Source organism: Schistocerca americana, chromosome 7, assembly GCF_021461395.2.
Source record: "Schistocerca americana isolate TAMUIC-IGC-003095 chromosome 7, iqSchAmer2.1, whole genome shotgun sequence".
NCBI lineage: Eukaryota > Metazoa > Arthropoda > Insecta > Orthoptera > Acrididae > Schistocerca > Schistocerca americana.
Window position 1 is genome coordinate 200,240,625 of NC_060125.1, and position 72,089 is coordinate 200,312,713.

Consider the following 72,089-nt stretch of genomic DNA (forward strand, 5'->3'; position numbering starts at 1 on the left):
TTTATGGAGCTATAAGAGTGAAGTTCCTATTATGGATTAAGTGGCACCAAATTTCAGTAATATGTTGGATTCTGCATGTTAACACAGCAATTATTTTTTAATTTTGACTTTACAGTTTCTTCATTGTCATGGTATAAGAGATATCAACAGCTGCAGAATACTATTTCACTGTGGGTGTTTTTATGCCAGCGCATATTAAAACTGTGTCATTGCAGGTAACACTGAATGAGGGTCTTAATATATGCCTAGCACAAATTTCATGTTTGGATAGAACAACAACTCCAAAGCAAACGCATGCCAAACACAAAATAAAGTTGAACAGATGCCAACATAAATGACACACCTCCGTAAGACAGTCATGACCATCCAACTGGAAGTATGTTAAGAAGATATCCACTAAACATTCCGTGCCAAGCTGTGTCGTATGAACTAAATGACACTTGTCATTCCAATTAACCATCTGGAACATTTAAAATACCGGACAGATTAAGTAACTGGATGCGTTATTAACGAGAATGTCGTTATATGAGGCGGCTTAAGTGATACAGAACGCAATTGAAATCTGTTTGTGAAGACGCCTATTCTGCATCGTAACCTGAAGTTAGGTTAGGTAGAAAGATAATTATTTGATTGTGGCTTGGCGAATGTCTAACAGGAAAAACAAACACATAGAAAAACAACACGGATATGCTTCATACAGAGTGATCGCTTTTTAAACATGAAAACAGCAGTTTCATCATTCGTTAGCACTCGTGCTAACTAATGCATGAGTGAAAAACAACACCCACTCACAAATAGAGAATAAAACGTATCGGTAATGCGTAACAAAATACAAACTGCAGAGAAATTTAAACACGAATAAAAAGTAACACGAGCCACAAATTTATATTTCGTTTTCAAAATCAAAATAAAGCCATTTGAAAACGAATACTAGGCCTATTTACTGCGAACTTTTGCTCAAAATTTTAGTCAAATGTATCTAAATACAAGATATTCCACCAGAAAAATAATAATAATTGTACTAGGAATATAGATTTTACATACCTTCGTGTGCTCAGTGGGTTGGAAATTGTCCCGATGAATCGCTGAAAGCCATTTCCAACGCAGATTCGCATCTTTCGGAAAGGAAAACAACATTACTTTCGGTCCAGTTCCGTAATTCACACGACACCTTGGCACACAACATTTGTAAACCATGTTCACAGTAGCTTCACTACACGTCAACTCTGTAATCGCTAGTTTAAAGCACGAACATAGCACTCGATCCAACAAACGTGTAGATAAACAAACGCTTCGAAACACAACATGGAGGCCCGCTTGGAGTGACGTCACGACCTGCAATGAATTTCGCGCCGCGGCCTTGTCTCTAGGTGGTGGTGATTTTATCCCTGCCACTGTTTAGTAACATGATATATGCAAACATTGTTCCATTAGCTTATCACCGAAACTGTTCACTAATTGATCGTTATTGGACAGTTATTGCTAGGTTGTGTTGCCTTCTTTAAGTGAAGTAGCTTCTGAGTAATATTAAGGCGCCAATAAACAAATCCGCGAATATTTTATTTAAAGTTGAGTTTTAGAATTTTCTTTATTTTGAAAATATTTTATTAATTATTGTTAGTGACACTGTGTTGTACAATCCCGAGCTCGGGGAGTGTCGTGTTCTTGTGAAATCATTGTATTGGTTGTTACACGTATGCTCCGTGACTTTTTTAGAAGTTTGTTTTACCAACACGTAAACAGTCAGTTCATGATACGGTGGACGGCCGTCGTTTGCCTAAATGTGTTCATTGGGAGTGTGTTGCGCCTATATATAGCCGGCCAGAGTGGCGGAGTGGTTCTAGGCGCTACAGTCTGGAACCGCGCGACCGCTACGGTCGCAGGTTCGAATCCTGCCTTGGGTATGGATGTGTGTGATGTCCTTAGGTTAGTGAGGTTTAAGTAGTTCTAAGTTCTAGCGGACTGATGACCGCAGAAGTTAAGTCCCATAATGCTATGAGCCATTTGTTTGCCTATTTATAAGAGGTATCTACACTGAAGAACCAAAGAAACTAGGTACCCTTTCCTAATATCGTGTAGGGCACCCGCGAGCACAAAGAAGTGCCGCAATACGACGTGGCATGAACTCGACTGATGTCTGAAGTAATTATTGAGGGAAATGGCACCATGAATCCTGCACGAGGGAGATCTCTTCCGAACAGCACTTTGCAAGGCATTCCAAATATGCTCAATAACGTTCAAGACTTGGGAAATTAGTGGCCAGCAGAGGTGTTTAAGCTTAAAAGTGTGTTTCTGGAGCCACTCTCTAGCAATTCCGGCCGTGAGAGGTGCCGCATTGTCCTGCTGAAAATGCCCAAGTCCGTCGGAATGCACAATGGACATGCATGGATGTAGGTGATCAAACAGGATGACTACGTACGTGTCACCAGCTAGAGTCGTATCTAGACGTATTAGGGATCCCATATCAGTCCAAATGCAAACGCCTCACACCTTTACAGATCCCCCACCAGCTTGAACAGTCCCCTACTGACATGCAGGTCGTGGATTTATAAGGTCTTCATACGTGTGCACATCCATCCTCTCCATATAATTTGAAACAAGACTCGTTCGGCCAGGCAACATGTTTCAACTCATCAACACTCCAATTTCGGTGTTGACGGGCCCTGGCGAGGCGTAAAGGTTTGTGCCGTGCATTCATCAAGGGTACACGAGTGGGCCTTCGGCTCCGAAAGCCCATATCGATGATATTTCGTTGAATGGTTCGCACGCTGACATTTGTTGATGGCCCGGCATTGAAATCAGTAGCAATTTGGAGAAGGGTTGCACTTCTGTCACGTTCAACGATACTCTTCAGTCGTCGTTGGACCCCTTCTTGCCGGATACTTTTCCGGCCGCAGCGATGTCGGAGATTTGATGTTTTACCCGATTCCTGATATTCATGCTACCCTCGTGAAATGGTCGTAGGGGAAAGTCCCCACTTCATCGCTACCTCGAAGATACAGTGTCCTATGGTTCGTAAGCTGACTATAACACCACGTTCAAACTCACTCAGTTCTTGATAACCCGCCACTGTAGCAGCGGTAGCCGATCAAACAACTGCACTAAAGACTTGTTTTATATAGGCGTAGCCGACCGCAGCGCCGTATTCTGCCTGTTTACATACCCTCTGCATTTGAATACGCATGCCTATACCAGGTTCTTTGGCGCTTCAGTGTAATGAACAATACTGTTTAATTACTGATATTTATTTGATTTAAATACATTGTTGTGAATTGATAACTGCGGCCTCTCGGCGACGATCCTATGCACTCCAGAGTCTGAACGTATTTTTTTTTCTCTTAGGTTCATGTGAACATATATTTATCTCTTAGGTTCATGAGTTTTCTAGGGCTGCACTCGAAATTTAATGTCACTGAGAACATTTAAGTCACAGTGACTATGACATTGACCACCCAGAGACAGAAAGTTAATGGGGCTACAGGGTTTACTATTTGTACTATGTACAACAACAAGTCCCACATATCAAACTGCTATCAAAGTTAAGCACATTTGTGACAACGTATTGTTAATAAAATGTTATTAATTACTATTTTTGGTTGCGATATATAGCGCCACCCCTGTTACTGCAGTGTGTAACTAGAGGCTTGTTGGCGTGCTTCTACTGTCACGTTATAGAGTACTACTGCCACCTCATAGAAAGAATTGTATAAACATCATTCACCTACCGTGGTTCTCTTGGCTGATCTAGTAGTAACATTCAGTTACAAGATCCAAACAACATACTAATGGGACCTGCAGTATCAGTCGATTATTCACGTCTAGTTCTCAGCAAGATTCCGCAATCGAAAGGTACAACAAATACAAGTACAATTTTTCAGTCCTACACAGAAGCCAAGTCATCGTCGATAGCACAGGCCAACGATGGAAAAACTTCTCTGTTGAAAATACCTTATTCTTATGCTTTTTAAGGTGGGAAATCCAAAAATGATACATAAACAGCTGTATGACACACAATTTCTTCACATTTTACAGTTAAACTTACTAAATTAAGCGATTTTTTAAGGAATTTAACAGCTTTTATATAGTTGAAATAATTTAAAAAGGCGGTGAATGAATGTAGATGACGTCGGTAGCCCTGCTGAAAAACATCTGCTGGCAAAAAGAGGTCGATTCTATTTTTGTTTTAACAGGTGGTGTTTTCTTTACTCTCAACCTATCCTCACTTTTCGGTTTCCTGTACATGTGCTCAGTACAATGTCTAATCGTTGTTGTAAAAACTCTGCTGACAATTTTTGTTATATTTGTGGTTAATTTGTGATTAAAAAACACCAAAGAAACATTATAGGCTTTGTGAAAAAGGTTTATCTATCATACTTTGGATCAAAACTTGGTGATCAAGATAAATCTTGGGCACCGCGTAAGGTATGTTATGTTGGTGTTTAAGATCTGAGAAAATGGTCCAAAAAGGAGAAAAAAGCCTTTAGATTTGCTGTTCCAATGATATGGAGGGAGCCAAGAAATCATTCCGATGATAGCTCCTTTTGCAATTTTGATACTACTGGCCATAATTCGAAAAACAAGAAGGTAATAAGCTACCCTACCTTTCCGTGCTCCATCCGACCAGTAGGGCATGGTGTGGATTCGCAGGTTCCTGAACCACCAGATGATGTAAATTCTATTCCAACAGCAGTATTTTCTGATGCACAATCTGATTTACATGAACCAGATAATGATGAATTCCATTGTAATACAGAAAGTCTCGAGCCCAAATAGTTTACTCAGACAGAGCATAACGATTAAGTTAGGGATCTGGGCTTAATGAAAGAAAAAGCTTAACTGCTTGGCTCTAGATTAAAAGAAAAGAACTTATTGGCAGTTGGAACCATCATATACATGCATAGAAAGAGAGAGCAGGAATTTTACAAGCTTTCTCAACAAGAAGGTGACTTAGTGCACCGGTCAGACATGTCTGGTCTGATGAATGAGTTTGGTACTGGATACAAAAAGGAAGACCGGAGGCCGTTTATTGATTCACCCAAATCTAGTTGAAAGGCTGTTTTATTTTAAAATGGTAACATGTATGCATTTACACCTGTTGGACATTCTGTACATATGAAAGGAAGCTATGAAAACCTAGAAATTGTGCTAAATAAAATAGGCTATTCTGCTCATGGTTGGATAACATGTGGCGGTCTAAAAGTAACATGGTCAGCAAGGTGACTCCACCAAATTTCCAAGTTTCTTGAGTGAATGGAAGAGTAGGGCTAGGGATTAACGCTGGTGCCGAAAGCACCGGCCTGTGGGGGAGTCTTTAAAACCTTGCTTTGCCTAGAGATGGATCATGTTTGAAGTATCTTTGCCAGAAGTTTCCACACCTTCCAGAAGCTGAACTAAAAGAAGTCGTCATGGTCGGACCTGACATTAGAAAATTGATGTTTGATTTTAACTTTGAATCCACAATGACATTAAATGAGAAAGAGGCATGGGTATCATTTAAGTTAGTCTTTACAAAGTTCTTATAACATGAAAAAGACCCAGAATACGTTTCCATTATAGCTAGAATGATAAGAAGTTTCAAACTTTCAGTCATCTTGATTACTTCCCGGACAATATAGAAGATATCAGTGAGGAACAAGGAGAGCGTTTTCACCACGACATTATAGTGATGGGAAAACGCTACCAAGGCCGCTGTAACACCAACATGACGGGGGACTACTGTTGGTCACTTCACCGAGAAGTTCAGCAAGCGACTCATCGTAGAAAAAGCTACACAAAAGCTTCAATGAAAAATAGAAAGAAAATAAGAACCATTTCCTGCTTACAAGTGAAACCTCTATTAACACATATCATTGTTTAAGTAGCTTACTGTAAATACAAACCATACTTACGTTGTATCAAAGCGTTTTATTAATTTCCCCGTTTATCGTGCAGCATAGTATTTTTATAGTATATAATAAAAAGCATATTGCTCGAATACTAGGGGTGATACAAAAAAAATAATGCTAGATTTGGATTCTGATCATAAGAATCTATAAAGATCAGGTATCAAAGTAAAAAAGGTTTTAGAACAAGAATTTCTTTGGCCTGTGTAATTCGTCCGTTATGCTGGCATTTGTAGATCGAGCGGTAGTACCGCCCTGTAGCATTTCAGTGCTATTTATAAGGAGCATGCAAATGGAAACCGAACGCCTCACACAACGGGATCATATAATAGATCCATATAAAAGTCATCGCAACATGCAATAAGACATTTATCCCACTGGGAGGCGAAATGATCAATTCTTGTTTCGTGGACCAGACCCGGCCGCTGATGGATCCACAACAGTACCCATTCTTGCATTTCTCGATCGACTAAAACCAACGTCGACGCTTGTCTTTCTTCAGGTCACCAAAGATAGGAAAATCACACTGCAAAATATCCTGTTTGTACGCAGGATATTGCTGTGTTTTGCGATCAGATCCCTAAAGTGTAGCCTACGGCCAATAGGCAGTGTTGGAGCGGGTGCTACCGTGCAACAGAATTATTTCGTCCCACAACCTTCCTCGGCTTTTAGTCTTTCTGCTACGTCACAGAGGACCTCGACGAGCAGATGACGGCCGCCGTCACACTGAAAATCGGACTATGCTTCAGCGGTTTGGTTGGAAAACACCGGAACACCCTCCTCATAGCCCGGACCAATCACATTACGATTTTCACGTCTTCGAGCTATCTGGAGAAAGACATGCGTAAATGTCGGCTTCAGTCAGACGAGGAAGTGCAAGAGCGGGTGTAGTTGTGGATCCGTCAGCGGCAGACCGCTTTCTGGGAAACAGCATTTGATCGTTTCTTCTCACGGTGGAAAAAATGCTTATTACATGTGGTGGTTACTTTTGAATCAAACCATTCCATGGTCCCGTTGTTGTGCGTGCTCGGTTTCCGTTTGAGTGCCACATCTATCGAGACCTGGGAGGCGTGACCACCGACGGCTAGCAAAGGTACTCCTCACATTTGCTGCTGGCGCCTCTCATGGCAGACCAGCGGTGATTTGCCCTTAAAGCAGCGGTCGAATGATCGTGGCGTAATTGCAGTTTGGCATATAGTACCGTAGGAAGAATATATGGCGTGACAATTTGTCAGCAACCGAAGACAGTATGTTTCAGTGTGTGAGAGACTTGATAACGTGATGTATCCGGGCAAAGCACGTATACAGGCGATCCTGCGTGACCCTGTTGATAGATAGTCACGAGACATTGAAGAAAGGTCAGAGTCACCAACATAAACACATCCGAAATCAACAGCTCGTGTCCAAATTACCAGCTATACGAACTGTTGGTAAACGTATTGTGTCTCCTTGGCATCCCATACCATCACGCTGGATGTATCCTCCACTGCTTGTCGTGGAGAACTTCGTTATCTGTTTATGTACAAATCACTGTGTCAGTTTTTAAAATTTACCGTGTAAAGGAATTAAACTGTACTGTCAACAGCGACTGTCACGAGATAACTGAATCACTGAAATTAAATTACGAACAGTATTCCGTGTTATAATCATTTGCAGAACAAAACGCCGGCAAAACTGATAGAGGTAACAAATTAGACGAGTTTCACAGCAGCGAACCGCTGGAGACCATGGATTCCTCACTTCAGTATAAACACCCATACTTTCTCCTAAATTTGAAGATAGTCAGCAGAGTAACCTATGGGATATTTTATCATTTTGCTCCGTTGATCTAACAATTCTGCTTCGTAGCTACTGCGCTACCGACCGAGGTGTCCTGATGATTGAGACACTGCCATTACATTCGGGATGACGGTCTTTTAATCCTTCCCTCGGCTACCCTGGTAAGTATTCAATGCTTACTCTCAATAGGATAAGGCACGTATTAGGATAGTTAGTATGGAAACTGCAGTTCGAATTTGTATCTCCATTTTTACGTAATCCGATCTGCTGCACCATCCCTAGTGACTCTCTCATCAATGACACGTTATACCATTGTATTCCATTCTTTCTGTTTGCGGAATAAGTTCAGAGAAGCAGTCTTCTCAACTGTACTAAAATTTGATAACAATACATCGCTCTGAATGTCATACGGTCAGTCCGTTTGTGAGAGTTTCTCATTTCCGTACACAGACGGTTACTCTCATCGCCGAAACAGGGACTCCGAAGCATTCGCATCAGGCTTCCAACACGTAATCAGTCGACACACAATAGTGCCAGTGACACAATAGCATCATTTATGCGCCCAGTATCACTCAGTGTAAATCACGCCTGCCTCCACAAATGTCACACGCCGTCGATCAGGCAGCACGGACCAGTGAACTTGCCGTCACTTAACGTGTCTACTTCAGCAAACACGTTCGGTCCCTATAGGTGGCGATGTGCTGGATGGCCGCAGCTGCCGTTTGACAAACAATGCCGCAGAAGCAGGCCGCAACGAAAACCAAAAGCGGTACAATCAAAGCGTATTCTATTTCCTCACGGCTCTTGTGTTCACTCTATCGAGATGCACTTTCAGTACAATACCCAGCAGATGGTACTTGACACAAAAGGACTCGTGATTTCTGGAAGTAATTGGAAAACTTCCAATACTGCGTACATCAGCCTTCTACTACAATGAACAACAGAGCGAAACGCGTTTCTGACCGTTTCAGAAAATAAGTCTCATATGATACAGCCCCTTTCACGTCCAACACGCCGCAATTTTGTACTATAAATACAAAAATATTCCTCAAACTCTGCCTTCATTCTTACAGGCGACAGTTTGCTGTTAATTGAAATTCTGTAGAAGATAGCAGAATGGAAAGTACCATACGAAACATTCTGTACTTCCAGAGAGAAGTGTTTAACTTCTTTGTGAAGTAAAAATCGAATAGTAAACACTTGCTGGAACAGTAGATAGCCATATGGAAACGGCGAAATACAATGTACAACAAAATTAAAGGATCACTTCTTCGAAACATCGTTTTTACAGCACTGGCCATTAAAATTGCTGCACCAAGAAGAAATGCAGATGATAAACAGCTATTCATTGGACAGATATATCATACTAGAACTGACCTTCTCAAGCAATTTGGGTGCATAGATCCTGAGAAATCAGTACCCAGAACAACCACCTCAGGCCGTAATAACGGCCTGCATACGCCTCGGCATTGAGTCAAACAGAGGTTTCATGGCGTGTACAGGTACAGCTGCAGATGCAGCTTCAGCACGATACCACAGTTCATCAAGAGTAGTGACTGGAGTATTGTGACGAGCCAGTTGCTCGGCCGCCATGGACCAGAAGTTTTCAATTGGTGAGACGACTATAGTATGTGCTGGCAAGGGCAGCAGTCGAACATTTTCTGTATCCATAAAGGCCCGTACTGGACCTGCAATATGCGGTCGTGCATTATCCTGCTGAAATGTAGGGTTTCGAAGGGATCGAATGAAAGGTAGAGCCACCGGTCGTAACACATCTGAAATGTAACGTCCACAGTTCAAAGTGCTGTCAGTGCGAACAAGAGGTGACCGAGACGCGTAACAAATGGCACTCCATACCATCACGCCGGGTGATACTCCAGTATGACGATGACGAATACACGCTCCCAATGTGCGTTCACTGCGATGTCGCCAAACACGGATGCGACCATCATGATGCTGTAAACAGAACCTGGATTCATCCGAAAAAATGACGTTTTGCCATTCATGCACCCAGGTTCGTCGTTGAGTACACCATCGCAGGCGCTCCTGTCTGTGATGCAGTGTCAAGGGTAACCGCAGCCATGGTCTCCGAGCTGATAGTCCAAGATGCTGCAAACGTCGTTCGTGCAGATGGTTGTTGGCTTGCAAACGTCCCCATCTGTTGACTCAGGGATCGAGACATGGCTGCACGATCCGTTACAGCCATGCGGATAAGATGGCAGTCATCTCGACTGCTAGTGATACGAGGGCGTCGGGATCCACCATGACGTTCCGTATTACCCTCCTGAACCCACCGAGTCCATAATCTGCTAACAGTCATTGGATCTCGACCAACGCAAGCAGCAATGTCGCGATACGATAAACCACAATCGAGATAGGCTACAATAGACCTTTATCAAAGTCGGAAACGTGATGGTACGCATTTCTCCTCTTTACACGAGGCATTACAACAACGTTTCGCCAGGCAACGACGGTCAACTGCTGTTTGTGTGTGAGAAATCGGTTGGAAACCTTGCTCATGTCAGGACGTTGCAGGTGGCGCCACCGGCACCCACCTTGTGTGAATGCTTTAAAAAGCTAATCATTTGCATATCACAATAGTGTATTTCTCATTGTAACATATAATTTTGCAACTTGGCTCAAAGTGCCTACATCCTTTATAACGGTGCAAAAGGCACACCTGATTCAGCGACGCTTCAAACAGCAAGGAGTAAACCCATTAAAAAACGTGACCAGAGCTCTGAAGTTCATGGAAGTTGTAAGGTGGGCTAATGATGTCGCTTTGGCACAAAATTTGACCACAGGTTTGCTCAGTGCCACTGCTGACGTGTCACACCATAGGAAGGTCGTCGTTACCCCTCTTACCCACATTTTACTTCATTTGACATGTCCTTGATGGAGATTATAGTTGCGGCGCCCAGCATTGAATCACGTGGTTTTAATCTGTGTGGCTGAGGAGAAGGCTTCAGCCCTGCAATCGCTCGGAATGTAAGTAGCCTGTTTGTATGTTGGCAGCGCTATATACTGTATTAAAATCGCTGACAGCTGTCTGCGCCTCTGCAAGAAGTTCTGTGGTTGATTGGTCTAGAAGTTAGCGAGCAATAGAGTAGGCTTTCGACATGACTTTCTTAGTGGAGACTCAGTGTTGGTAGGATATGCACTGTAAAATGAGGATGTATGTATTTGTTAATGTTTGGATGGTGGAATTATTGACAACTATATAATTTTTGTAACTGGATGTCATATCAGTAAGGTTAAATTTGCTGAACATATTGTTTGCTCTTCAACTAATTCTTTTGCTGACCTTATGCCGCCTAGCAGTTAGACTCTATTGTAGTTAGAATCATTTTATTGAGCTGGCTGTAATTGCTGTTGGCTGTAATTGCTGTAGTCAGTGTTACGAAGATTTTCTGTGAGGTAAGTGACTTATGAAAAAGTATGCGTTATTGATAGGATTTCTTGTAATTCAGGGCCATCCTTTTGTGTTAATTATTTGAAGCCATGTTGTCACTGCGTAGCAGTCAGATTGCGTTAGACTTGTATGTCGTGGGTAATAAAAGAATAGTTTACGTTTGAGTTGCCTGTGTGAGGGAAAATTCCACAGGTCGGTGTTGAAATGATAAAAACAAGTAAAGGCGCCAGTAGCTCCACAGAATCAGTAGTTTCACCAAGTAAATAGAGTGTAGTTTCATTCAGAAGTTTCACCCGCTCAGTAGTTTCAAGACTTAACACAGAAAGCCCTCCGATGTTGACGTAAATGGCGGCAGTAAAAACACCCCTTCCCCGGAGGCGTTTATTCCCACATATTTTGCAGTCGAAAACATTAGTTTGCAGCGCAGTAAGCAGGAGTAAGACGTCCTTGATAATCATTGATACTTCTGACACCCCACTGACACTTTAGTCCTTCTGTAAGGACATTACGGCTAGCAACTCCGTTGAAGATGATCGCATCCCTTTCCTCTCTTGTACAGTTTGGAATCGCAAGGAGTCGTCCAAAAATATTCGCCGAAATTTGAAAGCGATTCGAAGCAGCAAAGGACACTTGAATGTGATCGTACCCCTTTCTAGCCTCCAGTTTGGCAATACCGCCAATGCCACCCACCCACTTTTGTTGAGCTCTTCAAAAATGTTCTTGCACAGAAGAAAATCCATGATAGACTCTCGCTACCTGTTAGTAGACATACCAAAATAGGGAGGTGTCAAGCAGTTGCCTACCTGCAGGTGCTTATGACTCTCATTATTGGTTTTCTCTGTACAGGTACTTTTTTCACATGCCCAAAAAGTGTGGTCAGTTAGCACTGAGGTTTCTGCCGAACTGAGGGATTTAAGGGTTTTAGTGTATCATCTCCCGGCTTATTCACATGTATGTCAATGTTACATCTCCCTATGATCACGGCACAGGAGGGGCAAAGCAGGAGGGCTGAATAAGCATAAGCAACCTCTGCTGCTTCAGATTGCATTAAAATTACTTCGAATGGCTCTGAACGGTCTCTTGTGGTTCCACAGCTCACATCAGAGCAAATATTGTAATAGCATTACAGTCAAAAGGGGTGCTTACTCGTTAAATGAGAATGGTTGTCACACGATGTCTTTAGCGTAGACTCTAAGCGCACATGGGGTGTCAGCAGTTCTAAAGATTGTCAAGGATGCCGTCCTATTGCTCATCGGACTTCGAACTGTCCGTTTCAGCCACAAGAAGAGTGGGATTCAATGCCTCAGTGGAAAGGGTGCTTTAACTGACGCCCTTTATGCCAGCTACCCACGAGGCATATTGTGCCGACTCTGGCGGCGGTGTGCCTGAAACCTTTCTCTCAGCCACATAAGGAAACTGTCTGATTTCAGCGGTGAGTGTCGTGGATCTAGCCTCCACCACGGAGGTGTGAAATGAAGAGGGGAAATGTCGGTAAGAGGGGGCGCGACGACTTTTCCATTGTCTGACACGTGCACGGCGATCGGGCAGGTGATGAAATTTGGTACCAATGTGACATCATTAAACCATCTTAAACCTCACACGAACACCAAACGTTGCACATATTCTAAAGAGACACTGCTTCCATATCACATAAATAAAGCAACAGACACCGTTTAAATGAGTTTATGAAACTTAATACCCAAGAGAGAGAAATTTCGAAAGGCAAGCATGTGTCAACTGACTAAGCGGCAATGTTATGTATGTAGGAATAACAGGCAGAAATTCTTATAGCAAGGTGTAGAGAACATACCAGATGTTAACAGAACATTTAAAATAACGAATCAACAACCTATAAATATGCTGTAAGACATGGGAATTAACAGAATGAAACTTAACAACAAATTTCTCACAGAAATTCAAAAGAACTATCACATCCATAAAGCGGTAGCAGTGGGAAAGAGGCTAATAACTGACAAAATAAACGACAACTTATGAATAAATGAACCTAAATACATGAAATAATTACAGCACATACAGATCATAGCTCTTAACAGTGGACACCACATAAGAAATTCTGCAGTTGGCATCACAACACAAAACGAACATAAAAACACGATGCAAATGTATATGTCAGATTATACGCAGAGCTCAGAGGGATTGTTAGTGTTGTAAGCAGAAGAATAACCACACTAGAAGGACAGCAAAGATTCACAAACATATACCGTAACTAATATAACAGATATATTGAAGAAATCACCAGAACGAAAAATGATTTTACTTATACCTACAATGGCACAATATGTGTACTACACATGTTGTACTGAAGTGAGAATATATTTGCATTTCTGGCCACTAAAGATGCCCTAGTTAATTAAGAAGAAACGTGTTTGGAATTATGAAATAGACATTTATTCTGTTATACATTAACGTAACATAAAAATCTTTAATTTATGTGCACTACACCGACTGTCGTACTGTAGCAACTATTGTAGCTGGCTAGTGATTTGCTGCTCAGCGTTTCGATTCTCATTTTCTGTTTTATTGATCGTATAAGACGTATAATTTGTTAAGGGTAATGTACCGTACTAAATATGGAATACTGAAATTTCCTAAGAAACTGTCTATACAAGGTGTTTCAGAATGATTTTTTTAAAATTTGGGACAGGTTCATTACGACAAAACAAGAAAGAAAAGGCAAGTAAATTTCGACTTTGTAATGTAACAGCTATGAGCACTTGCTCATCCTCAATGAATTCTACTTGAGTCTCTTTGCTTTCTATATTTCTGGAGGGTGTAGTATGGACCAAAAAAGAAAATAATGTGCAGCAAACAGTGGATGTAATTTGCAAACCTGAAGAACTATGAGCACTCTAACTCAAGCGAAGATGTGTAACTGTTAAGGAAAGAATTTTGGAGGTGATGTTTACTTGACATTTTTGTCTTGTTTTGGGTCATACTATCTCCTCCCAAAATGTGGAATAAAATAGCATGAAGTAGAAGAGATGTCATTCACAATATCGTGGTTGGAACAGTGCGCAAAGCTCTGAAGGTATCATGTTACGACTTCATGTTTACTTGAAATACTGTTCTTGCTTTGGTGTAAGGCACCTGTTCCCAAATTTTAGCTCATTCTGATACACTCCTTATAGGAGCGCTCTCTGCCGAGGCAGGTACTTCAATAGTTTCAATCTTTACTATGGTGTGTTCTACATAATCTTATTATAGTCTCAAGTGATAGTCCTTGTTAGTGATCCTCCTGTCGTACATGGTACTTGTTTCCAGATTTTACGAGACACAACTGGGTGAAGGCAGAAGGAATCTCAAACATCGATGTCGCAGTGGCTCCACAAGGTCAAACAAGAGCTGTTGCTTTCACAAGCAGGAACCGAATGCAAACAGTATATACCTCTGACGTCAGGAGTTGAATCCCTTGTTTCTACACGGGTACAACTGACGGTCGATAAATTATCCAACAGGAAGGAAAACATTCCACAACCTTATTTAATAATTTAATGGCGAATTTTGGCTTTGGCGTGTGGAACAATAGGAATGTTTAAGGTTAATAATAAATACAATGAAAAGTATGTGTAGCTGCTACGGTGATTTTTATCACCTACAGTTCTTCCGTAATTGTAATAAAGAAGGAAGCAAATATATTTTAAGACGCTAATTTAAATTAAATTGAAGTGAGAAATTATCATTAAATAATGACAGTGTTTCGAGTGCAATTAATGTAATATAAAGAAAGCGTCTATGACTTGTGCGTATTCTTACACAGAAAAATGCATTATTACTATACACAAACATTCAAACAAGCACTTTTAAATAATAACCAAGGCACTTACAGTTTCTCAATGCGTTAGAACCTAAACCACTGGGTATGTTTAAAGTTAACATTATCACACTAAATGTTCATAAAACTGCCATAAGTCTATACAATAATGAATACAAAAGAAGGTTACACAAGATGGTTGGTTCTAGTTACTTTCAGTCACCTACATCCACTTCTCTATTAGACTACGTCTACAGCTAATCACTAAAAATTTGAAACTGTGGTTTTGTAATAAACTTCAGTAGTCTCTGAATATCAGCTTTCTTCTTGTTGTTTATCGGACCTTTCCCATCATATACTTCTGCTTCAGGAAACTTAGTGTTATTGTTGGAAAAATATATGTTGCCTTTCGATAATGGAAAGGAATAGACTTCGAGTCCTCTGACATTGGGCTTGGCAAGTAACCGCACTTCCGTTTCTGAAGTGTTCTCATACTAAAAATTCCTAGGGAGTAAATATTTTGCCCTTTAGGCTAGTGTCTCTTCCCATTCTTTCATCTGAAATGATGACCTACTTACATAAAGGGATCTACTACGTTTTAAAATACAGTTTTTCACTTGTTTTTGCTGCATGCCACGATAGTGGCTGGATAGGCGACATGTACTGATCCAGAATAAGCACTTGGTCTCAAATTCGCAACTTTTTTTTTATTAAAACAAAGTCGCTGTTGCATGGTAAATAATAGTGCCCTTTAATATGATTTTGTCAACTCTGCAACTGTCTATTAATAACAATAACATTTTTTTTTGGCCTCCCCATGCATCACTGATCAAGTGTTCTCTTATGTTCCCAGGAACAAAGTTCTCAACGTATTGGTACATATAACAACACAGTTATTTAGAATCTATCTTACTTTGGCTTACATGATAACAATAAAACATGTCTTCATGTGTTTTATGTTGTGTATCACAAAATCAGCATCCAAGTTGCTGATAAGAACACTATACAGAGGAGTGGGAAGAACCAAACTGAGGATCTGTTACATGACTGTGGGTTTGGCTTCATGAAAGATAAAGGTACTATCGAGGCAGGTATCACCTTGCCGTTGATAATGAAAGCGGGACGAAAGAAAAATAAAGTCGCGTTCGTAGGACTTGTCGACCTGGAGAAAGCGTTCGACGATGTAAAATGGTGGAAGGTGTTCGAAATTCTAAGAAAAGTAGGAATAAGCTACAGGGAAAGTTGAGTAATATATAGTATGTGCAAGAACCAAGAGGGAACAATAAGTCCAAAAGACCAAGAACGAAGTGCTCGAATCAAAAAGGGTGTCAGAAGAGTATGTAGTGTTGGGCCACTAGTGTTCAACCTGTACATCGAAGAAGCAATAACGTTGCCATTATTTCAAAGGCACTTTCACACTCGCGTAGCACATTAGCACTACCTAAAATTGTGTTATTACATGATAAGAAGCGTAAAATTTACGTCCTGTTTTTAAAACAATAAGTGACAAATAAGCAGTAAATGGAATGATATGCGTAATCAGAATTCAAGAGTGTTATTGGAGGGAAGGAAGGAAGATTAGAACTTAGCGTCCTGTCAACATCGACGTCACCAAACGTCAATGTTGACTGGACGTTGATGGAACACAAGCTCGGAATATTTCAAGGATGGGGATGGAATTTAGGGAAGCCACGGAAAAAAACTGAAATGGGTACTGCCAGAAGGAGATTTGAACCACTGTTCATCCAAATGCGAATACTGGCCACTGTGTCGTTGGTAGAAGCTGGTCGGTATTCGACAAAATGGCTAACGGGATTCAGCACCATCACTGAATACAGTAGGTGGAATCACATGATGGGACTTAACAATATTTTCTAAGAGGGCACAGCTCAAAAATATTTATGGTAAAGTCTTATGGGACCCAAGTGCTGAAGTCATCGTTCCCTAAACCTACACACTACTTAATCTAACTTAAGCTAACTTACACTGTGAACAACACACACACACCCATGCCCGGGGGAGGACTCCAACCTCCGACGTGTGGAGCCGCACGGACCGTGACAAGGGGCAGCTGACACAGCTCACAAGACCATTGAGAACGAGTACGAAAACTTCAAGAGTTGGAAAAATGACAGTAAGAAATTATCGTTAAGGGATGTCTTCACAACGGAAGATGTCATGTATTGGTCTCTAGGACTTTGAGACAATTCGCAAGAGAAAATTCTGAACGATAGACTTTCGACAGCCGAATTTCGTACCGATGGCATTACCAGCAAACAATCAGTAAACATCAAACGAAGGCGACGGGACGTGGCAACATCGACAGTCAAACCAAGCCAGAGAACGTAGCACTATTAATTCAAGATAATGTTCTTCGACCATTAATTCGGAGCATATTTAATCGGAAACCCCGGACTTATGCTGCCACCATCGGACAACATTACAGGCTTCCGACGACAGAGACAATACCGATTTTATTTCCAACTCGACCGCCGTGCCTTATAAAAACCAAATTTTGGAATACCCAGGACAATAACATGGGTATTATCTATTGTGACCTCCCTGGACACATTGTATGCTGCCGTAAAGACAAAATAAGCGTCCAGAGAATATTGCGCAGATAGATAACAATTATGTGGTTTTATGCACGTCTGTGAGACGAAGACCATCGTCGTACCCTTCTCGCTCTCTTACAAACCGTAGTTCGAGTAGCACGCCCAGCTGCCGAAATCGGGAAGACTAATAAAGGCGGGTGTTTGTGGAAATATGTCATCCACAGATGAAAATTCTCCGGGTACAACAGATGTAAAGGCGTCAGTAATTCACAACTGATGAAGACTATGTTGCAGAGGCCAATATGCTGTAGGTTGCAAGTAAGAAATACGTCCAGTCGTCAAGAAACCGTGTTGTTAGGAAACAGTATGTAACAGAACACTTACCATCGAACTTCTTTTACCGGAATGCAAGCGTAATCTTAACTTTTCATGCCTTTTCGTGAATAAATCATCAGCAGTCTCAACTGTGGAAGACAGGAAATTCAAGTTTTCTAACCTATTCTAAGAAGTTTACCTAAAAATGACTGCTCTGAGAAATTGTCTGCTGCTGAAGATAAACCATCACCAACTACACAGTTGTGGTCAAGACCCCGGACACTCAGTTAAACCACGTACAGTCTGACAGCACAGTCTCTTTTTGTTATTTTCCTGATGCTCCAGAGCGACTAAAATGAAGTCCTTCCTTGTAGTCGGTTTATTTCATCCTTCCCATTCTTTACGGATTTACACTTGAGAATTAAGTTTATTTGATTTTTTTCTTGTGTATATTTCAAGAAAATCTCCCACGTTCCTGTTTTCTAAAGTACATGGTAACTATAATTAAAGTTAGACTTTCAAACCACTGTGGAAGGAACACCGTTGGTCAGAATGACGTCAAACTGCAACGGGATATTATAGCAGCAGGGGGAAAACGTATGGTAGAAGAAAAAAATTGTGTGCCGGCCGCAGTGGCCGTGCGGTTCTAGGCGCTTCAGTCTGGAACCGCGGGACTGCTACGGTCGCAGGTTCGAATCCTGCCTCGCGCATGGATGTATGTGATGTCCTTAGGTTAGTTAGGTTTAAGTAGTTCTAAGTTCTAGTGGACTGATGACCTGAGATGTTAAGTCCCATAGTACTCAGAGCCATAAAAAAATTGTGTGAAAATTGATCAATAGATGGTGCTTTATGTGTCAGAATACGTAAATGAAAACACCCGTCATGCGCATGACCGATTGAAGTTTGTATAAACACGCCGGGTACACGGCTTTTCCTCCTTTAGCGTCTGCGACGTTCGCCATAACTGTCTCAATGCAGAACAATGAAGCGTTTGAAAAAAGGCGTTGGTCTGGTGACTGCCATGAGTCAGAAGAAAATTATTCGCAAATTCGAAAAGACGAGTTCTTTTGGTGTGCAACCTGGTAGAGGGAGGAAACGAACTGATTCGAAGTCAACGGAGGCAATGACCACAGAAATGCAGGGGGAGACGAGATGTGGTGTGCGAACGTGTAGAGCACAGAGAATTGCCCGAACATTGGACATACCCGTGAACACGGTTCGTAAAATGCTACGAAACATACTTCTTTTCTATCCATTTAAATTTATCAATGCGCACGAGTTGCTTCCTGTTGACTTGCCAGCAAGAGGGACCTTTGTTTTAGAATTTCTTGTTCGCATGGGAGTGGACAATGATTGGTCGTGGAAGATTTTGTGGGCAGACGGAGCCCACTTCCGTCTGACAGAATATGTCAATACACCGAATTGTAGAATATGAGCAACGGAAAATCCACATTCAAATCAACCAAGACCACTTCATCCTGAAAATGTCACTGTGTGGTGCGGGCTTACGGCATCATTTATCATACGGCCATATTTTTTCGAAGAGACAGATGTTTCCGGTCCTGTTACCTGTACCCTCACTATTAAACTCTATAAGCGTCTTTTGCGCAACCGCGCCATTCCGGCTCTCCAACAGCGTGAATGTATGGATGGGATCATATTTATGCAAGATGGCGCATCTCCGGACATTGTAAATCCAGTTAAGCAGCTGCTAAAGCGCCAATTCGGAAATGCTAGAATTATCAGCCACCATTTCCCTCAGCCTGGTCGTCCCGATCACATGATATTAATCCATGTGACTTCTGGCTGTGGGGCTGTCTGAATGACTTCGTGTTCAGTGTTCCGATTGCGAACTTAGCCGCACTGAAGGCACGCATAGCGCAACACATTCTGGACATGACCCTGGAAACATTTCGATCAGTTGCGGAACATGCTGTTTCTCGCATAGCGCAACACATTCTGAACGTGACCCTGGAAACATTTCGATTACTTGTGGGACATGCTGTTTCTCAATTTCAGCTTGTTGCACAAAACCGTGGACAGTATATTGAACATGTTTTTCGCCAGTCACACAGAAATTAATAATCCGATTTGATTTTGATTAATTCCTTTATGCAGTTTTTGCCTCAGGGCCATTAAAAACCGGTGTGAGTGGTGATTTTTATGCAGTTTTCGGCCTCACGACAATTAAATACCGTTTTTTCCCATCGGATGTGATATGATCTTGCTGAGGTGGATGGGATTACGTAACTAACAGTAACATAGCTGTACACCCATTTACGCTGAGCAGTACACCTTAGGCATCGTTATAAGATCCGTTTGTCATTTGTAGTCGATCACTATTAAATTACGATGCTTGCAGCGCCATCTATCGCTACATTTAGTAACTATTAATTTTTCTTCTGCGGTACGTTTCCCCCTTTCTCCGATAATATTGCTCTGCAATTTGGCGTCATTCTGACCAGTGGTGGTTAAAGCGGTTTGAAAGTTTAATTATAATCACCCTGTATATTTTCTACACGTTGTCTCTAGAATCTGACTAGGTACTGCGTTATTATTTCATTTGATTATTTGAAGAATCTCATTTCATACATCAACTGTACGAATTATTCTTTCTTCTGTACTGACTCCGATCGTGGCGACCACTATCACAGGACGGAAACGCAGCGTATTAGATAGATAAGCAATATACCCTCCCTCCTAATGACTATCCTCAGAGTTAGAAGATTTTTACGTAACGATACGTGATATTCTTGACCCAAAAAATGCGTTAAACCGGCCTCACAATACCTCATAATCGAGTATTGAGAACAGACCTCACGCAGTTACTTTCATACTCGAGTGTGTGTTATTGGGAATCCAACTTTATGCAATAAGCAATATATCCTCCCTCTTAATGACTATCCTCAGAAGACTTTTACGTAACGATACGTGATATTCTTGACCCAAAAAAATGCGTTAAACCGGCCTCACAATACCTCATAATCGAGTATTTAGATCAGACCTCACGCAGTTACTTTCATACTCGATTGTGTGTTATTGTGAATCCAACTTTATGCTGTTAAGAGCCATGTTATATCACCCATGGGTATGTTAACATCTTCTAACATTGAGAATTTCCAATTTATCTAAAGGAAGTATGAATTGCTTGCCCAAGTGATGTATTGTTTCCTCTTTCTGGTATGGTAGCCACTACGATCGAACCCAGTAAATAATAAAGAAAAATTCGTAATTCTGATGGCTGAAATGCTGTTTCACAAGTTCCTGTAATATAAAGTCTCTGCTAAAATAATGCGCTCTTAAATACGACTAATCTTAGAAGATGGAGTGGAAAAAGCAAACCTACGCTTAAAATTTTGTAGATTTAGAGAAAAGATTTCATATTGTTGGAAGGAATACTCTCTTTGAAATTCTGCAGGTAGTAGGAGTTAAAAATAAACTGTATAGAATGCACACTGCAGTATCAGGAATAGAATGGTGTGGGAGCGAAACAGTGGTTGTGAAATAAGTGAGACAGCCTGGCACTCTCCCCTTCATGTTGCTGAATTTGGACAGTAAGCAGGTAGTAACGTAAATCAAGAAGAAATTAGGGACGGGAATTAAAGATGAGGGAGAGGAAATAAAAACATTGATGTGTGCATTCTATCAGAGACGGCAAGGGACTTGCTAGAGCAGTTACATGGATTGGATCGTGCCTTGAAAAGAGGTTCTAAGATCGATATCAACAGCAGTAAATCAAAAGTAATGAAATGGAGTCGAGTTAAAGTAGGCGATGCTGAAGGAAGGACATTAGGGAATGAGACTAAAGTAATAGTAGTGTTTTGCTATTTAGGAAGACAAATAACTGATGACATCCGAAGCGGAGTGAATATAAACCACAGGCTGCCTACAGGAAGAAAATCATTTCTGAAAAAGATATATTTGGCATCAATGAATACAAATTTGAAAATTAGTAAGCCTTTTCCGAAGTTATTTGTCATGAGTGTTGCCTTGTATGGAAGTGAATCACAGAAGAGATGCGATAACTAAATTGGAGTTACTGAATCGCTTTGGGGGAAAAGGAAATTGGAAGCAAAACCTGACTAAAAGCAGGCATTGAGAAGTAAGGCACGTACTAAGGCACCAACTAATCGTTGATATGCTAGAGGAAGGGTGTGTGTGTGTGTGCGTGTGTGTGTGTGTGTGTGTGCGTGCGTGTGTGCGTGCGTGTGTGTTTGTGTAAAAATTGTAGTGGGAGACAAAGGCAGGCTCAAATGGATGTATTTACTCTGTGTTAGACAAGCATGGAGAGGTATGTTAAACCAGTCTTTGCTCTGCAGACCACAACTGCAAGGACTTCAAGGGACAAATCAGAATGAAAGTTCGCAGGCCAATAGTAAAAAACTTCAGATACAAAATAAAATATGGTATATAGGACTGCATGCAGTCGAATAGTTTACTTATGTCAGTGGTCTTGTTTGCCTAGTTTCCTGATGTCTATTCGACTTTAAGTATTAAATTTGATACGTTATAGTCTAAATAACTCACATCGGCAGGTGCCGTTACACTGTGTTGATCATTGGCAGCGGCGATGGTTTATTGACGACTAGCAAATGATCAGGTGACAGATTTCAACGGGATTAGTACCGCGTGGTGGCGACAGCTGGTGGATCGCGATACTCATCTGCGGTGACATAATCAGCTGGAGTGTGTCATTAACCAGGCCTACATCAAATTATTTAGATCTGTTAAGTGTTTCCTAATTGGAAGACCATAACATAATTGCCCATCGGAATGACAAGAACGAAATGACAGGAAAGGAAGCTGACACAGATCTAATAACCGTAACAGATTCCAGATCATCTACTTCTGCTATAATTTACACTGGGGTATTTAGCAGAGAATGCATGGAACCACATTAAGAATACTTCCTGCCCTTTCCACTTTCGAACAGCTGTTGATAAAAGTGAAATCCTACTTTATTCCGAGAGATGTAGCATTTGCGTGGCTTTATATGGTGAACATTCCTCCCTACGTAGGAGAGAGTAAAAAAAATATTCACATTGGAATTATAGACGTCGTGGTTGAAATTAAGTGGGGAGATCTGCCAACAACGAATAATGAGTTTGAGTAGTTTCCACTGCAACTCGCTTATCGTAACTGTGACATTTCCTCCCCAACTCCGTGATATTACTAAACGAGCTGCACTTCTTTGAACTATTCGCTATCTTATATCAGTCCTCTCTGACAAGGATCGTATACCGCACAACACTAGTCTAGAAGACGGAGAAGTGTAGTGTGGGCAATTTATGTAATAGATGTGTTGCACTTTCTAAGTATTCCGCCAATAAAATGCAGTGTTTAGTTTACTTCCCACGCAACATTGTTCTGTATAATGAGCACAGTTTAGAAGGATTCACAATTGTAATTCCTTGGATATTGTTTGAATGAACAATATCTATATTCATGTCGGTTACAGTGAAATAGGAATTTAAAAGATTTAGTAGAAGTGGATAATGTTGCACCATTCATAATTTTTCTAGCAACCAGCTCTCTGTAATAGAAATTTGATACAATTTTTCATTCTATTTTTAAATTATGGTATTCCCTTTTTATGTGCTGCAATCTTTTTCTGAAATCACAAAAATTACTACGGAAAACGGTTTTTCCAAGTGTAAGACCTATTTGCTAGGTATTATAACATAATAATGTACCTGGGAGCAAGTAGTCTCCAGCAATTTAAAAGGGTTGCAGTCGAAGAAATGTTGCCAGTACCGTATGTAGTACGTTACATATTAAACTATTACTCTGCTACAAGCCAGTAATTAGTAAGTGAAATCAAACCAAGCGGCAATATTATCTAAAATGATTAGAAGTCAAATACATTTTGTAGTTGAAGCTAACGGAAATTAACTCAAATTTCCGTTTTCGTGACAGGTAAAATTGTAAAGACATTAAAGAGAGACTGTTCAATTGCAAGTGCTCCTATCACATGTTCCATGGTAAAAAACATTCTTCCGTTTCAAGGTACAACATGGTGCAGAACCGACAAGCTGTGGCTAAACTGCTCGCACTATTAACTGTATTACACAGCACTTAAATGTGTAAAACTGGAAAAGTTTACAAATGCTGCACAAAACGTAACTTCATGAGTAACAACAACAAAAACTGTAGAAAATTACAGGAACTTTTTATGGGGCTCCCTAGCGAGCATTCCTTCATATGATTTTAAAATCATTCCATAGACAGAAATGCCTACCAAAAACTATCATGTGTTCCTGAGTATAGTATGTTGTAGGTTCAACACTCGCCGCTTCTCTTTCGGAGGTTTCCGAACTTCCTATTGTTTAGAGCCAAGTGTCACTTTTCGAACCGCAAGGGAATATGTTATCTACATCATTGGAATTCGTTCTGACTGTCTGAAAGCTTCACTAGTCGGTAAATGGCAGCATCATCTGAAAACAGTCTATGAGTGCTGCTCAGATTGTCTTCTAAATCGTTTATATATAAAGAAAAGTGGAGGGCCTGCAACACTTCCTTGGAGAATAGCAGATATGTCTTCCGTTTCACTAGAAGACTTGCCATTAATTAGTACGAACTGTGACTTTTCTGACAGGAAATCAATAAACTATTAAGACGATATTGCACAGGCGTGGTAAGAAGGCGTTTGCAGGAAATGTTGTCAAAAGCCTACTGGGAGCCTGGTCTTCAACACAATTCCTTTTGTGGTTTACCACATTTCATCGCCTACGGTTTACTACCCCACAAATGCAATAAAACTGGAAAGCAATGCTGCCCGAGTCGACTGTTAACGTCAAGCAGATCTCTCATGCCAGGCTCTGCCGTTTTACACAGCAAGATAGGCCTACGCTACTAAGATAAAATCTCATTTGCTACACAACATGGATACGGGTTCAGCTCCGATTAATGTATATGGAACGACGGCTAATGCTAACCTCTGTCCCATCAGATCTAACTTAGGAAAACTATTTGAGGTATTCGCTCCCACTTTTCTGTTTCGGAAGACAGGTTTTTATTACTATTTCAACAACGTATTTTCGTCATTTGCCGCATAAACGTCTCGTGTCTAGCTTCTCATTATTGGTGTAAATGTCTGAACGCTAGAAATACTGAAGCAGAATGACCTGGCGATAGATAACATACTTCTTGCTAGCTCTGCACAGCGGACAAGGCTTGGTACAACGACGTAGCCTCACATGACCGTGTTTAAGATGCAATAGCCGATTTCGCCCGACGTGCTTTTCAACTTCCGAACGTCTCTTGTGAAGAATTTCAACACCAAAATTCCAAGCATTATGTCGCAGTACTCGTCTTTTCAAGTGTTCCGGGTGACGTTAAAGAAAGAATAGTGTTCTGTTAAAAGTAACTTATTGGTTACAATGCATTGATCGGTACAAGAGTCAATATTCTGCATTACATACCAAAGTACTATCCCCTTGGTGGGTAGCATTTTCGGAAAACCTCGTTTCGATATCTGGAACCGTCCACGACATAAAACGGATGTTCGTCTTACGGGACTCACCTTCCATATTTAGAGAGCAGTTGATATTTCGAAATAATCAGCAATGAAATCTTACCGTTCATACGTGAGCATTCTAGCCATGAAAATGGACGACAAATAGTGCAGCATGTAACTGTGATAGTATCGCACGTAAGGGTAATGAAACGCAAATATTTTCCAAACGAAGAGTCCTAGATTTATAAATTGTGAATTTAGATATCTGTACTACCACTCTTATTTTAGGTCATTTCTGCCCACCACGGTTTGCTCACCCTGGCAGAACATAATTTGTCGTCATAGTTATCGAATTTGCGGTACAGGAAGTTACTGGTGGTACGCTGGCAGAGGGAGCGGCTAGATGAGGTTCTGCCCGAGGCATTCTGTGAAGAGCCCGTCACGGCAAAAGACAGGCCGCCTTCCAGATAAAACAGCCCCCGACCTCCGCTGTCAGACACTGTCTGCTGACACTTCCCCCATCCCCCACGCTCTGCAAATCACGTCTTGGAGCGAGCGACCCAGTTGAGAGATGCTTGCGAGCCTCGTGACTGGTTCCCGGCTCTATTACGATGCAATGTTTGCGCACTCGTAAGGAAATCGAAGATTTCACTATCGTGAACGACGCTGCACAGACCTCACCGGTTTGATATGAATAAGGATAAATTACCGGAAAAAATTTTCACTTCAGCATATTTCATGCTAGCTACATATCTACACCACCAAGCGGTGTGTGGCGGAGGACACAATTCGCGCCTAAGTCATATCCCCCCCTGAAATCCACTTGCTGATCGCTCGAGGGAAACCAACTCTCTGAACGCCTCAGTAAGACCTCTAATTTCCCTTATCTTTTAATGGTGATCATTGCGCGATTTGAAAGTTGGTGGTAATAATATATGCTCTACATCCTCCGCCAAGATCGGATTTCGGAATTTAGTGATGCATAATCATTTTCGCGATACAGGAACATCGCACCATACTTCTGAACAATATACTCATTCCAATATCGTATTTATCCGTCGACACTACGTAGATGATTTTCAGTATCAATGTCTCTCCTGTACGTGAATATACACAATAAATGTACGAGTGCAGCTTGTAGACAAATGGTGGACGACATACGGAAGTTTGTGTCTGACTGTCAGTCGTGCTCAGGTAACCTAATGGTATGACGACCGCATCCAGGAGCCACCGTCTTGACGAAGCACTATCCATGCAGCTGGAGAGGCTTGCGTGTCCGCGTAGAGCTGAGAGCTGTGCCAAAGGTAGAGGACCTACAGCCAGAAAGGCCTTAGTTGATGATCATACTAAGAGTGTCCCACAACGTCTTGTCTTCCCTATCCACTCCTAGTCCTTACTCAGTTCCGTTTCCCAACCCAAAGTGTGATGCGATCCGTGCTGAGGGGTGCGTGGCACGTTGGAAGATGTGCCGCAAGCCGAGCCTCATGGATATTGGGCGACTTCGCGTAAGTAGACTTGCACTGCGTAGGTTATTCGTAGTGTGGACAGTGTGGATGCCAAAATCTCGTGGGACCAAGATAGATACGAGAAAAAGAAATAAATTAAAACTAACTAAGGGGCAAACTGGAACCTCAGACACTCAAACATCGGGATCAGGACCGATGGAATGCTCTCCCACTACTGAATCGGGGTCTAGATCTGAGCCAGAAGAGGGAACTGTAACTGAGAAGTAGCTCCAGGTCAAGATTAAAGCCTTGTCTGGGGCCCAGAGGGGGAAACTCCTCAGGGAACAGAGACCAAAGGATGGGAATGAATGGTTCCCAAGCACGAGGGAATTAAAAGTAGTTGCTACCAAGACCACCAGTTGAAGGGGATATACGAACCCCCAAAACGTTAAAGACGGGCAGGAAGAGAATAAGGGAGGAATATAAGACTGCCTCCCCCCTAGATAAGCAAGCCCATAAAAAGCCAAAGCAAGAAATAGACCTATAGTACTGCAGTCTCGGTTTTTAAGATCTCAGTTATCCATGGAGGCTAACTACTGGTAGCCATCATCTCGCAGCAGGAGGAACTTACAAAGGTGAAATTCTTTGGAAAGATTGGGGAGGACGCTGGTCCAGGACCCAACTTCAGGAGGGTCTATCTAGATCACGGTACCCTCATTTTTGTCTGTGAGTTTGTCGAATGGCTTAAGGACAAGGTGCCCTTGTTGTCCCTGTGGGAGAATGTGAAGCTCCTGGTCAAGATGGCAGTGTAGCTATCAATATGGGTACCAAAGATCGTTAAGGATTTCTCCCCAAAGACTCAATCCGAGAAAATAGGTGTCCATAACCCAAACGTCTCCACAGAGGACTTGAGAATAATCAACGAGAAGGTTGTACTGGAAGGACGAACCCTGGTGGTGGATGTCAGAGAGTAGTCCCTGAAGGCGATGTGAGAGCAAGACCTGAAATTGTTTTCAGTGTTCTCGCAGGTCACCATCAGGGTTATCAAGGACTTCAAAGGCAATGATGGCAGCATGATGGAGACTAGAGGTGCTGCATATTAATCGGCAGCGCAGTCAAGGGGCCACTGCTGCCCAGAGCCGCTGCCTGGGCAGACAGGACGTGGACTTGGCCCTCATACAAGAGCCCAACTTATATAAAGGTGGCATATCGGGTCTAGGTGGAACTGGAGGTAAGCTGACTTAAGCTAGAAATATAAGAAATTTCAGAACAGGCATCTATGTAAGAAATGGAATTTTCTTCATGTCAATGATGGATTTCTGGTCCAGGGACCTAGTGACCATCAGAATGCAGCAGTGAGAGGAAGGTATCACGAGGGAAATTGTTTTGGCCTCATCATACCTTCCTTATGAAGACAGCTCTCCTCCTCCTTTGGAGGTTAGGAGATGGATGGACGATTGCCAACGGCAAAGTGACCCACCGTTGGTTGGATGTGACGCCAATGCCCACAACCTAGTGTGGGGCAGCAAGGACACCAACAATAGAGGTGAGTACTTCTTGAATTTCTCTTAGATATCAATTTCGAGGTCCGGAACAGGAGCAATGAACCTATATTCAGGAATAGCAAAGGGGAAGAAGTAACTGATATAACCCTAGGTTCAATGATGAGAGGCAGGTACGTCAAACAATGGCATGTGGCGTTAGAGAGAGCCACTTGAGACCACATGTACATTAAATTCAAGGTTGAAATGGGAATCAGACCGATCATGACCTTTAGGAATCCCACTAAAACAGACTAGGAGACTTATGGTGGGGACTTTTACTTAAGCAAATCGGAAATTAAAACCTCGATAAGGAATCTAGTAGAGTTTGAGGATGTAGCAGAGGCAGCCATAGTAACCTCATACCAGGACACCTTGACAATCACCAAGAAGTGCACAAACAGGAGTGTGCCTTGGTGGAACATTAACTTCGAAATGCAAAGAAAACAGGTATGAAGACTGTTTAACATTGCGAGACGTGAAGGACAATGGGCAAAACATCGTCAGGCCCTTGTCAACTACAACTTTGCAATAAGACAAGCAAAGGAGGCATGCTGGAAGGCATTCTGTGAGGAAGTAGAGAGCATGGTTGCTCAAGCCAGACTTCACTGAATAATCACTAGAGTCGAACAAATCCAGGAGGTACGTTGAGGAAGGGGTATGCGCAATACACAAAGACAGCACATGAGACGCTGGAACTTCTCCTCAAAAGTCCCTTTCCTCAATATACTGTGGCGGATGACACAGTCTAGAATGGTTCTCAAGAATTCGAGGAGAGGTCTGAGAATCAGCCAAGGTGTGTGTGGTCTTCAATACAATCCAGTGGGCGGTGGGAACATTCCAGCCGTTAAAGTCACATAGCCAAGATGGAATCTTTCCAGCTCTTCAGGTAGCAGACAGGAGAGAATCTCATAAGAGTTCTATTCAGGTTATTCAGGGTTAGCCAAGTAGTAGGAATCATTCTCATTGTTTGGAGGGCAGTGAAGGTTGTCTTCATTGTAAAGACAGGGAGAAATGATCATAGTATGTCCAAGGATATGAGACTATTTAGTCTGCCTCCTTCATTCTTAAAACATGGGAAAAAGTGGTTAAAGTACAGGGTGATTCAAAAAGAATACCACAACTTTAGGAATGTAAAACTCCGCAACGACAAAAGGCAGAGCTAAGCATTATCTGTCGGCGAATTAAGGGAGCTATAAAGTTTCATTTAGTTGTACATTTGTTCGCTTGAGTCGCTGTTGACTTGGCGTCAGCGTCAGTTGATGCTAAGATGGCGACCGCTCAACAGAAAGTTTTTTGTGTTATTGAGTACGGTAGAAGTGAATCGACGACAGTTGTTCAGCGTGCATTTCGAACGAAGTATGGTGTTAAACCTCCTGATAGGTGGTGTATTAAACGTTGGTATAAACAGTTTACAGATAATGGGTGTTTGTGCAAAGGGAAAAGTTCTGGACGGCCGAGAACGAGTGATGAAAATGTAGCACGCATCCAGCAAGCATTTGTTCGCAGCCCAGGAAAATCGACTCGCAAAGAGCTAGCAGAGAGCTGCAAATTCCACAATCAACTATATGGAGAGTCCTACGATATAGGTTAGTTATGAAACCTGAACGTCAACTACCCGAGGCGATGGATCGGCCGCCAGGCAGCCCGTGACAGAGCACTTCATCACTGGCCTCCAAGAAGCCCTGATCTTACCCCCTGCGATTTTTTCTTATGGGGGTATGTTAAGGAAATGGTGTTTCGGCCAACTCTCCCTGCCACCATTGATGATTTGAAACGAGAAATAACAGCAGCTTTCCAAACTGTTACGCGTGATATGCTACAGAGAGTGTGGAACGAGTTGGAGTATCGGGTTGATATTGCTCGTGTGTCTGGAGGAGGCCATATTGAACATCTCTGAACTTGTTTTTGAGTGAAAAAAAACCTTTTTAAATACTCTTTGTAATGATGTATAAAAGAAGGTTATATTATGTTTCTTTCATTAAATACACATTTTTAAAGTTGTGGTATTCTTTTTGAATCACCCTGTATATTTTGGGGAAATGAGGCTAATTAGGGCCTCTCTACATTCAAACCAACGTGCGAATCAACTAGTTAAATCATGTGAGACAGCTCTCCATCAACTTGTTGGGAGGGTGGAGAAAGCACTTCACTTTCAAGAAATAGCCCTCTGCATCTTCCTGGATATCGAGAGGGCCTTCAGCAACAAGACCTTCGATTTCTAACATTCTGCGTGGTGTCTATTGTTATATATCGTGTCTCCCTACCACTTTCGCGCAACGACGCTCTGAGCGTGTTTTCTAGGGAATTGACTAGTTTGAACCCGAGACCTGTTGCTGGTAAGGAGACGCCAGACCACACATGACCTGTAGAATTCAGAAGAGTTCAGTGACAGTAGCGATGATATAACCAAATACTTAATGATTTCAGCGTCAGCTCCACTGCACTCCCTGTAAAATAATCTTAATACTAACTAAATTTAGTGGAAGGGGTTCAAGGCTTTCCTATTTTTAGTTAGCTGGTAAAATAACGTCAAAAAGGCTGTTAAGTATATCATTGGAAATTTTATTCTACTCACAAAAGGTTGTTTATAAATTGCACTATTGACAAAAGGGAATGTTTTAATACAGGATGGTAAAAACCAACTGCGTTCAACAAAAATGTGATCGAATATTCCATGAGTGGGTTTCCAAGTTCTACAATGGATCGAAGGATGACCTATGCCATATCACATCTATAATATAGGTTTAAATTAAGCTTCACAAGAGAGGAAACTTTCAAAATGGTCTACAGTGACCCTCAGTTATCTTTAATTACTTATCTAACTTGTCGTTGAGGGGCCGATGTGGCTTCTCAAAAACTATATAACAGAAAAATCATCACGTTTCAGGTTTTTACTTCAAGTGGCAAATGTGAACACCATGAGCTTAAATTGATGATCGACACTAGTATTACGTAAAAAGGGGGTGTAACAGATGAGACTTCTACAGTTCTGAGTCAAGCTTTATGCGCTGTAAGCGGCATCGCTTGCGTTCATTACCATGTCTGTGTTCGTCAGGGGGCCGGCGGGCAGCACAGCTCCGCTCACCTCGCCGTCTCGGAAGAAACTTCCTCCTAACTTCTCCTTACTACAATTTACCGAAGTTGGTTTAAAAGAAACTATCTGGCTGTGTTTTCATGTGACCAATCAGGGTCTCAATGTTAACCTTAGGCTCCATCTACAAAAATTCTGTCTATCCAGTGAGAAACGTTATACTATTCGTGGTGGGGCAATGTTTTTAAAGTTTGCAACGTAACAGAGACGCGAAAAAGTCTAACGCTAAAACTTGCAGCTGGTGTGGTCCTTTTAGCGTTATCGTAAGATCTATACTGTTCTTATGGAGGGCTCTATCTTTTAACATGGGCTGGGGGGTGATCCTGACGTAACGGAGACGCAAAAAAGTCTCATGCTACAACATGCGGCTGGGGTGGCCCTTTTTGTGTTATCGTAAGATCTATACTGTTCTTCTGGAGGGCTCTAGCTTTTAACATGGGCTGGGGGCTGGTCCTAACGGTTAGCTGGTCACGTGGGTGTCCCTCCCTTATCGTAGGGCCTTCTAACTTAACACGGTTCTGCTCTTGGCTTCTGTTCTCGTTTCTCCCCTCGGAACATCGTCTGTCTCACGGTGGGAAGGTATAACATGCATTTAGGCATTCTTGTGTTAGTCTGTGGTATTCCATTTGCTCACTCGTTACTCGTATTATTTTGTTAATTTAATGTCACGATTTATTCGGAGCTATGTGACATACTACTGGATTTGCTTATCATGTCAGGGTTTTCATGGAAGGTGTTGGATTTGCCTGGCACCATACAGATTCCATCGTATTTACAGGAGAGGTGCGTGATCTATGGACCACTATATGTAAGGGGACTAGAGCCAGGCTTAGTGGCGCACAGAGCCAGCGCGCCTTATCAGTGCTGCGCAATCTTGATTTTCCAGCAACACGGGCCTAGTAATACTTTACACAAGGAATCGTCGGAGGATTAATGCAGATGAGAAGATAAATGTTTGGTGCAAACTGTCTGGTGTTTTAGCTAAATATGTTCTTGTACGAGGAGATATTGCATGGGGGCTTAATTAAATATGATTGAAAATACTTTTAGTTATTTAGTAGCTGTATGTCCGATTACGCTGTTTCGTAAACGGTTGGCCCTGACTAGTATTATTACGCTATCTGACTGCAAGGAACAACAACAAAGAATGAGATGAAAATTTTCGTTAACACAGTTAATTAATTAAGTCCCCAGCAACTATGAAACCTACGAAACCTAAGCATAAGTATAACTGTTCTGTATGTGGAAGTATCACTCAACGCACATCTGGCACAGTTCTTCTTCAACAAGACAAGAATTTTTTTAAACCAATTTTACTGACGTGATAAAAGAAAATTACATATACTATAATTGCTCAAGGAAAGTAGAATTACACTCTAATACAAGAACACACGCCAGATGCTTTGTTGACTGAACCTGTAATGACGCATTATTTAGGACACTAATATAAAAACAAACTGAGTTAATTACCTCATTTATATTGATGAAAATCATTCTAATCCTTACATTATATCTCAACCAGAACTCTCCAATATCACATCTCAGCAAGTACTGCCTAATAGCACATCGCAACAAACACTCTCTGCTACAACATCTCAGCACAGACTACCACGAGACCTCGACAGGCACTGACTCCGACGAGCTCTCCCCAAGCACTGACTTCTACGAGTTCTTAACAGGCACTGACTACCACGAGCTCTCGACAAGCACTGTGGAGGCGGCTTAATAATACTCTTTGGCGCAATCTCTGGCACAGTGGCTCAGTGTAGCCACCTTTCATATGCCCCTCCTCCACAGGCCAGAATTTGATGGTATTTTTACCAGCATTGGTGGTGAAAATAGCACCAAATTCGTCCACAAAAATACAGACAAAAATAAAAGATAATATTAATACCTAAATATCACATAATTAGTTAAAATTTTGGCTTTGCACTGACCTTTCAATAACCTATTATATGAAATACAGTAAGCAATACAACTTCTTTTCATACATGTGACTTTACATAAGAGTTCACACAATACACAAAAAATCAGTTTATACTAATGTTCACATAAAATACTTTTAATTATTCAAAAAAAAAAAAACAAATAGATGATAATTCCAGCCCAGCAATGGTCAACAGGTGCAAACACCAACAAGTGACATCATTTCAGCAGAAACAGTCCTTCAGTTGCACCCAGCAATGTTGAGAGCAGGTGCAGACACCAACCAGTGACATCATTTCAGTAGAAGCAGTCCATCAGTTGCACCCAGCAATGTTGAGCAGGTGCAGACACCAACAAGTGACATCATTTTAGTAGAAGCAGTCCATCAGTTGCACCCAGCTATGTTGAGCAGGTGCAGACACCAAAAAGTGACATCATTTCAGTAGAAGCAGTTCCATCAGTTGCACCCAGCAATGTTGAGCAGGTGCAGACACCAACAAGTGACATCATTTCAGTAGAAGCAGTCCATCAGTTGCACCCAGCAATGTCGAGCAGGTGCAGACACCAACAAGTCACATTAGTTCAGTAGAAGCAGTCCATCAGTGGCACCCAGCAATATTGAGTAGGTGCAGACACCGGCAAGTGACATCATTTCCATAGAAGTAGGGCACCCAGTAATGTTGAGCAGGTGCAGACACCAACAAGTAACTTCATTTCAGTAGAAGCAGTTCCATTAGTGGCACCCAGCAATGCTGACTAGATGCAGACAGCAACAAGTGACTTCATTTCAGTAGAAGCAGTTCATCAGTGGCACCTAGCAATGTTGAAGAGGTACACACAGCAACAAGTCACATTAGTTCAGTAGAAGCAATCCATCAGTGGCACCCAGCAATGTTGAGTAGGGCCAGAGAGCGGTCCATGATATTCACTATCACTAATCACACTGTTCATCAGCAGAAATTAATCATTCCTAAGTGTCACCAATCATGTAGAAAAAGTACAAGTAACAGTCCATAATGTTCACTATCACTGATCACACAGTTCATCAGCAGAAATTAAACATTTCTAAGTGTCACACATCATGTTGAAAAGTGCAGGTAACAGTTCATAATATTTACCATCACTAATCAGACAGTTCAGGCATGAACAATAGTTTGAATGCACATACAAATGCTTTTACACTAAACATACAAATCATAACAAACACACAAATGATGTCAGATAATTTTCATATTAACTATTACAAATACTCAAATATATATGAAATACAGTAAACCTATAATATTTATGGGTGTCAGTGCAAGCCACTACAAACAAATAAAATAATATTTACGAGATAGATGGGTAGGATTAGGAAAGGAAAACACACAAAACACACTCATTCATCTTACATCCACATTAAGTACTACTGTGTAATTGAATGGTGTTAACTGTGTAAATGTAATTCTGTCAAAATCTGATGTTCATCATGTGTATCAAGTAGTAGTGGCAGCAATGTATAACAGTCAATAATAGTTAGGTCAACGTCATAGTCATCATGTCAAGACCAATGTTGCCAAGCCAGATCAAATGTACTGTTGTTGAACAACTGTCAGTGAGCCAAGATATGCAAATACTTCCTCTCTTCAAAAAAAAGTATATACTGCTTAGTGATTTAACAAAGTGTGTATAGACTATCTTCCTTCCACTTTAGTGTTCTAGTCTGCTATCTTCATCCTCCTTGTTCCATAAGACCAACAAAAAAAATATGCTCCTCACTTACTTTACTTCTTATACACCAAAACTCCAATAATCATCAGCATCACATAATCTCAATAATACCTCAATAATACCTCTTCAATACATCGATACATATAAACCTTATCATTAATAGCATTTACCTTACCTCTTGTCCACAAAAACTCCAATAATCATCAACTTCATATAATCTCTATACCTCAATAATACCTCAATAAAACCTCTTCAATACGTCGATACACATGAACCTTATTACCAATATCACTTCACTTCCATACCAACTCTTTCCTCTAGTCAGTCTCCTCGAACAAGTACAGATAAAATCCTAATGCAAACCTCATCATCCCATACAATCCGAAGACACATTGTCAACACACAACCTCTGTGTAATCCATCTGAGCCAAATCTTCTACTCATTATGAATTATAAACAAAAGAAATGCATACATGACCTCTAACAGACTTAGTTCGAATAACTCTCAGTAATTAAGTACGATTACGGAGTGTGAATGATCATAATATTTCACAGTGTGTACACCACTTCAAGAATTATGGCAAACAGAAGCAATCATGTGGAGTATTTCTTGTGTCAAGTGTCACTTCCTATTTCAATTGCTCACGAAAAATGCAGTGTAATAATCGTCAATGGTCTAAACCGATTTTTGGTATGTCATGTCGTTAGCTTCCTTCCTATTAGCATAAAGTTATACAGCTTCCATAAAACCTCCAGCTCATGTGACTTCAACGAAGTTCTTTGTACCAATGTCGTTCGTCGAATTACAGCAGTTCATTTTCTTATCTTAAAAAATATAAGATACTGAGCGTAAGCAAAACAAGCAACAGCGAGTAAATATACCAGTAGAGAACAGAATGTCAACAAGTGGATGCAGCACAATCCTTACAACGAGGCTCTGCCAAGCGAATAATCTATAACTTATACCATAGTGTAACCTAAATTCTATGTTCATACACTGTACATCAGCATTGCTATATACCAAATTAAAGAGTAGTTGTGACGACAAACAGAAATGTATAAATATGCAATCCATACGCATAGCAGCAAACATATGTTATCTAACATAATAAACAGGTCATTAGCATCATATCAGCATAAGCAAATAAATGTTCATATGTCATCTTAATAAGCAAACATGAAGGCGCAAGCAGATAAATCACAAAGTATAACTTACATACATAATCACAGTCAGCACAATTAATCAGGTTACAATTATAATTTAAATAAATAAGCACAGCAGGCACATAATTTAAAAAAAATATGACATCAGTGAAAAAGCATAGCAGCCAAGCGATGCATAATATATACAAATAACAATCCTGTTCATTAATAATCATTGTCAAAATCAGTTAACGTACGCAAGCACGTCGCTTCACAAGTAAATTCATAGAACATGAAAGTAGCACAAAGTATGAATCACGTAATCGCGAGCAGTAAATTACGTCTAAAGTAATTACCTAAGTGGAAATATGTTACCTGAAAAATGAACTCAATTAATAGTTACCTTTTTTAGTTTATTAGTTTCTTCTTGGAAATTACATTCTTCCTGAAAATTTCTCGATAGCAAGCCGTCTTAACGTCGGACACGCACAGAATTTACCTGAAGTTCTTAAATATTTTATAGAACCGTATCCTGAAAAATACTGAATGTTAATAACAGAATTCATCGAGTCATTATAGCTTTATACTGAATTTAATCGGAGAAATTAAACTGTGTATTTGTTTACGGCTGTCACTGCATTCGCACTGAGCGCTCGATCAGCTGTAGGCGCGTGACGTAGGAAGCAATTGTTTGCGGTCAACGACTGCCTTGTGCGGCGCGCAGACTTGATTGTTGCTTTGAGTATGTGCCGCCGCCAAAACACAGCGCGGTATCCTTGTACTCTCCGCATGTTTACATCTAGCTGTCAGTTTCTCAAAAGTATGTCATTCCACAAAAATTTTTACGTTAGATATATGATGTATTCCTTTAGAGCGTCGAGATTTAAGAGTTTCTACTTCGACAGTGTTATCATGAATAATTTTGCGAATTCTATATGGACCGTTATAAAGCAGAAAAAAATTGCGACACAAGCCTTTTCCTTTGTGAGACAAACGATGAGACTTATTTAACACCTTCTGACCAACTGACAAGATTTTTGAACGACCAGGGCGCTTAGCTGATTTCTCTCTTCTAGCAGCCGCAGATGCAATATTTTGCAGAGCCAGGTTGACAACTTCAAAATGCCGCAGTTTCCGTGAAGGCGGAAAAGGAACTATTTCAGAAATGCGATTTGTCGGTGCTTTATTTTTTAATATCAATATAGGCGGTAAAGAAGTTGAGTCATTAGGAAGTTCATTCAGAATGTTTTGAAAAATATGAAGATTCTGATCCCAAGTTCTGTGATTCTGATGACAATAAAGTCGACACAATTTATTGATTTCCCTCATCCATCTCTCTGAAGCGTTAGATTGAAGGTGAAAAAGTGAAATGAAAATTGGTTTAATTTTACGACGCTGTAGAGTACGAAGCCAAATTTTAGAACGAAACTGTGATCCATTATCTGATATAACCTTATCAACGTGACCAACTTCTTTAAGAAAATGTTTGATGAAAGCGTTAGATACTGAACGAGCTGTTGCTTTGCGTAAAGGTGTAAAACACACATATTTTGACGTCAATTCCACTGCTACGAAAATGTACGCAAAACCATTAGTAGAACGAACCACTGGACCGAACAAATCGACTGCAGCCATCTCCTTTAATTTCGCTGGAATGATAGGAAACAACGGCGCTCTGTGAGAAACTGTTGGCGGCTTAGCCTTTTGACATAATTTGCATTTGGCCAGAACAGATCGAATACGTTTTTCCATATTACTGAAATAACAATTTTCTCGTAATTTGTGAAAGCATTTTCTGGGACCAAAGTGCGCATAACTGAAATGCGTATACCAAATCAATTTATTGACCCACTCATCAGGAATACAAACTAACCAAACGGAGTTGTCGACCGATTTTCGTTTAAAAAGAATGTCATTGCGGACTAAATAATGCTGTCTAATCGCTACGCTTTCCTTTCTCCTCTACTTCTCCTTAATGTCCTTCCAGATTGGATCCTTATTTTGCTCCTTAGCGATGTCCTGGAGCGAAGACGAAATAAAGTTCTCAAACGCAACACCTTGAATATGCATCAAACAATAATTGTTTCCTTTGCAGTCCTCTTCAGCACTTTGTTTCAAACCCATAGGTGCACGTGATAAAGCATCAGCAACAATATTTGCAGAACCCTGTATGTAAACAATACTAAAATCAAATTCCTGTAGGTACAACGCTCATCGTGACAATCTGCCGTGAGTTAATTTTGTTGACATAAGAAATTCCAGAGCTCGATGATCGGTGTAAACCTTAGTATGTCTGCCAAACAAAAATGTCCGAAATTTTGTAAAAGCCCATACAACAGCCAAAGCTTCAAGTTCCGTAATCGGATAATTCTTTTCGGATTTAGAGAGAACGCGACTTCCAAATGCAATAGTCTTCTGTACTACAACGCCGTTTTCTTCTATCTCTTGAAATAAGTGTGCCCCTAGGCCCTTGTATGATGAGTCCGTCGCCAAACAAAAATCTTTAGATAAATCCGGATGTGAAAGAAGTGGAGCCGCAACTAAAGCATCACGAAGCTGTTCAAATTCTGACTGAGCTTCCTCGTCCCAACACCAATTAGATTTCTTTCCAGATAGTTCACATAAACGAGGTGTGGCCAAATCGTCCAATCTAACAAAGCGTCTAAGAAAATTACAGACACCAAGGGAGCTACGAACATCACGTTTCGTGGTAGGAACAGCATAGTTACGAATAGCGTCTAATTTTTCTGGATCAGGAAGAATACCTTCTGTAGAAATAATGTGACCGAGAAATTTCACCTGAGAACGACCAAATTCAGATTTTTCTAAGTTCACAGTAATGCCAACTTTTGCAAAGATACGTAATAATGAATCCAAAATTTTGTTGTGCTCACTCCAAGAATGTTTAGCAATAAGAATATCGTCAACATATGAAGTAATGTTGTCACGAAGATAAACAGGTAAAATTTCATTTAAGCTACGAATGAATGCTGCTGAAGATACAGTAAGTCCAAACGGTAATTTCCGAAACTGGTAACAGTTACCAAAGGCTAAAAAGGCAGTATATTTTCTACAATCAGGGTGGAGTTCTATTTGCCAAAAACTTGCGCGCATATCAGTCGTGGATAAGACTTTAATTCCATGGAAATGTTGAAGAAGTTCATCTAAATTTTGTGGGCGGTCAGTTTCAGGAATGATAATATTATTTATCTGTCTGGAGTCCAAAACCAAACTAATTGACCCATCCTTTTTAAGAACAACGTGTAATGGACTGGTACAAGGACTGACTGCAGGCTCAATAATGCCCAGATCTAACATGTCCTGAAGTTCATTCTTAACCTTGTCTCTGTAAGCCAAAGGAATAGCGTACGTTTTCCCCCGAAATGGTGTGTGTTCTTTTACTTTAAATAAATATTGTAGGCCTTGTATAGTTCCTGTGTGATGACTAATTACTGTAGCATGTGAAGTCAAAATGTGGTGCAGCTCTTCTCTTGCAACGTCATCTGGCACTTCAGCTTTCTTAACCTTTTCATTAATTAATTCTTCGCTATTAATTATATCATCCATCACGTCCCTGTATCTATTGTCATTGTCATGAATGAACACATTGTCGTCATAATACTCAACGAAAACATCAGAAGTAAGAAACCTTAAACATTTTGTATCTGACTCAGATCTTGTTAAACACTCGAAAAATTTCAAACATTTCGGCATTCCAGCAACAGTCAAATTCACACTTCCTTCTCTAAAGTTCAAAATTGCCTTATGTGCGTTAAGAAACTCCATACCTAATATAATTTGTGTGTTGAGTAATGGAACAATAATAAAATTAGCAGAAAATTCGTATCCTTGACAAATGAAATTTAAGTTGGTCTGTTGATTGACTTCCACACTTTTTCCAGAAATCGCTCCTCGAACTGTAGTTTTAGAAATAGGTAACACAGGACAGGCAATAGTTCTTTCACATATACGAAAAACTGATTCACTAATGACATTCAATGGGCTCCCAGAATCTAAAACTGCAGTGAACTTATTCTTACCCATGCATACTTCAATAACAGGGTGTAAAAATGCGTCTAGCAAAATGTCTCTCATGTCTTCCAGGCGTACGTAGTGTAAAGTCGTAGTGTCATTACTTTCTGAACCGTCTATATTGCTGCCAGAAGCCGAAGCTGCAAGTCATTGTCGATTGTTTGCGTCACGTCTTTGAGTATTCGCGTCATTTCGCGGATCAATTTCTACGATTTGCACTTGTCTCTCTGAATTTCTGTCACGTGGAGGATGCCAATTAGGTCCCTCCTGTCTGTTAGATGTAAATTCTTGGTTGTGTCTGTTATTAAAATTTCTGTTTTCCTGTCTGTCTGCATAACTACTCCTTGTGTAATTTCGACTGTCACTTCTGAAATTATTGTTGTATTTACTACCCTCATTATTTCTGTAGTAAGAATTTCTATTACTGTTTGAATAATTTCTGTCTTGATGATACCGATTACTGTTTCCGTATGATTGGTCATTCCGGTACGAATTACCGTTATTATAATTGTCTGTGTAATTTCTGTTAGAACGTCTGTTATTATCATAAGGCTGGTATCTATTGTCCTGTCTGTTACGTCTGTCATTCTCAAAATTACCCATACAACGCCCGTTCCGATCATTATCTCTTTTCTCTGAAAATCTATTGTAATTACTGTTACTGAAAAAGTTACAAGAAGTCCCGTCGTCGTTGTCATACTCAAGTTCTTGCAACAAAGTCTTAAAAGTCTCGATGTCGTCTTTACATCTTCCAGCTAGAGCAATTTGTCTTATGGATTGTGGCAGCTTAGTTAAACAAATGCGGATTAATTCAGTCGGGCTGTAAGGGTTGGACAGGAACTGATTCTTTCGAATCATGTCTTCAAAGTATTCTGCCGGCGTGCGGAACTCGGACTGTTTAAAATTACGCTGCATAATCAGACTATGTTTGACTCTGTCTTGCGTGTTTTCGGACCAATATGCCGATAGAAATGCATGATAAAAATCATTTAGATTATTACGATCTCTCATGAGTGCGCGCATCCGCGTCGCCGGTTCGTTTTCTAAATATCCACACATAAATTCCAGTTTGTGACTTAGTGGCCAATTTGGTGGGAGTGCGTACATAAATTGATCTAACCATGAACATGGATGTATGTCATTCTTAGAATTGCGGAAGATCTTAAATTTCCGGACAGTCAAAAAGTGTTTATAGTCAAAGTTTTCGCCTCGTGGCGACAAAGACCTAGCGCGTCTGTCCCAGTCCGAATGTCGATTATTGTAAAGTTCGCGCGCCTAGCGCTCTCTTGTTGCATCCCGTAAATGAAACAAATTATTTTCTTCAAACCCTTCTGGTATCTGTGATTCTAAATTTCCTTTGCCGTCTTTTCCTACGATTTCCCTTCAATTTGTTTGACTTGCTTTTTTAATACCTCAAATTCCCTTTTCACGCGTTCATTAAATTTTCCCTGATTTTCAACATGCTTATATATATTCTGATACTCTTCGGTTTCTGCAAATGGTAATGGAGCTGTATCATCCGAATCTCTGTCCCCATGTAAACTAAGATTTGTCAATTTATCTGAAATCTCCTCAACTCTTTCCGATAAGTCACCTATTTGTTCTTTCTGTTTATTTACGTCTTACGTAAGTGTCTCGACTCGGGTTTCAGTGTTGACACATTTGGTAGTTAGCTGTTCATATTGTTGTGTTAGGTTATTTAATCTGTCATTTGGTACGGATTCCTCGATTCTCTCAAATATTTCTTCCTTATCCTTTGCACGTTGTAAATTTAACTCTGAAAATTTCTGTACTATCATGCGATCTCTTTCTTCCTGTTCTCTATCCTGTTCCCTTTGTCTAATCTATACTGCAATTAATCTATTATTGTGAGCATTCAAAATCGGTTGTACTTCTTCTCTGATTTCTTTCTTTAATTCATCTTTCATGTTTTTGAAACATGTCCCTATTTGTGAGTCTAACCGTGTTTCCATTGTTTCCATCTCTGTTTCTAAACGTGTTGCCACTGTTTTTAATTCAGATCCTAACCGTGTTTCCATTGTTTCCATATCATTTTTTAATTCAGATCGTAAAGTTCCCATCTCTGTTTTAATTGTTCCTATTTGTGATCCCATTGTTCCTATCACTGTTTTAAATTCAGATCGAAAATTTAATATTACACTCATCAACTGCTCCATATTAACTCGTTCGAAATTCTTTTCGCCCCTAACATTTCCCGCAAAACCAGTTTCCTTCGTCAAAGCTGTAAAGCTATCTGTGTTCGATACTATTCCAGAATCTTCTATCGTTAATCACGTATTCTGTGAATTTCCTGATTGAGAAAAATATTGAAATGGTTCCGGACAATTTTCTCGACTGATTAAATTGTTTTCCACTTCATTATTCATGATACTGTTTTCCTCCGTTGGCGAGATCGCCATGTTAACAATTTCGTCATTCTCACTATCCATCATTTTTGCCTTTTCCATTGATCGCGTAATCATTTACAAAATATACCAAACTCGTCACTATATGAAAATTACACACAATGACTCTTTATCTCCAACAATACCATACACACGAGATGTTTCCCTCAAACACGATTAACGAACAATTGAAATAATTGCACTAAATTATCAAACCCATAGACAAGACAACAAATTAAAATTTTGGAAAATACCATTAGAAGAATGACAATTACCAAATCTACACATGCAAAATAGACTACAATTACTAAACTACAAATTACTACAACAATACTACTGTCTACTATTTTTACAATCAGAAGAATTCCAAGGGACGATCCGAAGCAGCGGTCGAGACGTGCATGGGGGCTTAATTAAATATGATTGAAAATACTTTTAGTTTTTTAGTAGCTGTATGTCCGATTACGCTGTTTCGTAAACGGTTGGCCCTGACTAGTATTATTACGCTATCTGACTGCAAGGAACAACAACATAGAATGAGATGAAAATTTTCGTTAACACAGTTAATTAATTAAGTCCCCAGCAACTATGAAACCTACGAAACCTAAGCATAAGTATAACTGTTCTGTATGTGGAAGTATCACTCAACGCACATCTGGCACGGTTCTTCTTCAACAAGACAAGAATTTTTTTATACCAATTTTACTGATGTGATAAAAGAAAATTACAAATACTATAATTGCTCAAGGAAAGTAGAATTACACTCTAATACAAGAACACACGCCAGATGCTTTGTTGACTGAACCTGTAATGACGCATTATTTAGGACACTAAAATAAAAACAAACTGAGTTAATTACCTCATTTATATTGATGAAAATCATTCTAATCCTTACATTATATCTCAACCAGAACTCTCCAATATCACATCTCAGCAAGCACTGCCTAATAGCACATCTCAACAAACACTCTCTGCTACAACATCTCAGCACAGACTACCACGAGACCTCGACAGGTACTGACTCCGACGAGCTCTCCCCAAGCACTGACTTCTACGAGTTCTTAACAGGACCTGACTACCACGAGCTCTCGACAAGCACTGTGGAGGCGGCTTAATAATACTCTTTGGCGCAATCTCTGGCGCAGTGGCTCAGTGTAGCCACCTTTCAATATTACTTTGTATTACCATTCCTAATAAAGGTCCTTATCCTCCTCCTATATCTTCTACGACGGTACGGCATGGCTGTGTGCTTCGTGCGGCTGCCTCGAGTCGAATGAACATGCTGCTGCCTCTCGACAAAGTTATCAAGCACCATGACGTCAGAACTTCCGGCCCCCACTCGGGCGCACAGAGCCAGCGCGCCTTATCAGTGTTGCGCAATCTTGATTTTCCAGCAACACGGGCCTAGTAATACTAGGGCCTGTGTTGCCCTTTCTCTTGTGTGGGTTGCTGGGGTTACGACCCCTGGGGAGGTGGGTGGGTTTTTTTCATGGCTGTGTGAATTTGCCTTATGCTGCTGTGTAACGCGTGTGACCTTGAAGCGGACTTAGCCGCTGAGTGAGGCTGTCGGGCAGGGCTGTGTGAATTTGCCTTATGCTGCTGTGTAACGCGTGTGAACTTGAAGCGGACTTAGCCGCTGAGCGAGGCTGTCAGGCAACACGGGCCCTAGTATTACTAGGCCCGTGTTGCTGGAAAATCAAGATTGCGCAACACTGATAAGGCCCGCTGGCTCTGTGTGCGCGAGTGGGGGCCGGAAGTTCTGACGTCAAGGTGCTCGAGTCGAATGAACATGCTGCTGCCTCTCGACACAGTTATCAAACACCTTGACGTCAGAACTTCTGGCCCCCACTCGCGCGCACAGAGCCAGCGCGCCTTATCAGTATTGCGCAGTCTTGATTTTCCAGCAACACGGGCCTAATAATACTAGGCCCCATGTTGCCCGACAGCCTCGCTCAGCGGCTAAGTCCGCTTCAAGGTCACACGTGTTACACAGCAGCATAAGGCAAATTCACATAGGCAAATTACAACAGACAAGCCATTTTCACTTTACACAAGGAATCATCGGAGGATTAATGCAGATGAGAAGATAAATGTTTGGTGCAAACTGTCTGGTGTTTTAACTAAATATATTCTTGTACAAGGAGATATTACTTTGTATTACCATTCCTAATAAAGATCCTTATCCTAAAAAGATGGTTATTAACACGACCAGAGGTTGCCCATAAGGAGGAGTTCTGTCCTCTTTATTAGGGAATCTAGTGGTGAACGAACTCATTGAGGAACCAAATTCCAGAAAATGCTTTTGCCAAGGATATGCAGATCGTCTTGTCATAGTAATACTTGGCAAATAAACTGACACATTTAGAAATAAGGCACAAGGTACACTGGACTTTGAGCAAGACTGGTACATTAAACAGGATCTAAGGGTTAATCCTAAGACGAATGTTGTGGTGCCATTGACGAAGACGCATATCCAACACTGAAGCTGGAATCTAAAACTCTTTGATGAAACTCTACCGGTGAAGGGGATAGTGAAATAACTTGGGTTTACCTGAGACAAGTAACTAACATGGACCCCTCACATTAAGAGGATCAGCCACTAGGTGAAATATACTCTAGGCAGTACCAGAAAGGCTTGTGTTAAAAACTGAGTCCTAAGCTCCATAGGTATGGACTGGATATACACCATGGTGGTTAGATCTAGGATTTCCTATGGGGCCATAGTGTGGTGCAAGAAGGTAGAACTGTGGGTCGCAGCAAAGGAGCTTGCTGAGGTGCAGAGACTGCCCTGCTTAGCCGTAACGGGCGGAATTAGTGGCTTATCAACCGCTGGGATGGAAGCCATGCTGGCCATGCCTTCACTACATCTTGAGGTCAATATGGAGCAACAGCTGGTGCATACAGACCTAAACCCGGTAAAAACTGGATCTCATTGGGATATCAAGGTTCACACACTAAGATTTTGAGTGAGGTAAATATAGGAATGGCTAGGGAAATGCTGGCCAACTGTATAATAGCTCCCAACTACTTCAACGAGCCTTACAATATAATAATTGGAAGCAGGGAGCAGTGGGAAAAAATAGTTGGACTTGCTTCATCAATGGTTCGAAATCAGAACAACGCGCTGGGGCAGGGGTATATGGGGTTCATCCAAGAATGAAGGGCACCATCTCTCTACAAAAACTGGCCTCGGTATTCCAAGCTGAAATTACTGCTATCAGGGCATGTCATAAGGAGAATATTCGTAGGTGCTACAAGGACCATAGCATCTACATCTATTCAGAAAGCCAAGCAGCCCAGAAATCACTGTCAGCTTCTGCAACGAGGTCTAAGATCGTTGCAGAATGCCACAGGGACCCTGTGGAGCTAGGGGGAAGCAATAGTGTAAACCTAGTGTGAGTCCCTGTCCACTGAGGCATCTATGGCAATGAACAAGCCGACAGATTGGACAGGTGGCAACGACTCCATTCATCCGACTTGTACCGGTCCTGACAATCACCAAGGCTATGATCAGTCTAGAACTACGGAACTGGCTTAGGAAACAACACATAGAATATTTGACCAAGATCTGTAAACAAAAACACGCTAAAGTAATGATGCCTAAGCTGTGTTTGGAAAGAAGATCTGTAATCCTAAGATTTAACAGGAAAGAGATCAAAATCATGACTGGACTGATGAATGGCCATAGAAATTTTAAAAGAAACACTTACATACAAGGGGTATAACGGAAAAACACCCTAGATGTAGGATCTGTGATGGGAGTGCAGAAACTGCATCACACCTAAAGTGCGCGTCGCTTATGTTGCCGGCCGAGTTTATGTTCGTTCTGCGCATCTGACGTCACAAAACACAGTCAGCCAATGAACAGAGATCGACGTTGCCAGATCTCGACTGCAGTGCAGAGCATGGACGAGTGTCTTCAGTTTTAGAAACGTTCAGTCATAAATAAAGTAATAGAACAAAGCAATGTCTTGATAGCAGACTTTCTTTTATAGAAAGTTTGGAAAAAGCATTCTTTATACCAATTGCTTCATATTCTATTAATTAATTAAACTAAACAAGCAATAAGACACCTAATTCAGTCGATAGCAAGGAAAGGTGTTTGTATCAACTCACGAACCACTTTTTCGCAATAAAGAACAGCGGTTATTGTTTATTTCCTATTGTACTTCGACGAAGCGTGAGTAATTCATAGTCATACCAACAGTGTTTGTCAGTAGTTTGCGTGACATGTTATACTCCTCATGGAGACACATCGCAGGACGGGCTGTGTTAGCGTAACGGTTAAGGCGATGGGCTGGTAAACGAAAGATGTGGAATTCAATCCTTATGCGATGCTTAATATTTTCTTTTTTTTAAAAACAATATCGAAGTGACCTACTTCACGAATTTTTTTCGTTTTAATGCAATTTTTTGGAATTTCTAGTGCTTAGTCTCTTCATTAACCCTTTCGCTGCTGCAGACACGTGCTCCCCGCATTCCGCGCTGTGCGCGATTTTGTCATCACTGCACTGCTCACCTGTGCAGACACATAGTGTTCCCACTGCTTTGACACACTTATCATTCGATTTCACAAAAACTATTTGGCCCAGATATTAGATTTTTACACATCTTCTTGACTGGTGCCTTCCCCCCATTAATGAATTAATTTTGTTTCGATGTTCAACCCAGTTATTGTGCAGCATTAAATGTAGTAAACCATTGCACGAAATTTTGAAGAGTTTGCAAAGGTAAAAGTCCATAGCGTATACTTTCCGTATGGTCGATTTTAGTTGCCACAATGTTGAAAATGAAATGTGGACAAGATACCTAAATTTCATATAAAATTTACTGTATAACAATATCTCGTTTAATTTAAGTACCACATAGGTGTTGTATGTAATATTGAGAAATATTCCGTCTTTCGCGACTGTCATAAAAGTTTTATTTACACCAGACGCGTTTGGCTTTATTTTAAAGCACTTCAATCAATGAAAGGTATGGCGCATACACAATGGTACTCATGTTCTCTTTCTTGGTTTTGTTCCACAGTCGCAGTTTTAGCAATGGTACTGAAATATATTCCTCTTCTGCAACTGTAATAAGCGACTTATTTAGACCAGACGCGTTTCTCTCATTTGAAGCATCTTCAGTGAACAGTATTTTGTCTCCTCCATTGCCAAGTCACCTTTCGTAGTTTTGTGCTGCGGTAACACAATATTCAACGTTTGTGTCGGCTGATCAGTATTTTAGCAAATAAATGATGTTTGTGTGTGCCACACACAAAAATTACATTTGGCATAGCTCAGAGCGCTTCACTGATAGACGGTATATTCAAGTCCTAATGTTTTTGTAAGTCCACAGTTTTGTTTAATGTATTTTGTCTCTTCCTTTTGATTGATTGAAGTGCTTTAAAATAAAGCCAAACGCGCTCATTGTAAATAAAACTTTTGTTACAGTCACTAAAGACAGAATATTTCTCAATATTACATACAACACCTATGTGGTACTTAAATGAGATATTGTTATACAGTAAATTTTATATGAAATTTAGGTATCTTGCCCATATTTCATTCCCAACATTGTGGCAACTAAAATCGACCATACGGAAAGTATACTCTATTGACTTTTACCTCTGCAAACTTTTCAAAATTTCGTGCAACTGTTTACTATATTTAATGCTGCATAATAACTGCGTTGAACATCGAAAAAAAATTAAGTCATTTATGGGGGGAAGGTATCAGTCAAGAAGATGTGTAAAAATCTAATTTTTGGGCAAAATAATTTTTATGGAATCGAATGATAAGAGTGTCAAAGCAGTCGGAACACGATGTGTCTGCAAAGGCGAGCAGTGCAGTGACAAAATCGCGCACAGCGCGGAATGCAGGGAGCACTTCTTTGTAGCAGCGAAAGGGTTAATTCGGCCGTGGTGGCTTTACCTCATGAACTGCGAGCTGCCCCCTAAACGTGAGCTTGCTAACTGTGCTATACTATGGCGCTGCTTCTATTGGCGCGTGCGTCGTGTGCAACTGGCAACGCAGCAATCTCCCGCGTCTGGGCGGACATGCGCGAGCCGCCAAGACAAAAGAATTTAACTATAATCTTCGAATGCTTCTCACTGGTGGGCAAGAGATGCAGAATTTTCGGAACAACTAGACCTGAAGAAATGGTGTCTAACAAAAAACAGATGAAGGGACCCCTGCACTATTTTTGGGCATTGGTTAGCTTCATTAGGCATACAGGGAGTGCTACCGCACAATAAACTAGGTTTCGCTGCGGGCAATGGCGGGTTAGACCAAAGCTGTTTTAGCATCCCTCTCAAAATCAAATGCAAATTCAAATCAAGGCGACAGCTCGCGATGAGCGGGAAATGTGGCATTAGGCCCTGCTCCGGCACAAATTTTCATTGACGTCATTCCATTATACAGTTGATGATTGTTCATATTCTCAACTGAGATTATATTTCATTGTATAATGCAGATGGTGTTGACCCTAGGTACTCTGAGTGGCTGTCCTGAACTAATGACATTTCACGCTAGTTCGAAGTTTTTGCACTGCGCTTTTACTTTTCCGCGAGTTAATGGCTAGAAGTATACGCGGTATCGGTCGTTATACGTTCGGCTGTACTTTAAAATACGCGGGGTGGCCGAGCAGCTCTAGGCGCTACAGTCTGGAACCACGCGACCGCTACGATCGCAGGTTCGAATATTGCCTCGGGCATGGATGTGTGTGATGTCCTTAGGTTAGTTAGGTTTAATTAGTTCTAAGTTCTAGGCACTGATGACCTTAGAAGGTAAGTCCCATTGTGCTCAGATCCATTTGAACCATTTTAAAATACGAGCACCGCCGCGTTTTCCACAGTCGCCAGCTCGGTACGAGGGCGCTGCCAGGAACGATTACTCCGCTGCCAATGGGATGCAAGAATCCTCACTCCGGAGCTCCAGCGGGGCGTGTTCATTCATGCAATGAACCCCTTCTGTGTGTCTGCGAGTTGAAAAACATTTACAGACTTACATAGCGGTCATGGCTCGACACCTTCTGAATAGATATTATACTGAAGAGTGACACATTTATAAATCTTTTGTACCTGTTTATATTTCTACTGTTAGCAATTGACGCGGCAGTCCACCACAACAAAGTTATGTACTTTTTACTGTTTTATATTAGGTCCAGAATAAATTAATGTCTGAATACTCTGTTCATCAAAGGCATTTCTTCCTCGCTCCTGTATCCACTAAAGAACCGCAAAGCTTGCAAAGGAAGTCACAACAATATAAGCTCCAAGACAAGAAAGAAAAATAAAACCAAAAAAAAGAAAGAAAAACGATGCACCACAGAAGAATTATCTGAATTGGGCGGAAATCGGAATACGTGATGTACATGTACAACTAAGAAATGAAAAGAGTTTAAGAAAAATCTAATCATTCATTCAAATGAAACAGCTTCGCTAATTGGGGAAGTCTGATCACCTCTGATACTTATGGAAGTATTTATTCGGGTTGGAGTTGATTAACATAGTTGTTGGATGTCCTCCTCAGGGATATCGGGCCAAATTCTGTCCAGTTGGCGCGTTACATCATCAAAATCCCAAGGTGGTTGGGAAGCACTGCCAATAATGCTCCAACGTTTTCAGCTGGGGAGAGATCCGACAACCTTGCTAGGAAAAGTAGGGTTTGGCAAGTACGGACACAAGTGGTAGAAACTCTTGCCAGGTGCAGGCGAGCCTTATCTTGCTGAAACGGTTCGCTATCGATGGTGTCTCCAGATACGTCTTCTCTGGTCATCGGGACTGATCACTACAGACAATTCTACTCCAGTCAATAAGATTCCAAGCTGATGACGTGCCTGGAGGCGCCCTAGACAGCGGTGGGACAAGTTCGGGATTATGACGTTCTAATGCACCAATTGGACATAATTTGGCAAGATATCCCTCAGAAGAAAACCCAACATCTCTGTAAAGCCATTCCTTGACGAATAATGGCTTCAACGAGGACCTGAAGTGGACCATTGCGTTACTGACTCGTTCAGTTTTTGAAGCTCTTTCGCTTGATTAGATCATCAAATTTTCCGCAGTTGTATTCATTTGTTTGCCTGTCATGTATACTTCATGTACCGATTGCGTACTATTGGGATAATCCCTACCTGGTGAGTCGTTATTTTGTCTTGTGGTCCCTATACACTACAACTGAATTTATGTATGTATGTTTTAGTAAAGCTCTGGAATGCCTTGAGCAACTGCCATCACACTTGGTACCCATAGACTATGACCCAGTGCCGGAAGATGAGTGAGGCGTATGACACCCCTAATACCACTGTGTGTGGTGATGGAGATGGGAAAGTGGTGACATGTAAGAAAACTGCTGGAGACAGTTCAGCCATCCTATATGAATCAGTATGAGGAAAAGTACATTCTTCCTTTAGGAAGAAAATCACTAATACTAAAGAGTCTGTCTTAATAAGGAACGAGCTAGGGAAGCAAATATAATGACATCAAACTTTCAGTACGTGTACAGTACACTGCTACGTTCTGCAGTATGCACCGCATTTTACTTGTCGGACTGAATTATCCCACGGCTATAGTCAGTTTTTATACAACGGTAGCTGTAATGCCTTTATCATACTCCACCTTTGTCCTGTTGTGATAATGTGGTCGTCGTGTTCATTTCAACGGGTTTCCGAACTTGTTAGACCAGACGTGTACATTCGCGTTCACGTCTCTTTTATGTATGCCCTGTGGAAATGTTATGTGATTACAAAGTCTGAAAATTTTTAACAGTTTTCAAAAGGAAACACCAGCTGCAGATTCCGCCACTGGAAAACAAATATAGAATCAAATGCCTTTAATTGTTCACTAACGAGACAGAGTCCCCCTGAAGTACGCCGACTCCTGCGTAACTCTGGCACGGTAAAGGAAAAGTATACTGTAGCAGCAGCAGTAGAGAAATTTTAATAATATTTTTAAACTCTTTTACAGGTAACAGATTGATCCATCTACTGCAACAGACTTTGTCCTCCTTTGTCCATCATCTACTCTAATTGTTTCCCCACTGTCAATATTAACTTGTTAAACTACAAGCAATTTTCAGGTGACCAACTCTTCCGGCCTAAACATGAGCGTAGTCGGTACATTCAGAACAAGGATTAGCGGCAACTTTTCTTTAGGTTTCGTAAAATTCGACTTCTCATTAGACATGTCAGATATGGCAGTCTTAGGTCATGGATGTTCGAATGCTGTATCAGTTTGTTAACAACTGGAAGAGCAGAACCTCGTTCCAGCGAATGGCCGATACCTTTCCGATAACGCTTCGATTTTCATCGCCCTCATATCCTGGACGGAATTAAAGTGTCTCGTCATAATAATTCTTTGTTCATTACTGATAGTACCCGAAGTATAGTACAGGCATAAGCTTCAGTGCCCATTCTCATCCTCTGTAACAAGGGACATTATCACTCGCAAATTCACTTAAAGCTAACGGAACTTATTTATGTGTAGGGCAGAGCTAACTTCAAAGAATTCAAGCTTATTTCATAACGCTATCAACATAATCTCCATCCGTATACTTAAATAATTTCCTTTCTTCTCATCCCGTTTTTCGTACCGTACACATCGTCTACATCTATCCCACTTTCACATTGGTCACTGTTCCCTGTAACATCTGACATCGACTCATGAATACCTGACGGAAACCATTCACCTAAAGTGATTATACGAAAACGCAATTGCACACGAAAAAAACCACGAAACTAACACAAAAGTATTCGACAATCTACCACAGAACTTGGCCTCGGCAGAAATTTTACAATTACAAATTGCAACCAGAAGCGACGTCGAAAGAAATATAATGAGAAAACTCTGAAGGATACCTGAAAACAAAGTCACACATGACAGAAGTAGGCGACATACACTTTGGACCTGTGCGATGGGGGATCTGCCATATGATTCAGTAAGTCATGGGACATCCCATTGGATGAGTGGTCAGGACCGATGGTGCTAACTGCGCTTTCTTTTCTCCCCCCTCCTTCGAAAAAAAACTTCACGCTCTCGCTGATATAAAACGATTCCGCGTCCTCCAACAAGTTAGCATTGCATCTGATTCCAATACTGCTGATTGAGAAACCAAAGCAATACATTCCGCAGTATCCATTTCTAACACCTAGTAAATACTTGCTGGAAACCTATGAATGGAGTTACAAAGCGAAGTGGCGCATTGGTCAGCACACTGAACTCACATTCAGGAGGACGATGATTCAAATCCTCCCACGGCCATCCCGATTTAGCTTCTCTGAGGTTACTCAGAAACGCTCCATGAAAATGTCGGGATAATACCTTTGGAAAGAGCACTGCCACTTTCTTTTCACACCCCTTCCGTAATCCGAGCTTGTGGTCCGTCTCTAAGGACTGTACTGTCCAAGAAATCTTAAAACCTATCTTCCTTCGAATGAAACTGAGTCGACTGAAGCATTGTCTCTGACACAATATTGTATTTCGCCTGGTCAGAGAAGATTCAATGGCAAAAGATCTTTCTTCATCGAAATTACATCGTAAAACGATAACTACGTTTCCACACCCCCCCATGAACCATGGACCTTGCCGTTGGTGGGGAGGCTTGCGTGCCTCAGCGATACAGATAGCCGTACCGTAGGTGCAACCACAACGGAGGGGTATCTGTTGAGAGGCCAGACAAACGTGTGGTTCCTGAAGAGGGGCAGCAGCCTTTTCAGTAGTTGCAAGGGCAACAGTCTGGATGATTGAGTGATCTGGCCTTGTAACAATAACCAAAACGGCCTTGCTGTGCTGGTACTGCGAGCGGCTGAAAGCAAGGGGAAACTACAGCCGTAATTTTTCCCGAGGGCATGCAGCTTTACTGTATGATTACATGATGATGGCGTCCTCTTGGGTAAAATATTCCGGAGGTAAAATAGTCCCCCATTCGGATCTCCGGGCGGGGACTACTCAAGAGGATGTCGTTATCAGGAGAAAGAAAACTGGCGTTCTACGGATCGGAGCGTGGAATGTCAGATCCCTTAATCGGGCAGGTAGGTTAGAAAATTTAAAAAGGGAAATGGATAGGTTAAAGTTAGATATAGTGGGAATTAGTGAAGTTCGGTGGCAGGAGGAACAAGACTTCTGGTCAGGTGACTACAGGGTTATAAACACAAAATCAAATAGGGGTAATGCAGGAGTAGGTTTAATAATGAATAGGAAAATAGGAATGCGGGTAAGCTACTACAAACAGCATAGTGAACGCATTATTGTGGCCAAGATAGATACGAAGCCCACGCCTACTACAGTAGTACAAGTTTATATGCCAACTAGCTCTGCAGATGACGAAGAAATTGAAGAAATGTATGATGAAATAAAAGAAATTATTCAGATTGTGAAGGGAGACGAAAATTTAATAGTCATGGGTGACTGGAATTCGAGTGTAGGAAAAGGGAGAGAAGGAAACATAGTAGGTGAATATGGATTGGGGGACAGAAATGAAAGAGGAAGCCGCCTGGTCGAATTTTGCACAGAGCACAACATAATCATAACTAACACTTGGTTTAAGAATCATGAAAGAAGGTTGTATACATGGAAGAACCCTGGAGATACTAAAAGGTATCAGATAGATTATATAATGGTAAGACAGAGATTTAGGAATCAGGTTTTAAATTGTAAGACATTTCCAGGGGCAGATGTGGACTCTGACCACAATCTATTGGTTATGACCTGTAGATTAAAACTGAAGAAACTGCAAAAAGGTGGGAATTTAAGGAGATGGGACCTGGATAAATTAAAAGAACCAGAGGTTGTACAGAGATTCAGGGAGAGCATAAGGGAGCAATTGACAGGAATGGGGGAAATAAATACAGTAGAAGAAGAATGGGTAGCTTTGAGGGATGAAGTAGTGAAGGCAGCAGAGGATCAAGTAGGTAAAAAGACGAGGGCTAGTAGAAATCCTTGGGTAACAGAAGAAATATTGAATTTAATTGATGAAAGGAGAAAATATAAAAATGCAGTAAGTGAAACAGGCAAAAAGGAATACAAACGTCTCAAAAATGAGATCGACAGGAAGTGCAAAATGGCTAAGCAGGGATGGCTAGAGGACATGTGTAAGGATGTAGAGGCCTATCTCACTAGGGGTAAGATAGATACCGCCTACAGGAAAATTAAAGAGACCTTTGGAGATAAGAGAATGACTTGTATGAATATCAAGAGCTCAGATGGAAACCCAGTTCTAAGCAAAGAAGGGAAAGCAGAAAGGTGGAAGGAGTATATAGAGGGTCTATACAAGGGCGATGTACTTGAGGACAATATTATGGAAATGGAAGAGGATGTAGATGAAGATGAAATGGGAGATACGATACTGCGCGAAGAGTTTGACAGAGCACTGAAAGACCTGAGTCGAAACAAGGCCCCCGGAGTAGACAATATTCCATTGGAACTACTGACGGCCGTGGGAGAGCCAGTCCTGACAAAACTGTACCATCTGGTGAGCAAGATGTATGAAACAGGCGAAATACCCTCAGACTTCAAGAAGAATATAATAATTCCAATCCCAAAGAAAGCAGGTGTTGACAGATGTGAGAATTACCGAACTATCAGCTTAATAAGTCACAGCTGCAAAATACTAACACGAATTCTTTACAGACGAATGGAAAAACTAGTAGAAGCCAACCTCGGGGAAGATCAGTTTGGATTCCGTAGAAACACTGGAACACGTGAGGCAATATTGACCTTACGACTTATCTTAGAAGAAAGATTAAGGAAAGGCAAACCTACGTTTCTAGCATTTGTAGACTTAGAGAAAGCTTTTGACAATGTTGACTGGAATACTCTCTTTCAAATTCTAAAGGTGGCAGGGGTAAATTACAGGGAGCGAAAGGCTATTTACAATTTGTACAGAAACCAGATGGCAGTTATAAGAGTCGAGGGACATGAAAGGGAAGCAGTGGTTGGGAAGGGAGTAAGACAGGGTTGTAGCCTCTCCCCGATGTTGTTCAATCTGTATATTGAGGAAGCAGTAAAGGAAACAAAAGAAAAATTCGGAGTAGGTATTAAAATTCATGGAGAAGAAATAAAAACTTTGAGGTTCGCCGATGACATTGTAATTCTGTCAGAGACAGCAAAGGACTTGGAAGAGCAGTTGAATGGAATGGACAGTGTCTTGAAAGGAGGATATAAGATGAACATCAACAAAAGCAAAACAAGGATAATGGAATGTAGTCTAATTAAGTCGGGTGATGCTGAGGGAATTAGATTAGGAAATGAGGCACTTAAAGTAGTAAAGGAGTTTTGCTATTTGGGGAGCAAAATAACTGATGATGGTCGAAGTAGAGAGGATATAAAAAGTAGGCTGGCAATGGCAAGGAAAGCGTTTCTGAAGAAGAGAAATTTGTTAACATCCAGTATTGATTTAAGTGTCAGGAAGTCATTTCTGAAAGTATTCGTATGGAGTGTAGCCATGTATGGAAGTGAAACATGGACGATAAATAGTTTGGACAAGAAGAGAATAGAAGCTTTCGAAATGTGGTGCTACAGAAGAATGCTGAAGATTAGATGGGTAGATCACATAACTAATGAGGAAGTATTGAATAGGATTGGGGAGAAGAGAAGTTTGTGGCACAACTTGACCAGAAGAAGGGATCGGTTGGTAGGACATGTTCTGAGGCATCAAGGGATCACCAATTTAGTATTGGAGGGCAGCGTGGAGGGTAAAAATCGTAGAGGGAGACCAAGAGATGAATACACTAAGCAGATTCAGAAGGATGTAGGTTGCAGTAGGTACTGGGAGATGAAAAAGCTTGCACAGGATAGAGTAGCATGGAGAGCTGCATCAAACCAGTCTCAGGACTGAAGACCACAACAACAACAACAACGTTTCCACACTACCTTGTCCTTTGATTCAGTAAATAAATTAATGAAACAGATACTAGAAATCATTAGGAGTAATATATCATGCACCCACATATACCATACCGAGGAAATAACGAGATTTTTGAAAGTTCCCAGAGAACGAAAACCATTATGCATCACCTTCAGCGATGAATTTGGGAAACAGTGTTAAAGCATGAACTTGTTTCTTGCAGCCAGTTCTTGTGCCACAGGCCCTACTCGGCGGCTTTGATATAAGACAGCTAGTGTCACGTAGATGAGTTTCGTTATCGCTATACGAAGTCAGAGCAGGTCATTAAGAAATTTTCATTTGTATCTGTTTTAATTCGATTGTGTGCTTCTCTTCGGACTCATTCATACATTCATTCACTTTGTCTACCTGTAACATCATGTGTTTTCTGTTTTTACAGAAGTTGTTCTTCACCTTCCCCTAGAATATTCCTATTCTCCATCTCCTTCCAGCATTCTGTGAACTACGTAGAGCCGTAAGTTAAACAGGTCGCCCCACGCTAAAACAATTGAACAACAAAGTTAGTGCATCGTCAGAAGTGAGAAAGTGCTCTGTACTTCATGCAAACACAGCTCAGCTGCAAAGCGCGTAAAAGATGCAACACAATGAGGGTCTAAACAGTGCGGCAATGGAAAACGTACTGCAGAGTTGAATTACACGGAACGATACGATTCGTTTAGGCAAAACATCTAAATTTATCATCGGTTCATTGTGAAATTCGGGTGTTATATGGACCAAAAGGAATGTAGCGTCCAGCAGTTGTGGAATGGGTTTAAAAATTTGAACGAGGCCATACTTATGTGGGTGATGTTGGCCTGCAGGGAAGACAGATCTCACCCAACGAGATCTTCAACTCTTCGGAAATCTGAAAGAACGTATGCTGAGAAACAGATTTTCCAACGATGAGGACGCCCATACAACGATTCTCGAATGACTCTGTGACCACGGCGCAGATCTACATGTACATCTACATGGATACCCTGCAAATCACACATAAGTTCCTGGTAGACGGTTCGTCGAATTACCTTCACAATAAGTCTCTATTATTCTGAACAGCTCGCGGAAAAGAAACGAGATACTGAATCTGTGTGGGTGAGCTCTGATTTCCAATATTTTATTATGATGATCGCTTCTCCGTATTTAGGTCAACGTCAAAAAGATATTTTCGCATTGGAGACAGAAAGTTGGTGATTGAAATTTCATGAGATGATTTGGCAGCAACGAAATACGCCTTTGTCTTAATGATGTCCATGCCAAATCCTGTATCATGTCAGTGTCTCTCTCTCCCCTACTTCGCGAGTAAGGAAAACGCGCTGCTTTTCTTCTCAATTTACTCGATGTAGTCTGTTAATCTTACGTGGTAAATATTCCAGAAGGAGCAGCAGTACTTCAAAAAAGGACGAACCAGCTTGGTGTGGGCAGTCGCTTTAGTATATCTGTAGCATTTTCTAAGAGTTTTGCTATTAAAATCAATTTTTGGTTTGCCTTCCCTACAACATATTCAGTGTGTTCTTTCGAATTTGAGTTGTTCGTAATTATAATTCGTAGATATTTAGATGAATTTACGGCTTGTAGAATAGAATGATTTATCGAGTAACCAGAGTTTAACGGATTTAGCACTCACGATAGGGACCAAACAGTCGACTGACATTTCTCGCTTCATACACATATTTTTTCTCTATAGTTTACCAGTTGGTTTTGATCTTCTGATGAGTTTACTAGTCGATAACCGACAGCATCATCTGCAAACAACCTAAGATGGCTGCTCAAATTGACTCCAAAATCGATTACATAGATAAGGAACAGCAGAGGGTCTATAACTCTATCGTGGGGAGCACCACAAATCACTTCTGTTTTATTCTATGACTTTTCGTTAGTTACTACGAACTGTAACCTCTCTGACAGGAAATCACGAATCAAGTCACGTAACTGAGACGATATTCCATAGGCATTCAATTTCACTAGAAACCGCGTGTCAAAAGCCTTCAGAACATCTAGAAATACGGAATCAATTTGAAATCGCTCGTCAATAGCATTGTAAACTTCATTTGAGTAAAGTGGTAGCTGTGTTTTCTAAATCCCTGTTGACTATGTGTCAAAAGACATTTCTCTTCGAGGTAATTCATAATGTTCCAACACAATACATGGGCATGTAATTTAGCGTATTTTTTCTACTACCTTTCTTGAATACTGGCGTAACCTCTGCAACTCTCTGGTCTTGGGGCACGGATCTTCTGTTGAGCGAGCCGTTGTGTATGATTGTTAAGCATGCAGCTACTGCATCAGTACACTCTGAAAGGAACCTAATTGGTAAATAATCTGAACCGGAATACTTGCCTTTACTAAGTAATTTAAGTTGCTTCACTACTCCGAGGATATCTACTTCTAAGTCACTCATGTTGGCAGCTGTTCTTGATTCGAATTCTGGAATACTTTTTTCGTCTTCTTTGGTGAAGGAATTTCGGAAACTTGTGTTTAGTAACTCAGCATTTTGGTTCAAATGGTTGAAATGGCTCTGAGCACTATGGGACTCAACTGCTGAGGTCATTAGTCCCCTAGAACTTAGAACTAGTTAAACCTAACTAACCTAAGGACATCACAAACATCCATGCCCGAGGCAGGATTCAAACCTGCGACCGTAGCGGTCTTGCGGTTCCAGACTGCAGCGCCTTTAACCGCACGGCCACTTCGGCCGGCCACTCAGCATTTTCAGCACTGTCGTCGACAGTAATTCCATTGATACCGCTCAGAGAAGGCATTGATTGTGTCTTGCCCCTAGCGCACTTTACATATTGTCGTAGAACCTTCCAACTGCCATTTACAGATACTATAGGATTTCTTTGAAAAATATCTACATATATCTGCCTATCTCTGATGTGTAGTACAACACTCAACGGAGGTTACTTGGCCCATCATATAACTGCATAACCTACTTTGGAGTATCTTCGTATATGTGAGTACTACAGAAATGCTCCACAAACAGTCGTGGAAAAATGGGAAAGGGGAACTGAATCCCTTTTCAGGAATATCTGAGAACAGTGAACTCACGGATGTAGATAACCACGGAGAAGACGATAGAGAGCAGTTGTCATGTTTATAATGTGTTAGCCTTCCAGCAATGAAATATATTTGGTTGGGTAATAAGTTCGTAGCGTTTTTCCTCTCTGTACTAATTTGGACAAGCTATAAATACACAACATTTCACTATAATGATTACTACAAACTGCGTTTTGTCTATTGATCCGACTGAAATCGGGCACAGGTTACCCTAGAAATAGCACTTTTGAAACACACATACAATGTCAATTTTAAGAAGGGTAAAACACTGATAAATTTAGGTTTTATATTGACTTTAACTTTGCTGGTCAAATCAGTTCAGTTCACTTCAGAATTTAAATGAATGGGAAAGAAAAGGGGGGTGGGGGGCCCTGAAACTGTAATTGTCACTGTATTGAAATTCTTTGACTATTGAACTCATTAAGCACTCAAGGTTTCCAATATATGAATTACTACTCTTTTTGTCTTATTTCTTGTTTATTTAACTACCATTATTTTTGTCTCAAATTAATTATACTTCATTACTAAACCAATTTCAACATTATCTTCCAACTTTGTCAGACCTATGTTCTTTACTTGTATATTCATTAACAATAAAGTTCCTTAAACTTCATCCTAGCATAGATAGGTATGCAGGTAATTCTTATTAACATAAACTATAAATCTTCATTTCAGGACACTCGGATTGCCCAACATGTGGAAAAGACCCTGTCTAGGTTGGTGATGAGGATAATTAAATGGTAGGACAATTCTGGTAAAAGTTAAGTTGTTATTGAACAGTCAGGAACAAAAGTAACACCGGTCCACACGAATACAGTACTAAATGTTTCAACCTGTTCGTGTCGATGCGGCGGTTGGCGGGCGGCGAGATGGCGGGGCGCACAGCACACGTACAATCACAGCTATGGCTCTCGATGTATCGGCACTTTGCTTCTTTTTAGCGTCGCAATCCTTTTCCATTTAGTGCCTAAGGAATATAGCCATGCTGTATAGTCGTCGGAAACAGCACATCCGAGGCTCAATGAAATCACGTTTTCCAGGAGAGCCTCCTCGATCCAGAGCGTGTTTCTCAGACCGATGCCCAACTCCGACTATTACTCCTGAGCCCGTTATGCCGTGCCGCGCGCGTGTGCATTTTCCCGCGCTCGCTTGCCATCCACCTTTTACCGCTCCCCTACAGACAGGGTATTCACCAAAGGTTTTGCACTCCACATATCGTAATACATTACCTACGTATGGACCAGGCGCACAATTACAATTTTAAACCTGTTACGATAGATTCAACATGGGTTACACTTCAATTCTGTTCTAGCATTGCTTGAAATTTGACATAAATATTAATATTCGCATCGAAAGTTGCTTACAGTTTCTTTAACATAATGACACGAAAAGAAAAAGAAATGAAATCAAAACATTTTACACTAATTTATCGAAAATCAGAAGAAAAAATTGTTATATGTACAGTTGTTGTTGTTACACATGCTCCTGTTTCCAGTAAATTTCACTAAGTGCAAATTTGATGGGAACACTAATTTTTATATTTATACAGTGGCTCTGAATCTTTGTGTGAATGTCCCAAAAAAAAATTTATACCACAAACTTCCTTTCACTCACATTATATACGTCTACACTTTTTAACATATCAAGAACATTTACTTATCATTTACTTAAGTGCCTTTGGCACAGTCCAGCCTCCTATCACAACATTATTTAAATAGCAAATTACTCATTTTTATTAAATTTCTCAAAGAAATAATTTCAAAATCTGGAACACTAACACTTAACTACAAAAGCAAATACAAATATCTATATACACTATAAGACAATTTGTTGCTGCTTGCATTGAATGGCAGTCCATTTCCTTACTTACTAAAAAAAACACAATAAAATTCAGAAAATTTGCTACACATATTTTCTGCCTATTATTCAGATTTGGGCAGTCCATTTCGCACCCTTTTATCACATCTCCTGCATCACACTTACAATTCTCCTTTAAATATTTATCTGCCATCTTTGGTGTTTGGTAGTCCTTTAAATTATGACTCATATACTGCCTAATTTGGTTTTCGGTAGTCCCATCTTTTATTTGGCTTGCAGCATTTGCTATTTCTTTTCAGCCCTTTTCTCCATACATCTTTACATTTGCAGTACATTTGGTAATCTGAAACTCACATAAGTACATTAGCACACTGATATTGGTACACAAATATTTACAAAGATTTGTTACATTTGGAATAAAATAGTTTCAATATAAAATATATCATATTTATTGCAAATTGCTTTCTGAGTGTACTTAGGTCACTCACTCCTAGGAACATACAGTTTCAGGTCCACAACGTTTCTTACACCTAAAGGTCTTTTGGATTTTGGGTAGATCAGGTAGTAAGCATTATCGTGTGGAGTGTTCTGTATTATATACAGTCCATTATAAATATATTTAAATTCGGAAATTTCATGGTTCAGTTCACTAGACTTTTCGTGGGTTTTTAAAAGAACATAATCCCCAATTTCAAATTTTGAAACTTTCAGATTTTTGTCGTGTCTTTTAGATCTAGATTCAGCTTTTTGCTCTGCCCTTTTTCTGACTAATTCTCTCTTTTGACTCAACCCCAAGCTTGTACAAGGTGGAAACTCTAGTTTTTCCTCAATTAAACTTTTGCTTCTGCTGCCTAACAAAATTTCTTCCGGTGGGAACCCAGTAGTTTCACGATGTACTGTGTTCATGACGTTCTCAAAGTCCAATATAAATCTGCCCCAGTCTCTAAATCATGCCCCTTCCTGTTTTTTCCACAACGCACCTTGGTCGACAGTGACATTGTCCCAAGATACGTTCCTGACCTGTGAACCATTTATATCTGGCGGCTTTTTCGGTTTCTGGAGTTCAAATACTTTACTTACTTGAACTCGTTGCAAAATAAAAACTGAGTCGTCCGGAGGCTCCTTCTTTCTTTGTTCAGTCTCAGCATCTGGATTTTGTTTTGAAACTTCGTCATCATTAGGTATAATATCGCAATTAGCTGTACCCCCATTATTTTCACTAGTACCGAAATATTCGTCATCTGAACTATCGTCAGAATCTGACCATTCTGGATCGCTTTCAGGTTCTAACATAAAAGCTTTTGTGAGACAGTCACTAAGTTCTTCCTCTGCATTTTCGCCAGGCTTTAATTTAAATTCAATATCCTCTTTTGGCAAAACGGCCTCATTCTCAGCTTTACTCACATTCACTGTTAATTCATATTTCGTGTAATCCCCGTGGACTTCAGGTAATTACCTGCTCCTTCCTCACGGTGCTTTTCGGTAGCAGCTCGTACTGTTGGCGGATCGTTAACAGTAGTTACTTCCTCGTCAATGCTTAGTATTTCATCCTCCAATTCATCGTCCTATCGACAGCACGTGCACTCAGCGCAGCGCTGTTTACTCTCTCCTCTTCAGCTTTGGGCCACATCACCTTATCGACGTGCCTATTATCTTCTTTTTCACTAATCAACTTCCTTGCCTCATACTCCTCCTTAAAATCCTCCCACTCACATTGCTTTAGGCCCTTGTACAGATCGTCGATCTGCACACACCAATCAGTTACTTCTGCTAGATCATTCTCGCCATTTACTTTTTTGCTAACACTGCTAACCGCGCCTCTCTGTGTCTCCACCGTTTCATCTACTATTTCCATCGCCACGGAATTACCACTCGTAATGTATGCACCAGTACTTACGGCAGTGCTCGTATCTAATGCTGCCGCATTGCTATCGGTTTCTCTCTGAACAGCTGTTTTGCTAGGCTGGGCCGTTGCCCTCTGATGCTCCACTCGCCTGTTAACATGTAGCGCTCTGCGCGGCAACGATGACTCATTTATGCCCGCACCTGACGCTTGTTTCGCAACAACACGTTTCGTCGTTCCACGCCTGTCTCTAACCTGCCTCATAACTTTACTGTCGGTCCGGTAACATTTCTTAAATCTGGGCCGGTATGTACTGTCCGCTTCCGTTTGGCCCGCAACGTTCGCGGAAATCAGTTTCCCGCGTCATTATTATCTTGCGCGGTATACCCACTACCGCGACCTAGATAACTTCCCCTTCCTCTTCCTCTTCCTCTTCCTCTTCCTCTTCCTCTTCCTCTCTCTATCACGTTGACGCGAAACCCTTCGCCGTCATTTCTCTCGTCATTATTACGATTATTCCTGTTACCAATATTTTGATAATTGGCACGACTTTCGCGCCAGTGGTCTTCGTCTTCGACCCTTTCGGGAAATGCTTGGAAGCTACGATGATTGCTTCCCACGTATCTCTTCGAATCTTCTGGAAGCTTTTTATATAACTCCCATATTATTTCAGAATCAGATCTTCTTCCTCTTAAATGCGTCAACTTCCGGTACCAATATTCGCAGAAATCTTTTAAAGAATTCCTGCCCCTGTTATGAAGTTTGGTGATGTGGACTGACAATGCAGCCAGTCCACAGTGACGGGTAGCTGAAAGAAAGGCACGCGTACACACACGCCGACTGGCGTGAAGTCTGGAACAGGCTAACTATTGAATGCTAATAAGAAAAGTATGCAGCTCCTCGAATACTTAACTTTATTCTTTGTTGGTTTACAACGTTCTTCTTGAGACATTTATACGATAACTATCAAACTATGTAAGGCTAATGGCGCCTTGCTAGGTCGTAGCTATGGACTTAGCAGAAGGCTATTCTAACTGTCTCTCGGCAAATGAGATGAAGGCTTCGTCTGTGTAGTCGCTAGCAATGTCGTCGTACAACTGGGGCGAGTGCTATTCCGTATCTCGAGACCTGCCTTGTGGTGGCGCTAGGTCTGCGATCACACAGTGGCGACACGCGGGTCCGACATGTACTAATTGGACCGCGGCCGATTTAAGCTACCACCTAGCAAGTGTGGTGTCTGGCGGTGACACCACATTTGGCCCTAATAAACTCGCGCCACAAATGATCCTGTTTTTGTTCGGACCAATATTCTTCCGTAAACTTTTGCTTAAATTCTTCGAACGTTATTCGTTCGGTATTCAAATTAATTCCCCAGCGCTTAGCCTCCCCTGCTTAGGCGCTAATTACTACGTTTATCTTTTCCTGATCAGACAAGTGTTCAGGAAATATTCTCTCGCAATTTTTGATGAAATCTAACGGATGCCATCCGTTATGTTTCTTGGCAGGATCGAAGCGTTCCTCACCTTCCAATAGCTTCGTAAGTGGTGTGCCATTACAGACAACACCAGGCCTATCTTTAATTTTACCCTCAAGATCGAAAATTTTGCCTTGAATTTTGGATGTATTTTGTTCACACTTTAGTACACATCCGGTCACCTTTTCGCCTAATTCTCTTTCAGTGTCTGAAACTGCCTTTTTCAACTGTGATATTCCGTGTTGACATTCGTTTACGATCTCAGTTTTAAGACCGAAAACTTTTTAGTCTACTTTCGTTTCAACTAGAGGCTCTACTTTCTCTTGGATATTGAGAATTTCAACATCAAACCTACTGTTAATGTTGTCAATTTCCCCCTGCATAGTATCTATATTTTTGTTAATTGTGTAAATTTCAAATTTCATAGTATTTACCACAGAACTTAAATTACCCACTTTTTGTTCTACCTGTTCACTAATTTTAATTCCTTGTTCTTCGACATGTGCTTTAATCTGATTACTTTGTGTTTTAAGCTGCTCGTCAACGTGTGTTTTAAGCTGACTAACCTGTGTTTTAAGCTGATCATTCTGTGTTTTGAGCTGACTAACCTGATTACTAACTTGTTTTTGAAGCTGATCACTCTGTCCTACAATTTGTTTGGTTAATTGTTCAAATAAATCGTTCATGCTTAAAATTTTCTTACTGTTTTGTTCTAAGGAATCAGTGTGTTCCGATCCTACCTCAAAAGTTTCTTTCGGTTCTTTCTTTATCTGTGGAGAATCAAACATGTCAGTGGATACGTTCACGTACCCACTATCGTCTACAAAGTCATCCCCTACTTCTTGTTTTATCTCTTGCTGTGTTCCAGGCAATCTCGACATTTCAATCTGTTCATTAGCATGTTCCTGATATTGTATATACGCCAATTGCCTTTCGCTAACGCCATCTGTTATCTGGCCGCGGAAACTCCTGCTATTGCCATGCGCCTCTTCCATTACGCTCGGCACATCTACTCTGTCTACTCTCCCGTCCATACTGAATGCAAACTGCACTACACTATCGTATTTGACGTTCACTGTTATTTATTTTACTAAATAATATTGCAATTCGTGCCACTGAACATCCACTGCTCGGTATTCACATTAATTTGTGACCGATAACAATTGGATGTCCTGTCGCCGGGAGCCACTTGTAACGCTACGCTGCTGCGCACGATACTTATTAAAGCCTGTACTATGGTAAGTTGACGGGCTTCACCTTATAGGAAAGGGTTTTGGTATATATGTTGGCCGCGTGTACCTGAATGGTGGCAAAATCAGACTTCCACCCACTCAGTAACAACAATGATACGTCAAGCAAGTCTGATGTGCAACTACACGCTAGGACGGACAAGAAACGACACAGCAGATGCTACCAAATTGCTAATAAAACGGTCGCTAGCCTAATTAGGCATTAACTGAGTTTCTTCCCAGTACAAGTTGATGTACGTTCATACAAAACAACACGTAATAGCACTGCATAATACGGTAAATTTTAGAACCAGAAAAATCTACTGAACTAATATTTTCCCTTTCTGTACCAATTTGGACAAGCTATAAATACACAACATTTCACTATAATGATTACTACAAACTGCGTTTTGTCTATTGATCCGACTGAAATCGGGCATAGGTTACCCTAGAAATAGCACTTTTGAAACACACGTACAATGTCAATTTTAAGAAGGGTAAAACACTGATAAATTTAGGTTTTATATTGACTTTAACTTTGCTGGTCAAATCAGTTCAGTTCACTTCAGAATTTAAATGAATAGAAAAGAAAGGGGGGTTGGGGGGGGGGGGGACCCTGAAACTGTAATTGTCACTGTATTGAAATTCTTTGACTATTGAACTCATTAAGCACTCAAGATTTCCAATATATGAATTACTACTCTTTTTGTCTTATTTCTTGCTTATTTAACTACCATTATTTTTGTCTCAAATTAATTACACTTCATTACTAAACCAATTTCAACATTATCTTCCAACTTTGTCAGACCTATGTTCTTTACTTGTATATTCATTAACTATAAAGTTCCTTAAACATCATTCTAGCATAGATAGGTATGCAGGTAATTCTTATTAACATAAACTTTAAATCTTCATTTCGGGACACTCGGATTGCCCAACATGTGGAAAAGACCCTGTCTAGGTTGGTGATGAGGATAATTAAATGATAGGACAATTCTGGTAAATGTTAAGTTGTTATTCAACAGTCAGGAACAAAAGTAACACCGGTCCACACGAATGCAGTACTAAATGTTTCAACCTGTTCGTGTCGATGCGGCGGTTGGTGGGCGGCGAGATGGCGAGGCGCACAGCATACGTACAATCACAGCTATGGCTCTTGATGTATCGGCACTTTGCTTCTTTTTAGCGTCGCAATCCTTTTCCATTTAGTGCCTAAGGAATATAGCCATGCTGTATAGTCGTCGGAAACAGCACATCCGAGGCTCAATGAAATCACGTTTTCCAGGAGAGCCTCCTCGATCCAGAGCGTGTTTCTCAGACCGATGCTCAACTCCGACTATTACTGCTGAGCCCGTTATGCCGTGCCGCGCCCGTGTGCATTTTCCCGCGCTCGCTTGCCATCCACCTTTTACCGCTCCCCTACAGACAGGGTATTCACCAAAGGTTTAGCACTCCACATATCCTAATACATTACCTACGTATGGACCAGGCGCACAATTACAATTTTAAACCTGTTACGATAGATTCAACATGGGTTACACTTCAATTCTGTTATAGCATTGCTTGAAATTTGACATAAATATTAATATTCACATCGAAAGTTGCTTACAGTTTCTTTAACATAATGACACGAAAAGAAAAAGAAATGAAATCAAACAATGCTTACACTAATTTATCGAAAATCAGAAGAAAAAATTATTATATGTACAGTTGTTGTTGCTACAAACTGAGACTTGACTAATCAACAGTATATATTCCTTCACCATTTACAACAGTCTGCGAACACTGGGATACATTTCAGATTCCGTGGCTGTAGAAAAGACGTGATTTTGAGGCGAAGGAATCATCGAGACACGTTTGGAACGCATTTCATCTGGGTTGGAAGTTCCTCGGAGGTTGTTCGACAGAGAGAGCAAAAGGTGAAAATCTGAGAGAGCATGGTCTGGTGAGACGTTGAATGCGGAATGACTTCACAACCCAATTTCTATACGCCATTGTCTGTCTGTCTAGCAGAATGAGTGCGGGCTTTATCATGGAGTAGCATCACTTCACTCAGTCATCCTGGTCAGTGTTCTTGGACAGTATCTGTAACACATTACACTTGTTGACAATGAATGTCAGCACTTATGGCTACACCTCGGGAAAACAGTTCGTAGTACAACGCAAAGTCACCTTTCTACCAGACGCATTACATTATCTACGGAGAATGCCCCGTGGTCTTTCTACGGGGCGTGGTTGCTTTGTTTCCTTTCACCCACTCTCTTCTTTTCCTTATGTTAGCAGAAAGAAACAATTTCGGGCCATCGGTAACGAAATAGGATATGAATGGTCAGTGTTGATTATGAGAAAGTTGATGAGGAGAAAGCAAAGACAGACATGACCACTGGCTGATTTTAATGATTTTGGCTTAGAGCAACAGTTACCCATACACCCGACTTTTTAACCTTCTCCATTGTGTGAAAATGTCGCGCTGTGGTTGGATGATCAGAGTTCATCACATTTGCCAGTTCGCGAGTACAATGACGTGGATCATTGTGGATTATTGCGTTTAAGCAATCTTCATCAAACGTCGAAGGTCTTCCTGAGTCTGGAAAGCCTTAGTGCCCGAACGATCCTCCTCAAAAAGATGAAAACCATATTCCTGTCGTGCTCTTTACAATGGTCTTATCGTCATAGACGACGTAATTGTTTCTGGCCATTTCCGCTGCTGTCCAACATCTGTTGAAATCAAAATGAAGAATGTGTTGGAAATTTTCCTATTTCTCCTATTTGCCCTCCATTTCCTACCATCCACAGCTCCACTCACCATGTAAAACCGAGAAAATTACAATAGGTAAACTCAAATAACAACAGTGAACTATAAATAACAAATGACGATCGATAAATAAACCCATAGCATCCAGAATACGAACTTGCAAAACGAAAAGCCTACGAACTTATGCACCAACCAAATATGTTACAGGTACACGAAAACAACGCAAGTCATGAAGGATTTTTCTTTTGTATTTAACAGTTTTGGTTCCAATATGTGATTTTCTTCGAATTGTTCGACATTCTCGTCCACAACCAATACCTGTAACATAATCTATTCTTTAATTATTTACCTTGATCTTTTTATGGCCATGAGACCTTCTCGTACATCGGACCATGTTCTCATTTTCAGTTTCTTTTTTGCATCACAGTTTTCCAAGAAATAACACTTTTAATATGACAAATGCTATTAAAATGATCTACTGTCCATCGTAATAATGTGATTACATAATACTGATTACGATCTATCAAAATTAATACTAGCACTTCTTGTATTATTACTGTTGCTGCCTCTAATAGTGATAATTGTAATAATAATAATAATAATAATAACAATGAAAATAGTAACAATAATGATAGTAACATCTGTGAAAGGGACTGGCCCACGAAGAAACACTATATGAAACCACCGGCTTTTGGAATGAGTAAGAACGTTGACTTCGCTCTCGAACCCAGTATCCAACATCATTTCATTCTCTGACTGCGACGGTTGAGAAGGAATGGGCTGCCAATCCTCCATAAGCTCTTAAACATGCCATTAAAAATGTCTCCACTAGAGTCAAGGCATCAATGTGGCAGACGGTGAAGAGTCTCCATATTAATTTCCGTTAGTAGGTGTCCAAATGTGTGAGTACTTCATAATTTTTAGAACATATCCAAACATGATTGGAGTTACAACGTTTTGTATGATCACTCTTTGATAAATGTGTTTACCTACAACTCTTGCCAGTGTTTGAGTAATAACGTTTGCAGTCACTTGCTTTCTACCGTTGAAGTTCACATACGTCCTGCTCCAAAACCGATTCTTACATCAAGATGTAGTTTCGTTTTATGTTTACAGGAATATGTAGTCTCACAAGAAATGTACATGGTTGGAAACTATTTCTGCAATTTCATTATTACCCACTAAATTTTGCTTTTAGTTTGTAATGACTGTCATCTTAACAACACTTTCCGTATCTCTACCAAAGTCATCTGCAATTGACCAAAATATGTTCATTGAACACTATATTAGTTTGTCCACTGAGACACCTTTGCTTTTTTGGGACGTCGGTACGTCAGTTACTTCCTGTGATGAGGCTAATGTGAACTGGTTACCTTACTTCGGAACTCAACGCCAGATTTTTCCACGGTTTGCTCTGAATTACTATATGTTCATGTTTGCGGCAGAATTCATCCTCCTGGCGAAATAGAAACTCGTAAGTTTCTCAATTTTGGTTCAGTGGAAGCTGATCATACTGATTAGTGTCATCTTTTCGCTGCGCTGTAGACCAAGAATTATTACCCTCAATCGAATTATAAAACAACTGCTGCATTATTAAACGCTGTGTGCTGAACACTTGGTATGTTATTTGCTTATTGTGCAACTACTCACGTATTGTCACGAGGAGCCATGGTGGCTTGTAAATCAATTCCATAGTCTGTATATGCGAAATTTTTTCTGAAATGTTCAGTCCAATCACGTTAATGAGACTATCTCTCAGAAGCCTGATATACCAACTACGGGAGCGCAAACGTGCGAAAGAGAGTCAGTGAGGTTCTGCTAGATAACCACAGAGATCAGGAACCATGTCAATTCGACTGCTGTGGGCCAGCTGCGCTAGCTTTCTCGGTTGACTATCAATGGCGCCAACAGCCCGACTAGGCTGGTCACACACATTGTCGACTGGGCTTAAATGCGGGGAATTTGGTGGCCAAAGTTGTACAGTAAAACCACCATGGTGCTTTCGAACTACACACGTAAACTGCGACCTGTATGACATGTCACACTGCTGCTAGATGCCATTGTACCGAGGGAAAAAAATTGCGTGGAGGATTGTACACGGTCCCCAATATAGGTGCATACTTGTGTTGATCTACTGTATCTTCCAGAACGACGAGGTCACCCAAGGAATGGCACGGAAATGTTCTTCAATCATAACGCTCCCTCATCCGATATGAATTATTACGACCCTCGTCATAGAGCCATACACGCCAGCTGCTGTCTGTCTCATGGACCATAAAACGTGGCTTATCTGAAAAGGCCACTTGTCGATATTCATAGGGCTTCCGGTTGCAATACAGACGGGCATAATGAAGCCCAGCGTTCACCGTCGATGAACTGATGAACTGCAGCCACCCTGGGCGCATGAATTTGACGCCCATCCGCAGCAACGTTCCTGAACGGTCATTGAGGAGACGCTGTTGGTAGCGACTTGGTTCATCTGGGTGGTTAATTGCTCAACATTACCACGTGTATTCGCCTCTATCTCTGCAGCCGTTGTTCACCATTATCACCACTGCCGCACTACAGTAACCTCGCGCCGATTTCGGATAGCGCCGTTTTTCTATCTACGGTATTTTAACCACGACGGCACGCAAACAGTTCATATAGTAACCGTTTCGAACATGCTTCCTCCCTTCACCCGAAGGCCAATGATTATGCTGATTTGCGCATAATTTAAATCACTCCGTTTCTGCTTTACGACAACGACTGCACTGTATTGAGCTTCCCCCACGACATACTTCATAAACCCTCCACTGCTAGTGCTGCTACCTGCTGTCTGTTAGTCGTTATTGCACTTTGAGGTCGAACGTAACGATTGGTCACGTTAATGTGACTGTCCCGTGTATTCCCCTTAAACCACGTGATTCCTTTCTTATTTATGAACTATATACTACCATTCTGCTGCTCAGCAGTGTGATTTTCTATTGTTGATTCCAATCACAGTGGGTCAGTATTCTCACACATAAGACACCACTGGACTATTTTTGTAACCTCAGAACCTGCCCGCCCGGTTGGCCATGCGGTCTAGCGCACGGCTTTCCGGGCGGGAAGGAGCGCGGGTCCCCGGCACGAATCCGCCCGGCGGATTTGTGTAGAGGTCCGGTGAGCCGGTCAGTCTGTGGATGGTTTTTGGGCGGTTTTCCATCTGCCTCGACAAATGCGGGCTGGTTCCCCTCATTCCGCCTCAGCTACACTATGCCGGCGAATGCTGCGCAAACAAGTTCTTCACGTACGCGTACACCACCACGCAAACATAGGGGTTACACTCTCCTGGTGTGAGACGTTCCCTGGGGGGTCCACCGGGGGCCGAACCGCACAATAATCCTGGGTTCGGTGTGGGGCGGTGAAGGGGTGAAGTGGACTGCGGTAGTCGTTGAGGGGTTGCGGACGACTGCGGCTGCGGCGGGGACGGAGCCTCTCCGTCGTTTCAAGGTCCCGGGTTAACATAACATGACCTCAAAACAATAAAAACAAGTATTTCCTTTATGTATGAAATTAGGTTTCAGATGCAAAAATGTAGGGCGATGACTGCTGTT